The sequence below is a fragment of the Lactuca saligna genome, chromosome 4, assembly GCF_052625555.1.
Source record: "Lactuca saligna cultivar CGN05327 chromosome 4, ASM5262555v1, whole genome shotgun sequence".
NCBI lineage: Eukaryota > Viridiplantae > Streptophyta > Magnoliopsida > Asterales > Asteraceae > Lactuca > Lactuca saligna.
Window position 1 is genome coordinate 62904653 of NC_136420.1, and position 72089 is coordinate 62976741.

The 72089-nt window shown below is 33.0% G+C and overlaps 1 protein-coding gene across 1 annotated transcript; it reads right to left on the minus strand.

Moving 5' to 3' along the window:
• Positions 1 to 14823: 14823 nt before the first annotated feature.
• On the minus strand, positions 14824 to 41253 carry LOC145042001 (GDSL esterase/lipase At1g28570-like). Its single transcript, XM_078990285.1, has 5 exons — positions 40966 to 41253; positions 39457 to 39672; positions 15662 to 15810; positions 15274 to 15550; positions 14824 to 15183 (listed from the first exon to the last, which is right to left on the minus strand). Exons 1-5 carry the CDS (start codon positions 41210 to 41212, stop codon positions 14939 to 14941), a joined length of 1134 nt encoding a protein of 377 aa, XP_078846411.1. The 5' UTR covers positions 41213 to 41253; the 3' UTR covers positions 14824 to 14938.
• Between the last annotated feature and the right edge of the window lie 30836 nt (positions 41254 to 72089).

Here is a 72089-nt window from a genome sequence, read left to right on the forward strand (position 1 = left end):
GGGATGTCATCGTTAATACAGAAACATAAGCATAAACAGAACTTACATTTATTTACACTAGTGATCTACATCTCTTTAAATCTCTCAGTGTAAAGTGACCTTGTCTCAACACCTGTGATGTAAACAAACTGAGTGGGTCAGGTTGGGAAACCTGGTGAGTACATAGGGTTTTCAACCCACAATAATATAATTATTATTTTCAAACAATCAAACAATCAACCCAATTACCCATCCCTATTATCTGTTTTATTCTTAAGGATCTACCCTAAGAATCAACTATTCCTCGTTTATACGTTCCTAAGGAATCGGCACGAAGTCCATCGTCACCGGGGTTTAGGCACTAAGTCTGCATAGTCGCCATAATTTATACAATAGGCACTAAGTCTGCATAGTCGCCATGGTTTTGGCACCAAGTCTGCACGATCGCCAGGGTCTAGGTATCAAGTCTACATGATCACCAAGGTTTAGAGTACACCGGGTGAACACATCGTTCACAACACCTACAGGTTGCGAGCCTGCTAGTGTTCCACTAGACTATCTAGGATAGTCTGTGGTTGTCATCCATACTCTGCTGAATGACGGGGACATCGTTTGGGAAAAAGGCTTCTCACATCGTACACCTCTCACCCACACCTTATAGTCTATATCACCTCTCAACTCATCATCCAACTCATATTTCATCTATTATATCTATCCATGTTTTACCCCAACATTTTGTAGATATAAAATACATATATAGTTTAAATCATTTAAAACATGTATAAAATCTTTCACTCGGCATAGACAGCAAGTATTCAGACAATATGCACACATAGCACGTAATTTATATTAAAATACTTCATATCTATGTGTAAGATGAAAGAGACTATGCACTCACCTGATAGGTGGTGACTCAACACTCGGACAGCGCTTCGATACTCTCAAAACAATTCCCTTCGATAAAACCTAGTATCAACACCACTAGGGTTTAGTCTAACGATAACCGCGACTAATTAATAGTATAGCTATTATTATTATTATATAAGCGTTAAATAACACTCAATATAACTCATAATAATAGCCCAAACAATTATTTTAAGGTCCTAATAGTGTTACTATAATTAATTAGAAGCTATATTAAAACTAGCGTAGGCGTAGCTCACTTACAGCGGGTTTTTCGCAAAACCGGGCTTCGTTGGAGCAGCGTTTCCTGAGCTGAAAGGCTCTTTTCTCGGAACTCTGGGAGCCTCGGGGCTTCCTTCGGGTGCTAGGGGGTTTACCTAGGCTTTAGGGAGGGTTTGGGAGGCTAGAGAGAGAAACTAGAGAGAGAAAGAATGTTGGAGAGGTGTGAAGAGAAGTGAATGCCCGGCACCTCTATTTATAGGAGGCCTGACTGGTGGACTCGCCGAGTAGGGGGGACCTACTCGCCGAGTTGGTCCATGTGGTGGCCTTCTGGTGGTGCCACGTGTCCAATTCTGGTGGTGCCACGTCACCCCTATCCCGTATCAGCCCTCAAACTTAGAAAAATCATAACTTTCGCATACGAGCTCCGTTTTCGACGTTCTTTATATCCACGCGTAGGTAAAATCAAGATCTACAACTTTAATTTAGACTCCGTCGGCTATATCTCGATCGATCTCAAATTTAACAGTAGGAGGCGTTTAGACTGTTAAATGACCGCGAAGAATTCATAATTCCTTCATACGGACTCCGTTTTCGTCTGTCTTTTTACCGTTGAGTTCCTATTAATGAGACCTTCAACTCTCATTTAGGTTGCATAAGCCAAAAACCGCTCAAACTATAATTCGAGTTTCGGGCCGTGCACTGCTAAGCTGAATCTTAGAAAAATCATAACTTCCTCATACGAAGTCAGATTTGGGCGTTCTTTTTATTGACGCTCTTAGTTTAACATATTCTACGACTTTCATTTAGATTGCTAAGGATAAATCTCACTCTATCGTAAATTCACTATTTACGCTTCCCGGTGTCGCGCCGTTTTTGCAGTAAAACTTCGACGGGCAATAACTTCTTCGTTATAACTCGGATTTCGGCGTTGTTTATATGTACGGAAACCTTGTGACATATTCCAAAACTTGGTTAAGATTATTTATTCTAAATAATCTTTTTTCGAAAAGTCATTTTCGACCCCTATTGCCTCTAAATTGACTAGCCCGGATCTGCGGGCGTTACAGCATATCATATCACATAAGTGTCTAACATACTACATACATATATATAAACTTGTAAGGATGTCGTGGCTCCCCCAGGGTCTTATACCATCATGTCATGGGCTACCCCACATGGTCTTTATCTTGGAATGCCATGGGCTACCCCACATGGTCTTATATCCAACTGCCACGAGATCCCCTAAGGTCTTCCATGTAATAACATACAATCACTAGCATACTACTTAGCACAAAGCTAACTATCCTTCTACATATCTCTACAACACTAGTGTACTACATAACATAAAATGGGCCAACCTTGGTGACTTAGACCTATTGGTATGGTGAGAAGACTCACCTCTCTCAAATGTTGAGACTGACAATGCTAGAACCAAATATGTACCACGTGTTACTCCGAATCAATTGCCTATAAGCATCATAAGATAGACTTGTCAAAATCCCAAAATTACCCTCAAGGTCAATCCTGGTCAACCTTGGTCCAAGTTAAAGTCAACAGTCCATGTTTACCTCAACTCGATGAGTGCACCTAGCGACTCATCGAGTTCCTATTAATTCCAGAGCACCTGATCAAATCCTAGCCAACTCGTCGAGTTGTTTCCTCAACTCGAAGAGTTCACTTAATATTTAGAAGGCTGGGAAACCCGATCCGACTCGTTGAGTTCCTAGAGCAACTCGTCGAGTCCCCCTTCCTATTTGCTTGTTGTGATGATTCACCGAATCCAGAGATTCTAGGGCTTAGATCTAAAGCCCTAAGGTGTCTACAAGGATAAAGTTTCCAAATTTACCTTCTAGAACCGTTCCAAATGCTCTAAGGCCCTTAATAAAGGTTAGAAAGTTCCAAAGGCTTGCCATATGGTCCAAAACTCTAGGGATCTAAAATCTCTCCTTTCCAGAAAGGTTTATAGGCCTTAAAACATTCCAAAGATGGAGGCTTTATGGACATGCATGTCTAATGCATGTCCCTAGGTCAAAATGGCCAAAAAGAGGGAAATATGCTCTAAAACCCTTGCCTGGTGTCCTTGCTCAACCAAAGGCCAGATCTAGACCACCTTGAGACCATTTTGCTCTGGAGATTCATAAAGTTGCAAACTTTATAAATCCCAAGCATGCATTCAACAAGAAGGGGAGGAAATGAAGAGTAAAATCAAGATCTAGCCATATTCTATGATAAAAATCGAGTCTAAAAGACTTACAACAGTACACAAGATGATTAAGCTCAAGGATGGGTGCTTGGTTTGTTGGATCTTCTCACTATCAACATCTTCTTAAGCTTCAAAGGTTACTCTAGCTCACAAAATGGAAGAGAATGGGGATTAGGGTTAGCACAAACATTCTTAGGGTTTGGGGACCGATGGGAGGTCAGCCTCAAGGCTCTTAAGGAGATTATATAGGGTGCAAACCGTAAAATTCGGGTTTTATCATTACAGCGCCTACTCATCGTGTCGGCCTTCCAACTCTTCGAGTAGGGTGTAGATTCCGTGTAACGCCGTAAAATTTCAAACAAATTTTCACATTTTAAAAACAATTTAATTCACAATATTATAAAACACATTGTTTCATATATTCAACATAAGTAAAAAATCCCAAGATCATAACATATAAATAAAACTCTGCATGCGTGTGTACTGATCATGCTGGCACCTTCCCGCTATTCTCACTAGTACCTGAAACACATAACACAAAACATTGTAAGCACGAAGCTTAGTGAGTTCCCCAAAATACCACATATAACACATATTAGCCACTCAAGGCTATAACTCTTGTGCGCCCTAACTCTGTGGACCCCGTGGTCCTAGCTCTGTGGACCTTCCGGTCCTAACTCTGATATACTCGCAGCATAAATCAGATAGAAATAATGCAGTGCAACACATCACATGGATAGCATACAAGATACTCTATCACATAACTCTGGTTACCTACTCAAGGTAAAGTATAGTGAGAAGACTCACCTTGGATGTCTCGGTAATATCTCGCTCGTGTAAACACTGATCTAGCCTCTGCCTAAACACATAAACGATCATCTCAATCAATAACCGCTCTCCAGGCTAGACTAGATCCTCACATGTCCTCTAAGAAGGCTAAAAGACCATTTTACCCTTCAAACAGTCCATAAATCCAATTGTTGACCAAACCCTAAAAGTCAACGGTCAACCCTTTGACCAACCTCGCCGAGTGCACAATTGTGACTAGGCGAGTTCAGTCATGGAATCAAGTCCTCTAAATCCCCAATGACTCACCGAGGCACTTCCCCAACTCAGCGAGTCACCAACTGTGTGATTCATGGGGAAAACTATCCTATTCGTCGAGTCTGTTCTTGGGCTCGGCGAGTTCATGCCATTGTCAAACTCAAATGACTTCCTGAGGTCAGATCTGTTCCTCTAATCCATAGATCTGACCTTCCCAAGCATGATAATTACGTAAAGTTCAGATCTTGATGCTCATGTAATGGCCCAAAGGCTCTATTTGGAGAAATAACCTCAAATATGACATCCTAAGCTCATGTCTCCTAATATCAATCATAAAGATCAAAGGGTTAAGGTCTCTGGACCTCTTTGGATATCCAAAGCCTCAATACGAGAAGGGACCAAATGCTCATCAAATCAAGCCTCTAAAGGGTCTAGAAAACCCTAACTCCAAAGGTTAACACCAAAACTAAAGAAGGATCGAATCTATACCTCAAATATGAAGTCCCTAGGCTCTGAAATCTATAGAATAGCACCCTTTTCAGCTCCTTCTTACCTTGGTCACCTTCTTCTTGCAAGAACACCAACACACGGATTAAAAATGGCCTCTCCTCCCTCACAAACGTTCTAGCTCTCTTAGGGTTTCTCTCAAGGGTCTGGTAGCCGCAACTGAAGGCTATAAGAGCCTTTAAATAGATCCCAAACCCGAGAAATTAGGGTTTCACTTAACAGCGTGGACTCGCCGAGTCCACGAGTCGACTCGCCGAGTCCGGTCACCAATCCGGATAAGAACCTGCGGTCCTACTCGGTGAGTCTAAGCATCAACTCGCTGAGTTCCTCCCCAAACTCAAATTAAAAGAATAAAATAGTATACCTAGAAATCCGGATGTTACAATTCTCCCCCACTAGAATCAGACTTCGTCTTCGAAGTGTCACTCCGCAAACAACTCTGGATGCTGCTCACGCATCTCTCGTTCCGGCTCCCAAGTCAGCTCGGACCCTCTCCGATGTTGCCACTGGACTTGCACCAGGGGCACTTCCTTGTTCCTCAGAACCTTGATCTTCCGATCCATAATTGCAACCGGTCTCTCAACGTAGTTCAGGCTCGCATCCACCTGGATATCCTCTAACGGTACCACCGCCGACTCATCGGTCACACACTTCCACAACTGCGATACGTGGAAGGTGTCATGAATCTGACCTAACTTCGCAGGTAGCTCCAACCGGTATGCTACCCTGCCTACTCTCGCGATCACCCTAAATAGACCAATATATTGGGGCCCTAAATTTCCCCTTTTCCTGAATCCGATCACTCCTTTCCAAGGAGATACCTTCAGGAGAACGAAGTCACTAACTAGAAACTCAAGCTCCAAGCGACGCCTATCCGCGTAGCTCTTCTGACGACTCTGAGCTGTCAGCAATCTCTGCCTGACCTGTTGAATCTGCTCAATCGTCTGAAGCACTATCTTTGTGTTGCCCATCACACACTGCCCGACCTTTCCCCAACAAATAGGGTTCCGACACCTCCTCCCATATAATAACTCAAAGGGAGGCATACCAATGCTCGAATGATGGTTGTTGTTATATGAAAACTCAGCCAAAGGCAGATACGTGTCCCAACTTCCCCCGAAGTCCAACACACATGCCCGAAGCATATCCTCGAGTGTCTGGATCGTCCGCTCACTCTGACCGTCCGTCTGTGGGTGGTATGCGGAACTAAAATGCAGCCTCGTACCCAACTCCTCATGGAATTTCTTCCAAAATTTGGAAGTGAAACGCACATATCGATCTGAAACAATTGAGACCGGAACTCCATGCCGCAATACCACCTCCCTTACGTACAACTCCGCCAGCCTCTCAGCAGAAGAACTCTCACTGATAGCAAGGAAGTGAGCGCGCTTCGTCAATCGATCAATGATCACCCAAATTGCATCGATGCCTTTCGCAGTCCTTGGAAATTTGGTGATAAAATCCATGGAAATATGTTCCCACTTCAACTCAGGAATCTCTAATGGCTGCAACTTGCCATGCGGACGCTGATGCTCAGCCTTGACTCTGCGACAGGTTAAGCACCTCTCTACAAACCATGCGACATCCCTCTTCATACAGGGCCACCAATATTCTCTCTTCAGGTACAAGTATATCTTAGTGGCCCCGGGATGGATTGAGAACCACGACCTATGCGCCTCCCCCATCAGAATGGTGCGTGACCCACCCTCAAACGGCACCCAAATCCAACCCTGAAAGGTCAAAAGCCCTCGACTATCGCCAAAAAACTCGGTCACCTGCCCGACTACCCACTCTCTCTTGCGGTTCTCTGGTCTCCCGGCCTCAACCTGGGCCTCTCAAATGGTGTCCAACACTGGAGTCATCACTGTCAATCTCATGAAAATGTCTCATATCGAGGCACTCTCCACCCTACAACCCAGGGCATCGGCTACAACATTAGCCTTGCTTGGGTGGTACAGGATCTCGCAGTCGTAATCCTTTACCACATCCAACCACCTTCTCTGGAGCATATTCAGGTTGGGCTGATCCATCAAGTACTTCAAACTCTTGTGGTCCGTGTATATAATACACCGTACCCTATATAAATAGTGATGCCAGAAACCACATGGAGCTGAACATACCCATCCTTGAAACCAATTTACCGATTGACAACTGCCCAAACTAGACTATAAATAGCAATCCATACAACAAACTGACAAATCCCTCAACAATCGATACTCAACTTGAGCGATCCTAGCACCCCCTCATCTATTAATTGGCATCCCAAAGGAACCAATGGCTAGAATGAGCTCCTTGACCAACTACTTCCTGCTGCGAGGAAACTTATGAATTCCCTGAACACATACATCTAATAGCCACTTGCTCCACACCCTCGACTAACCAAATCATGGACTGAGATCCCACATACCCATGTCGTAGATCCATGCGAACCATTCTTCCGACATCACAAACTCGAATAGACCGATGATCCTCTCATCATAATACCTAGTTCTCCACCACTTAGGGTTCGAACTACCACCCACTGGTGTTGCAACCAAATCATATCTCAAACCGACTTAACCAGGAACAAACCATCCCTGACTCTTGGAATGTATAAAACATGCAATATGATCTTCCAGATAAGGACCAAGAAAACCCTAATAGATTTTGAATCTTAGATGAAGACCTCAAAAATTTTCCAATCATAACCACCTTTAACATTAAGGATTTTATGCTAGTGCATAACCAAAACACCAAGTCAAGATTCTAGAACCATAAACTAAAACTGGTAACCAAGCTTCTAATAAACAACCTACAAGGAAACAAGATCCACCAATGCAAACATTCTTCAAGCGACTTCTGATGCACAACCAATACATCAACCAAACAACTTTTATTGACCACATGATCCAAACTAGCTGGCCCTAGAGTCTCCCGACTTCCAACAATGCACTAATATCCAATGAATTACATGCATAAATAAACAAACAGGATCACTAGCCCCACAGCCTATGTCTGGAATACCCCTACAAGGTCCCCAACATAAGTCTAGATTTCCATTGAACCCACAACATGAGTTTGGAATGACATTCCCGACCCTCACCCGATGACTAGAATGCTCCCGATATCTTGGTCATCCAATTGACTACCAATCCCAAACAGGCTAATGTGACTAATGATTTTGAGACCTATGATTCTCATCCAATTGACTACCGGGTTCTCCTCACATGGAACATACAACCACTGGTTCACGATACATCATGACACCTTCTAACCACTAACATGATAAGCTTATGGTGCTACACCGATCTTGCCAACATTCCATTACTCGCCTGAAAAACTCATGGCAAGCACCACGAGCCTAAAGATACTCAACCTCGATCCACCATATTGTAGGAATCCAATCAATAACCCTCTTAACATTAACCGAAAATAAAGCTTATGTACTCTTTTACCACGCTTAATTCCTGTTACAGTATAGGCTTCCACTAATGCAAAATTTAACCAAAACACAGTCGCACACCACTCGAGAATAGGATAGATGGTCGCACTCTTGTTCCGATTCAAAGGCTATAACTCAAATATGCACCATGCATATAATTCAAACCAAGTACTCCATTGCTATCTTGTCTAGCCCACACACACCCCTAATGATAATATTCAATGAACTTATCACATTACACACCATTAAGGGAAACCACAACTTTACCCAAAGCTGAAGTACCAGAAGATCTAAAGAGATGAAAAACCTCAATCATTAGTAGAAAGCGTTCTCATGAACGAACAAAACAAGATCCCATACCTTGATTGAGACTGAACAGACCCCATCAATATGTAATTATCTTGATAAGACCTTTAAAGTTATCCAAAAATGCTGCTAAAACTTTGGTCGGATTCATCCAGACACCAAGCCTGTCAGCACGACATGCAAAAAATTAGATTCGATGCAAATCTTATGTCCCGTTAGAAAACTGAATAGTACTGTCCCAATTTCTAGACTCCCAATAACCAAGGACATCTTCCCAAACTCAAGCTAAACGTGACGATAGGTTGACGCATCCATTGCGCCTTAACTGATACATCCCAAAACTTCCTAAGAATTTCTACTATTGATAATGAACAAAATGACCAAAGATCGAGGATGAATTGAACACTAATTCAATGACCCAAAAACCACATGGAGCTGAACATACCCATCCTTGAAACCAATTTACCGATCGACAACTGCCCAAACTAGACTATAAATAACAATCCATACAACAAACTGACAAATCCCTCAACAAACGATACTCAACTTGAGCGATCCTAGCACCCCCTCATCTATTAATTGGCATCCCAAAGGAACCAATGGATACAATGAGCTCCTTGACCAACTACTTCCTACTGCGAGGAAACTTATGTATTCCCTGAACACATACATCTAATAGCCACTTGCTCCACACCCACGACTAACCAAATCTTAGGGTTCGTACTACCACCCACTGGTGTTGCAACCAAATCATATATCAAACCGGGTTAACCAGAAACAAACCATCCCTGACTCTTGGAATGTATAAAACATGCAATGTGATCTTCTAGATAAGGACCAAGCAAACCCTAATAGATGTTGAATCTTAGATGAAGACCTCAGAAATTTTCCAATCATAACCACCTTTAACATTATGGATTTTATGCTAGTGCATAAGCAAAACACCAACTTAGTATCCACAATATACGCTCCTTGCCTACAACCCCAACCGTCAAACCAGTACCTGACCTGTCTATTTCCAAAGGTCAGACTCTTGATCTATCACGAGGGATCCATATCGTAACAATCCTCCTGGACATTCACATGCTGTCATACTTCCACCAAACACCGCAGCCAATTTGCCCCATGTTGGGTTTACATCCCAACTCTGAAGTCACAAGTTTGCTCAATCCTTCTCCGGACTCGGAAAATTGGAAGGACATAATCCTCGCCCTATATAGAGACATCCCAATCCATCTGTCAACCACTCAACTTCCAACTTCAAACCTCAAGCCGATTATAACAATTGTTTCCTTCTTGAGTCCGACAACTCAAATGCATGGCCTTGAGCAAGGCCTAAGAGACCTCAAAAGTGACAAACTCACCTAGTTCTGCACCATTCAAATACAAACTGAAATCGCCACTGAGGCCCAAAACAATTACTAGAGCCATACAACCATGACCAAAAGATCGATAGATATGGAACCACTGCTACGAATCATGGTATCAACAATGCTATCTTCCCCGACCAACTCCTTAGAATCCCCACAAATTTCCTCAATTTGAGTATGGATCATGTGCTTCTGGTAGTACGGGCCCAATACTACCTTCCACACCTATCCATACTTTCCTCAAGAATCATCCCGAGTCTTCTATGTCATCTACTCAGAATAAGACCCAATACATGCTCAACAACGTAATACCCGCACTAAAGCACTTCCTAGGCTCTCCTAGGATTCTCTATCTCCCATGCCATTAATTGTTGAAGAACCCCTATTAATGTTAGCTAACCACTTCATGAATACTATTGCATGCAAGAAAACTTAAATAATCTTTCAACTAAAAGACCCAACCTTACAACGGTTAGACTCAGACAAGAGCTTCACACTAAGACCAAATCCCTCACTCTAAGATTATTTAACCTTCGTAGCATTTAATTTTTCACGTATTCATTTGATAGTTAACTCACATCAATATGAGTCCTACAAACCACAAAACAATCAACATTCGAGCAGTAGACTCGACTGGCACTAACATACAATAAAAAAAACAAGGCAAATCCTTATACGAAATTCCCGACCTCTAGGCCCAAGCATATAGTATATACGTTCATCATGTCCTTACTCTATTAAGAGTGGATAAACATTCCTCACACTGACATGCTATGAACTGCACCCACTCATGAAACTTCCACCAACCCTACAGCCACTCGTGTATGCTAATCATATATAACACTGGATCCCATAGACAATCGAATACTTGACTCTATCCTAATCCCTAAATCAGACAACAATAGGAAATAAAGCTAAATCAAACATTCTCAGACTGTACAATCTTTGTTATGTATAACTATGATGCACACACTAAGCAACTATAGTAATGATGTCAATTTCATCTAACATATAAGAAGTCCTCCTAGGTTATCATGCATTATACATTAGGCAATTCTATCATGTAATTCATGAAGATCCCTAGCCTATCACTAGCATGCAGTTCTACCATAATCATCATAAACAAGTAATAGTGTGGCAACTTGGGGTAAACTTCCTTGCTCCAGCTGATCGTATACATCTCATCCTTTCTTGGTTACTTTTGAAAATAATTTGAAAATAATTTCAAAACTTTCACAGATCCATAGTTTGAGTTTGGATTCACACAAATGTTCATCCAATTCGCTCAAACCAGGGATTTGATACCAACTTGTAACATCCCAAAATCACAATAAGTTATAACTTTTCAAAAACAACCCAAACCATAAATGTTTACAAAATCATTGTTTCGAAAGTATATATCATAAATCATAACATCCTAAAATCCAATAACATAAAATCCAAAGGATGTGCACGATCACACCTTGGCCTTGCCACTATCACCTGAAGTACCTGGAACAATAACTAAAACTATAAGCATGAATTTTAGTGAGTTTCCCATAAATCACCAACACACAAAACATATAACAACATATATTGGATTACCCTGAGCCCATAGTATGCATCTAGCTTGCCTATCGGGCCCATAAATTATATTTGGCTTGCTCCCGATCCTACAACATAAGTCTGGTTTGCCCTCAGGCCCACATCTTATGTATGGCTTGCTCATGAGCCTACATCATAAGTATGGCTTGCCTTTAGGGTCTACAATTTAAGTCTAGCTTGCTCCCAATTTTGTTAGCTACCGCACAAAGCATTACTACCTTAACCCAACCATACAATGTCGATATATATATATATATATATATATATATATATATATATATATATATATATATATATATATATATAAAAGATATATCATATATCCAACAACAGATAAGCATATAACTAGTTATCAGACAACAAGTAGACTGACATACCACTACCGCATACTACATCCCATATATTAGGATACGATCTAAAGATCACTATAATATATGAACGTCTTCTGAACCAGGATACACAATCTAGTGGGAGGGCATCGGTGCCTTCGACCCACAAGTATAATGAGGAAAACTCACTTGAATCAAAGAACTCTGAACACCGCGATACAATCCCTTTTTTAGTGCTTCATGTTCCCGCGAATCCACTAACACCAAAGCCAGATAGAATCTCAATTAATAGCCTAAAATCCACAAGTTTGACTCAAGTCAAACTTGGTCAAAAAGTCCATAGTCAACGATCAAGGAAAGTCAACAGACATGCCCTCCCGACGCGACCAGATATGGCCTCACATTGTGAGCTACTACAGGACAAATTAGTCGGGTCTCTCACTCCTCACAACGTGACAGACAGAATTCTCACGTCGTGAGATCCGTCTGAGTGTTAATTCGATCCAAAAACCTCTTAATCCATTAAGCCACTACTCCATCTTTTCCAGGAGGCTTCCTAATACTCCTAGGATCATAAAAATCGATGCTTTCAGGTCTTTCATGTCGAATATGAGACTTAAGCTCAAACTAGGTCACTCATGAAGAAAAGGAAGTAATTTCTCAAGCATGGACTCAAACATTCTCCAAACTTCAGATCCATGACATATAAGCATCAAGGGGCCCTAAGGACCCATAAGGATGCCAACTTTATGGAATCCCAACACTCTAACTCCTAAGATCTTGGATAAATATGCATAAAACCTTGGATCTAGCAAAGATGAAACATAAAGCTTGGATCTTGATTACTCACATTGGTCAAAAAGTGTAGCTAAGGGTTGCAAATGAAACTTCCAAGCTGAAGACCTCTTCCTCTCCAAGCCACCGAAACTCCACCAAAAGTTCAGAATCATGATGAGAGACTAGGGTTAGGGTTTTACTGAACTAAAGGATGAAGGAGACTGTTTCGGAACCCTAAAATTAATTTTATGGGATTTAAATACGAAGGGAACCCTAAAAGATCATGAGCTTGGGCTGCAACACATCTTATGTCGTGAGCTCAACATAATTCAGAATCTTCATTTACTCACACCTTGCGTCGTGACCCGCTATGGTCACGTTGTGAGTCCTAGTTTTAGCCAAAAAACATGCCATTGACTCATTGAAACCCTAAATCGATCCAAACTAAAACTCGGGTGATATATATATATATATATATATATATATATATATATATATATATATATATATATATATATATATATATATATATCAAGATTTTTAAGGCCTAAGTATTTAAATAGCCTAAATATCCAATTCATTTAAGATAAAATTCAGTAAGAAACAAGCTAATACAAAATAAAATGAAATAAAAGTAAAAAGTGGGAAAATAACAAAAATTAATCGTTTTCACCTGTGCATTTCATTATTTAAGTCGTGCTTCACCCACGCACGAACGAAAGGCACATGCACAATCAGTCAATCATTGACGACATATATAGGTTCAGGTTCATTTGACACCATTCTAATTTTGTAAAACCGTGTGACCAAATCTAAAAATAATTTTAAAATGCAAAATAAATGGAAAAATCCAAAAATTCTTTTTTTAAATATTATTTTCGGAACTTGAATTAAATAAAAAAATATAAAATATAAAAAATTAAAAAAATTAAAAAAAATTCCGTTTTTTTTTTAAAAATAAGTGAAATATTTTAAATAGAATATTACACTGACATATTCTAAAAAATAATTTTAAAATGCAGAATAAATGGAAAAATCTAAAAATTCTTTTTTTAAATATTATTTTTGGAACTTGAGTTAACTAAAAAAATTAAAAAAAATTAAAAAAAAAATTGAATTTTTTTTAAAAATACGTGAAATATTCTAATAGAATATTACACTGACATATTCTAAAAAATAGTTTTAAAATGCAAAATAAATGGAAAAATTCAAAAATTCTTTTTTTAAAATATTATTTTCGGAACTTTAATTTTAACTAAAAAAATATTTAAAAAAAATAAAAAATAAAAAAATGCATCTCACGGTCTCACAAAATTAGGTCGTCTCACATGATATATATATATATATATATATATATATATATATATATATATATATATATATATATATATATATATATATATATATATATATATATATATATATATATATATATATATATATATATATATATATATATATATATATATATATATATATATAGTTTGCTAATCATTCTCTCCCTTGATTTCAGATTGCACAACACAAGAGGATTACTTTGCTTCCTTTTAATCTCTCTCAAACTGACGACCACATGGATTTTTCTTCCTTCTTTCTGTGTCGTTTCGATTTAATCAATACCCACAGAAAACCCACATAAAAGCGAATTTTGACTTGGTCAAAACCTTTGAATTGCCATCCCTTAGTTCTTTATCCATTTTTTCTTGTACATGAAAATGATAATATGGATTTTTTTTTTTCTTTTAGATGAAAATGCTAATATGAATGCTTTTTTTTTCTTTTATTCTCTAAATTCAAAAATGCCATCATAATTATAAATACCACAATTGTGTACTCTCTATTTATAAATATAAATAGATGTACCTTATTTTTAATTATATGGACAAACCATTTAGTTGTTTAATAACTAAATTTTGGTTAATAATTGTTTGGGCTTTAAATCTTCAATTTCAACCAAACGAAAGCGGGCTAACATTTACCTTGAGTCCATAAATTAATTAGGTAATAGTGCACTCTAACAACAAGGCCCAATACCATTCTTTGTAAATATTGATATTTAGCCGAACAATAATTGGAAAAAAAAAAATACAATTAGTTGGATTTTTAGGTGCTAAATTATTGGATATTTAGGTACTAAGTTATTAAAGAAATATATAGACATACGCATGAGATACGATGTTTATACCAATATAATAGGAACCATATATTGTTTTAATTTATTATAGAATACAATTTTCTTTGCTTACATTTATTCAGGGCTTGAATAGTACATAATAAAATTTCAGCCACTGATTTACATAAAACTTGATAATCCATCAACGCATGAGGAGTTGAATTGGGGCACCGTGTATGGCCCTTGCAATAAGCTCTTTGAGATAATTTTATATGCTGCTTCTGTTAAGTGCATCCCATCCCAGGAAACATATGTATCTGGATCATCACATGTAGTTAATGATATGTCCAACCCTAGTACTGAATCGTTGTATCGGAGCTCCTGTGTATTACCTAAACATGCCTTTAAAGCTCCACTTGTGAATCCTGTAACATATCAAATTCTTGTTAGTTTCAATCGAGGCAATATGTAAACTATTTCATTCCAGATAGGGTTATCTTTTTTATGTTATGTACCATATTCTTTTGGAGAGCGATAAAATTGCATGGCAGCATTGTAGATATCAGCGTATATGAGATTTGCATCAGGATACAGCTCTCGAATTTTATTTAATTCTTTCACGAGAAGTTCATTGTGGTACTCAGCAAGCTTGTTTGACTTGATTAGACATCCAGTTACATTATCATAATTGGTCTTATCAGATTCATTGCTGAGTTTTAAAATCGTTGGGAAGCATCCCGCTGGTAGTTCTCCTGATACAAGTATTGTTTTGGCCCCAAGTTCAAGAACTTCCTGTGTTTCCATTATGAATATGAAGTTACGCCACGTTTTAGTAAGTTCTTGTAGTTATGCTTGTACAAAAGAAAGGAAAAATAAAACTGTGTGTTTTGTGTACGTGCTTACATTTATTACTGAGATAATGGCTTCAACAACAAATGGAACATATATTTTAATCTCATCTATGGATTTTGCACCACTGAATGCTTTAAGATAATCGTTTAATCCAGTCTCACCCATGATAATCAAGGAATCTCCAATTAAGTGGCTACAATCTGAATATATATTAAGAGATGAGTAATTAGAAACTAAACATTGTATTGTCATCTTTTATCCAAGAATAATGGTGCTTTGTTCCATCGATTCAAGTATGTAATTTACTTCTGATCTTAAATTGTCTCACATATCTTATTATGTGTTGATATGCATTGCATTGCATGACACCTTAATTATTAAGTGGAAGTTTGAAGCACCAAAGAATAGTTGCTTATGACTTTTCATTACTGATATTATTTTACTTAGATAAAGGTTTATTTCTATTTTTTTTCTAAATAATTGTGTAATAGTCCTTTTAATGAGCAACATGTTTACAACCAAGTTATTGGATTATATTAAAATGTAACCTATATTTAAATTACCTTTAAGTAATTTAAGATATTGTTTACATTTTAGCATAATATTTGAGATGGATTAATTTCATTTCAAAAGTTTAAAATTTCCTGCTTACACTCAAAACACAAAATATGATTATTTAATTATGTAACGAAATTGTCGAGGTTTAATTGTTTGGTCTACTGTTGGATGTTTTGGTTATGCAAGTGGCTTTACTTTTGTAAATAATTCTATTTAAAAGTGGTAATTTTTAATAAATAATAACTAATAATAAAACTTAATAATTATTTCATCGTAAGAAACCATTGCCAAACGAACTATTTATCATCCCCGCTTCGAGCGGGTACACATCTAATATATATATATATATATATATATATATATATATATATATATATATATATATATATATATATATATATATATATATATATATATATATATATATTCTAGCACTCAATTATAAAGTATTTAGACCATTACTATACCATTCATCTTTCAAATAATATACATACATCAGCTTTGAAATTATATATATTTCATACCAATCTAGTGTCAAAGCTCTTTTAAAAGTGGTCTCACAACCACATCAACAATTTTATATTTTCTAAAAATATCTTGTTATTTATAATTTACACAGTTATATATATATATATATATATATATATATATATATATATATATATATATATATATATATATATATATATATATATATATATATATATATATATATATATATATATATATATATATGAAAGCTAATAAACTATTAACTAAATATATTAAAAAGACATTTGCAAGCCTTTCAAAGCTTAAAAGAGCTTCATCCATGTGTCATAGATTTTCTTTTTAATTTGGAGGTAATTTTGTAATTTCATTATGATTAAAAATTAGATGAGAAGAATTATGGATCTTAGTTTATAACATGTAGGAGCTATAATAAAAAAAAATTAATTATGCTTTCATAGTAAAAACTCAAATTTATTAATTAATTATTTAAAATAAATTATTAATTAAGAGATATTTTTTAGTTATATAAAATTATAACCGTTGATTCAATTAAATACATAAAATTTTATATCCTTATAAGGTGTATTAATTTTATTTTATTTTTTACTTTAATGTTATTAATTTAATGTAATTAAAGTAAGAAATCTAAATTATGAATTTTGAAATAGAGAATCAATTGCTTGATAAGTGGTATGACATTAATCAGAATGATTAATAGAATAACACATGACAAAAAATTACTCTTTTTAATAGTACAGGGAGATCTCAAAATAATAATTGTTTTTACTTGATCTAATAACTTTATTTCGTTTAATTTTAAAGATTTTGGACAAAAGTTTAAAAAATGATAAAAGTTTGTGAGCTCATATAAAGATATCATGACAAATATCACGTCAAGGTCAAATGTGTGAAAATTCTTCATTATTTTTGTAGATATATACAAGGGTTGCACAATTTTTTTTGTATTTTCTACCCGATGAAAGTTTTTTAATTATTATGATAATTTTGAAGTATAAAATATGATTATAAAAAATTAAAAACATTATAAAAAAGAATTTTGGTAAAAATGATATTTTAAAGGTTTAAGAAAAATAAATATAATATTGAAAAATTAAATTGAACGATATTTTGAAATTTAAGAATAACTTATAATAAATTATTCATGATTCCTTACCGTTTGTTAACTTTAGTACTTAGTAAGGTTTCTTTGTTTATTCTATCTTAAATGGAACCAATAATTGCAATGTAACCATTGTTTATATGTAATTTTAAGTGATCATTTTTTAATTTTTGTATTATTTTAATTTTTATATTGTTTTATTATTATTATTTTTTATGTAAAAATGAAAATTTATTAGTTATATTTTAGCTTATTTGTGGTTTAATGATATTTTATTATGTTGATTTTTTTTTTTACGTTAAATGCTACCAAAGAACATATAATTTACCTCAAATATTTCCATGAAAGCCATATTAAGTTCCTTAATTCTATAAAAGCCATCAACGAATTGTTATCTATTCATAAAAATTTCCATGAAACCTATATGGGATTTGATAACAATCCGGAAAAGACGCAGTTGAAATTTTAAGATGGTTTTTAATTTTATGAAGTTAAAGTTATGGGATGCAGAGCAAAATATAAGTTCGTTAACAATAATTAAAATTTAAAAATATAAAAGTATATAAAGTATAATAAAAATAATGTATAGAATAAAGTTAAAATTTATATAAAAAATTATTTCACTCATAGATAAGGCAAACACGATAATGAAAGCTTACTCCATCAAGTTCCTTTCCTTCTAACCAAGCAGACTAGTAGAAAACCAAGAGTACTTCTAAAGAATATAACAAGAAAGAATTCAGAAACAGAAAACCAAGAGTACTTCTAAAGAATATGACAAGAAAGAATTCAGAAACAGAGCGATCCAAGAAATGACGTGCAGCTTCGAGAGGAATTTTCATTTAATTGTTTGTTTTTGTATCTTACTATTTTTATGACATTATTGTATGTTCAACTTTTCCTCTGTAAATCACTCTATCTTGAAAAGTCTATCTAATTAAGACACTATGATAGCTTATTTTATTTCCTTATTTTTATTTGTTTATTTTAGATTTTTAGATCTTTTTATCATTAATGCATTGTATTTTATTTATTTTTCTTTAGTATGGATCGTACCGGGTGCTTGTTATGTTGCATAAGATATTTTGTAGGTTTTTCGGTGCTTGTTGCGGTTGCGGGTTGATTGGAGACGGGCTTAGTGGGCTCCCGAGGCATTATTAGGCTTGGCGGAATCAAAGAGGAAGAATTGGGCTTTGAAAGTTATTGGCTTAGATTATTTGGGCTTGTGAAGATGGATCATAAAATTCAAATTTTGGGCTTGGAGCATCAATTTGGTGGCTAAATGATGATTGGTGCATTTCAAATTACATGGACAAGAAGGGGGGACCAAAGGAATCTTTGGTAGTGGAAGGGTGGAGTGGTTTGGTGGACCAATAGCATTACAACAACATTTGCGCGGGTGGAATTTCCGTCGCGCGGGTACCCGCGCAACTGCCCAGTTTGGGCATTTTGGTCATTTGGCTTGCTATAACCCTTGGGGATCAGATCTGGAGGCTCATTCACGATTTTCCACCATTAGAGACCTGCAAGAGGCGATTTTGGGAGCTAGAGATCATTTCCTTTCATCTTTCCAAATCTTAGGTAGTTTCTTTATGCAATTAGATTATTGTTCTTGTTACTTTGTTGCCATGAGTGGCTAATACTCTTATTTGGTTGACTTTGGCTGAAAACCAATGAATGTTTGTGGGTTTTGAAGGATTTATGTTGATTATCAATTTGTTCCATGTTTATGATTCTAGTTTGCAATTCTTATGCTTATTTGATGCTTTGATCATGAGCTTAGTATTTGATTGAGCAATAGTTGATTTATTTCATTGATTTTGCATTGGATCATTGAATTTCTCTAGAACAAAGGCTTTATGATGGTAGAAATCATCTCTAGCTTATGAATCATATCTCCTTTATGGATGTATAAGCATTTGACATCCTCTAGGAATTGGGGATTCCTTCATTCTTAAAGCTAATTGATTTCTTGGGATTAATTGCTTCAATTGACCCTTGATCTTAATTAAGAAGGTGTGTTGTGGGCTTCCCCAACTTCCATACTACCTATGAGGAATCTTGGCATATCATGCTTCATGATTGCTATAACCAATTTGGGATGAAGGATAAGCTTTGTATTAGATCCTAATGATAAACACACAAATGTTCATTGTGTTGAATTGTCTTAGTTAACTAATTATTCCCAACCTTTGAGCATCTCATCAACTTGCTTAATTGCAAGGTTTTTAGTTATTCAAGTATTTTAGTTATCAAGTAATCAAACACCCCCCCCCCCTTTTATTTTAATTGTAATTAGTTAGTTTAATTTCACTAGTTCTATTGAATTGTATTGGTGATTGAATACAACCATTTCCCCGAGGATCGATACCCCTTTTACCATTATATTACGTTTATTATTTGATTGTTTTTGTTATTTGATTGTTTATGCCTAGGTCTACAAGAACCGGTGAACTACTCTACAATCCGGAAATTGAAAGAGAAGCAAAAAGGTTGAAAAAGTTAGCCAAACAAGCAAAGCAACAACAACTAGTTCAAGCTTCTTCCTCTTCTCCACTAATCAACATAGAAGATCAAGTTCATACTTCAAGTGATACCGACACCGAACCGAGTTCTCCAATTGTTGGTCATTCCTTTGAAGACATTCCATTTGAAAACCACATAGCCATGAATCACACTCCACCTCATAATCCCAACCCAAACCCAATCAACCAAGATGCCAATACCCCACCCCATCAACCAAGACAACAACCACAAGAACCTCTCATTGATATGCCACCTTGGAATCAAGCCCCTCCTCAAAACCAACCCAATTATCAAACACCACCACAACTACAAAACCAACACTTCCACCAAAACAACCAACCCCAAAACAATGCTTTTCAAGTTCAACAAGTACATTACCCAAATCAACCCAATTACCAACCCCCTCCAATGTACCAAAACCTAATGTACCCACAACAACAACCTCCTTACAACCAATACCCTAACTACCAACCTTATCCACCACCAATCTACAATCCCCAACAATACCCATATCCACCTTACCAACAACCACCCAATTACTTGCAACAATATCCCAATAACCCCAATCCACCCAATCCTCCTCAAGAGTTGACACTTAGACAAATGATGGAAACGGATATTACTCATACACCTCTTGCTATTGTTTATCCCGCAAACCGCCGAGGGATTGAATTGAAGTCAAGTTTCATCCATCAACTTACCAAGTTCCATGGGTTGGATAGAGAAGATCCTCAAAAGCATTTGAAGTCCTTTCATATGATATGTGTTAGCATGTTTCCTGACAATGTGACATTGGATGATTTCAAGTTAACCGCATTCCCACTCACCTTGGAAGACAAAGCTAGAGAGTGGTTATTCAACTTACCACCAGGATCTATTCACACATGGGAAGAGTTACTCAAGGCCTTCAATAGCAAATTCTATCCCACCTCCCGCATTTCAAGTCAAAGAAGTGACATTTTGGGGATTCGTCAAGGGGAAAATGAAACATTTCATGATTTTTGGGAGCGCTTCAATAATTTGTGTACAAGTTGTCCTCAACACAATATACCCGAACAACTACTTCTTCAACAATTTTATGAGGGTATGAATGAAAAAGATCGGAGGATGATTGATGCTTCAAGTGGTGGTGACATCTTCAACAAAACCCCTCACAAGATCCGATTACTTTTTGGTACCATTTCTCAAAATCAAAGGAATTTTGGGACTCGAAATGACATGAAGAGAAATTCTACACAAGTGGTTGGTGAAGTTAGCAACACTCAACATTTGGAATCAAAGCTCTTGGATTTGACTAATGTGTTAAGTCAAATGGTGTGGGAAGTGGTCAACAATTGATGGTATGTGGTATTTGTGCAATGACGGGTCATTATACGGATAAGTGTCCCACACTTGGAAGTGAACCGGAATATGTGAATGCAATGGGAGGATATCAAGGTCAACCAAGACCCATGGATTTCAAAATAACTTCAACCCAAATTGGAGGAATACCCAAAACAACCCTTATCCACCAAAACAAAATCCACCAAATCTTTTGATGAGACCCCAACATCCACAATACCAATCCCAAAAACCTCCATGTCCACAAAATTCTTATAACCCTCCAAATTACCAACACCCTCCATAACAAGGTCAATCAAGTGGTAACCATCAAATGAGCCTTCAAGAACTTGTTACTTCTCTTGCTCAAAGTCAAACCCAATTTCAACGAGAAACCAATAATACTTTCTCCAACATTCAAGCACAAATTGGAGACTTGGCAACCGCTCTCAACAAGATAGAACAAAGGGGTAAACTTCCATCACAAACCAAGAAGAACCCCAATGTGAGCACCATCACCTTGCGAAGTGGGAAAACACTTGGAGAAAGTCAACCTAAAAGAGTTTCAAGAGAAGACGAAGATGAAGTGATCATTGTGGAATCTCCAAAAGTTGTAGTTCCTCTAAAGGAACCGGTTGTGCCAAACGTTGATCAACCCGACTCTTCCAACAAACCCGTCAAACCATTGGTCATACCACCTCCCTTCCCTTCCCGGTTAGCCTTTTCCAAGAAGATAGAGGAAGAAAATGAATTATTTGAAACTTTCTGCAAGGTCCAAATCAACATTCCACTATTGAATACTATTAAGCAAATTCCAAGTTATGCAAAATTCCTCAAGGATTTATGCACCAAGAAGAGAAAATTCAAGGCAAATAAAATGATTCAAGTCAATGCAAATGTGTCTGCGATTATCCAAAAGAAGTTACCTCCCAAATGCAAGGATCCGGGAATATTTGTTATCCCTTGTACCATTGGTGATTTGCATGTCGAAAGTGCTATGTTAGATCTTGGAGCCTCGATCAATGTGATGCCATATTCGGTTTTTCAATCTCTCAATGTTGGACCTTTGGAAGAAACTGGAGTAATCATTCAATTAGCAGACAAGTCAAGTGTGTCTCCAAGAGGAGTGTTGGAGGATGTGTTAGTACAAGTTAATCAACTTGTTTTTCCGGTGGATTTTTATGTCATTGATCTTGAAGAGAAGACTCCTTCCAAATCATCTATGATCCTCCTTGGAAGACCTTTCATGCATACCGCTCACACAATCATTGATGTCCATAAAGGAAAGATAACTATGGAGTTTGATGGAGAAACCATTCACTTCAACATCTTTGAAGGAATGAGGTACCTTAGTAACATTTCTCCATTGTATCGGGTTGATGTGATTGAGCCAATAAACAGGATAAGCCCTAATGTATGCACAGACAAGATAATCATGGAAGATGATTGTAATCCTAAGAGGGAACCTCAAAGAAGATTGGATTCTCCAATGATGGAAGTGGTCAAGAAGAAGATAATTAAAAGGTTCAAAAGGTGCAAAGAGAAGAAAAAGGCATTTCATGACAAGCATATAACCCAAAAACATTTTATTCCGGGTCAAAAAGTTCTTCTTTATCATTCACGCTTAAAGTTATTCCCGGGAAAGTTGCGATCTCGATGGCACGAACCTTTTATTGTCATAAAAGTGTTTGATCATGGTGCGGTTGAAATTAAGAGTTTAGAAACAAATCAAATATTCAAAGTGAATGGGCACCGCTTGAAACCATTTTATGAAGGCTTTGATACGGGAGAATTCGACAACATAACATTGGAAATCCCAAATTACGAAAGTTGATGGAAGTGGGACTATGTCTTGGCAAAGACGTTAAATAAATGCAATGTAAATAAATAATGTCCGTTTGAAGTTTTGGGTGTTTCTACACTTGAAGTTGGCCTAAAAATAAGCATATATAAGTCTTCCAGTGATTTTGGTGAAGTTTGAAAAATTCCAAAAATTTGACTTTCGCGCGAGTTCCAAATTACACCAACATGGGGTGCTTTCTGATTGTTGCGCGCGGGTGCCCACGCAGCCGTTGCGCGACCGACCCCCAGCCGCGCAGATTCCGAGTTCCAAATTACCCCAACATGGGATGTATTCTGACATGTGCGCGCAGCTGCCCCCCACCTGCGTAAAGTTTGCGAGGGTACCCGCGCAAATATGTCATTTCATAAGAAAATTTTGAGCCATTTCATATGCGTCCTTTGCGCGACCAAGCTTTCATCCATGTGTATTTAGGCGGCCAAGAACTCCATCCAAGCATCATTATGCGATCCATGTGTTGCTTCCATACCATCCTCGCGGGCCTCCTCCATCTTGATTCCGGTATGATCCTTCCTTACTCTCATCCTAAGCATTAAGGACAATGTTTAATTTTAAGCTTGGGGTGAGGTAATCTAATCTTTTATTTTTATTGCATTTAGGTTGTATATAGTTGCATTTAGAGTTAGTCATTTAGGGCATTCATAAAAATTGCATAAAAAATTCAAAAATATTGCATATTTTCTTTCTTTCTTTTCTAATTTTCATACTTTTTAGATGCATTCTAGTTTAAGTTCATGCATTTTTGTTCTCTTTTGTCTTCTCATCCCTACAGGTACCATAGCGCCAAGTCATAAGTATTGAATCATAGATTGGTCCTGGTTCTTGATATGGAATTCCTTGTATTTGATGAATGGGGCACGTTTTGAGCCTCACATACCACTTTGAGACCGCTTGTGTGGGGGTCAGATGTAGGTAGCTTGATTGGGTCTAAGTGCGGAGGGATGTGGTTGGTCATGCCAATGTGTGCGAGCAAAGACTAGCCCGGTAAGGTATTTTGAAGACATTGAAGATATTGAAGACTCGCATCTTGGTTTTGGAGGGAGTACCCTTTAGTACTCCTGAGTCTCATCCGAGCCTTGTTTAGTTAGATTCTCACCGCCTTTTTAGGATAGGTTATCATTTTTCTAGGGGTCTAGAGTAGATAGTTAGATATATTTTGTTTATCACACCTTGCATTGAGGTGCTTGATGAACTTTGAAGTGGGTCCCCCAATTCACATCTTTTGGGACCAAGTCTTTTCGGTAACACCCATTTTTGAGTCATTTCCCACCCTTTTTAGTTGATCTTGGCACATTGTCAATGATCATTAGGTGTTCATATTAGCCTCCATCTATCACTCAATTTTCACTATTGGAGTCCTATGTTACTTGGTGAAAATCCTTAGACCTTCCAAGAAGCAACACAAAGAATGAAGAAATTTGAAAAAGTGAAGAAAATAAGAGCCTATTAAAGATGATTCAAGAAAAGCAACAAAAACAAAGAAAAAAAATGAAGAAAAAGAGCAACACAAAAAGAAGAACAAGATTTCAAGTTCAAGACTTATGTTATATATCTAGTTTGCAAAAAAAAAAAAAAAAAGGATGTCAAGCAGCGAATGTGATTGAAGACCCAATAACAGAAGTTCAAGATTGAAGATTTAGGTTGTTAGGTTTAGATTTAGGTTAAGTATAATTTTTATTTTTATTTTATTTTATTTTTGATTTTTGGTGATAAAAGGCCTCGATGATGAGACAGTAGACTGTAAAGGACAGTACAAGGGAGAAGCCTCTGAAACTGGATGTTTGCCCGGAGGCCGTGCTGCAAAACCCTATTTCGTTATTATACACTTTGGCCTGACAAATGTAGGAATCATAGTGTGTGAAGAGGCGCCTTTCCTTCATGCACTATGGTCTACATTGGTGATTTAAAGTGCCCCCACTGGGCGCATCTCTGTTTCCTTTGTCTTGCACACCGCGACCGCATCCATCCGTGATCTATTCGCCCATCAAGTGGTTGAGAATGTGGTTTATGGCTCTAAAGCGGGGAACATTTTGAAGATGTGTAGGGTCCATTGAAGGACTAATTCTGACCATGTTGACTGATGTTGATCAAGTTCTATGATATCTTTCTTTTTCCTTTTTAGATAGTTCATCCCGAGCTCATTTTTAGTCTTGTTCTAACTTGAGGACAAGTTAGGTTTAAGCTTGGGGTGACACTAGGTGTGAGACTTATGTATTATATGGGTTTAATTAAAAAAAATGAAATTTTAATAATTTGAATAGGTGGAATTTATAAAAAAAATAAGAAAAAATTTTGAATTATTAAAATTAATGAGACTTTAATGTATTGAATACATTACATATATAAACCATTTCTAATAAATACTTTACATATATATTACCTTACATATTAAATGTGAAATTTTAATTTAATAAAATGAAAAATACAATAAAATGACAAGTGGAAAATAGAAAATTTAAAAATTCTAGAAAATATCATGTGTCCAAATGAATGAGAAGAGGACATGTGGTAAAAAAAAACCTTCAATTATTATAGTAGATTGTATTTGTATTAGTTTTTCTTATTAGCATATTATACTTTTAAAACTTTACCCAATTATAAGTATGAAAATTGCATTATATCTTGATAGAGGTGAAATACATTGCAATGAACAATAAGGCCATGCAATTATTGAAAAAGATTTGGAAAAGTATGGAGGAAAAGGCTAAGGCTGGAATAGAAAAAATACTCAAAAGGCTTCAAACTCTCCCCATGTTGAAAAAAAGACTTTGTGTATATTTTTTATTCCTGATAAAACTTTATGTATTTTTAAAAAGGGTAAATGCAACGAACATCAAAATAATTTCATTTTTATGGCTTCCTATTTTCAATTCTTTGTATTGCAACGTTTACTCTCGCTTCATTGTACATTAAAAAAACTTGTTTATTTATGACATTGCTATTTCAATGTTGAATTTAACCAATTAATGTACTTTAGTGTTTACGATCTATAACACACATTCACTTTCTTACCATAGCAAAAATTTACATTCAATGGCTTTTAATCATTTTTAACACGACGTTTACGCATTTGTAATGTATAAATAGATCTGTCCCTCATGTGAGATAAAAAAAATGCTTGGATGGATTACTTAGGCTATAAGGAGTGTTAGCACTCATAACACTTTGTTACATTATTTTTTTGATTGTCATATCATTTTTTTTGTTTGCCACACACTAACACTTTTTTCTTAGCATTTGATAGGGAGGGTAACACTCCTAACATTTTTAAATTTTTTTTTTTCAAAAATAAATAAATTTTATCTTTTAATACAAAAACATTTTATATTAAACAATTTTCATTTAAAAAAAACATAAAGACTCTAAAAGAAAGAGAAAAAAAAAGTTTAAAAAATGAAAAATAACATTGGAAACGATTGTGGAATTGGGATTGAAAGTTAACTGGTTCATTCTCGATTCTCAGGCTCCCTTTCTCTTTTTTTATATTAGTTTTAAGATTTATTATCCTTATTAATTCATAGAGGCTCATTTGCGTAAAATTCTATTTTTCAACAAATTAAATCCCTTTTTCAACAAGTAGGGTTTCAGCAAACACAATTTTGCTTTCGGCCGAACAGGTCCTATTTTTTGTATCCGAAGATGTTAATGATGGTAGCAAAAACGTAGATGGAGAAGAAAGAAGATGAGGTGAACTAAGTCAAAACTCAATAGCCAATCAAATTTGCAGCTCTTTCTCTCCCTTCTTGTTAAGCTGGTAGCGAAAATCCCCTAACGAGCCTCCTGGCGAGGGCCAGGGAGTGGTGTACAGCGACTGTAGCGAGCCATAGCAAGGGTCGCTTGGCGCACGACTCCGTTCATCCTTAGGCACCTGACGAACCTAAATGCCCCACATGGTTATTTTTGGGTTACAAACTTCTGGCCCTAATTTTCTCATGTGTGATTTCTTGAAAATTTAACTTGTTTGTTTCTTTTATGCTTCACTTTATTAGTCTTAAGGGACTAGTGAAACATTTATTCATTTTGCCACACTTTAGTATCACACACAATGAAAGATACACAATGAAGAGAGAGAGAGAGAGAGAGAGAGAGAGAGAAAGAGAGAGAGAGAGAGAGAGATCCCTCATTTTGCCGCACAACCCAAACCGTACACCCAAAATCACATAGAAGTGGCGGTGTTCACTACTGTAAAACATAATACATAAGTTTTTACCGTACTCCACTTCTTCTAGTGACTAGTCTTAGGGATATACATAGGTTGTGCTAATTAAAACAAAAATGTGTGGAGTTGTGTAGATATACATAATCTTTTGGGATGATGCAATCATTTTAGATGTTTTTGTTTTCTTGCCCTTCAACATTTTCTTATCTTGAAAAGTTTATTTTTCTCTCTCGAATAAGGTTTATTTGATTTTTTTATGGTAAAATTTAATCTATTCATAAACTACTTCTTAATTCTCTCTCTCTCTCTCTCTCTCTCTCTCTATATATATATATATATATATATATATATATATATATATATATATATATATATATATATATATATATATATATATATATATATATATATATATATATATATAGTAGCGTACCCGCGCAATGCGGCTGACATTGAATCCAGGGGTAGTAGAGACTTTATGTTCGGCAACTTATCTATTTCAGCTATTAGTTTTATCTATGGTGAATGTTAAATAATTTTCTTTGAGCGAGAATACATTTTCGATGAATATTCTCATTTTAGAATTTAGAAGCATATCATATTAAAAAGAATACACTAATATACCGGAAAATAATTACCTTTAAGAGTTTTGAGTTTCATATTTACATTTATGGTTTATTTTGCACTTATGGTTTGGGGTTTGGACGTAGAGTTTAGATTTGAATATTTAGTAAAAAATAAGTTTTCCGATCAAATGAACATTTTTGTTTGTAACAAAATAAACATTAAATTATGTCGAAACTCCTTTACATCATTTTAGTTATTTAGTGTTGTGTTGTTTTTCAAGAAAATATTTTGGATATTTAACTTTGAATATTAAATCAATTAGAAAATTCATATAATATATTAAAGTAAATAGCTATTTCAATGATTAATCATTTCTAATATTTTTTTTAATAAAAATTTAACTAAGTTATTATGTCTACATAAGATGTTCTATAAAACCATTATTTGATTACTCATTTTTTAAAACACATTGAATTTTTATTTATTATAAATATTTCAATACATAGTTTCAAAAAAAAAAAAATGTTACAAGATACCGTTCGAAAAATTAATAAGAAAAGTTATTAAGTCATAAACAAAATCTTGATTATATTTTTTTATTTAAAAAATATATATCTAAAAAGTCTTTTAAAAATAGTTTGTTAAAAATATTAAAAATAGTAAACTTAACTTATTAAACAAACACATCAACTTCTTTAACATTGAATAGTGATTTCATTTGAACACTTTCATAATATTTGTCTAGTTAATCTAATATCAATATTTGTATCTTTATACAAATTTATTAGGGGTTGAAGTAAAAGTTGTAAATTATTGGAGTTATATTTTAATTTTTTATGGAAGTTTGTCTAGTTAATCTAATATCAATATTTGTATCTTTATACAAATTTATTAGGGGTTGAAGTAAAAGTTGTAAATTATTGGAGTTATATTTTAATTTTTTATGGAAGTTAAAGGATAACATAAATAGGTAAAAGTAAAAGTTGTATTTTATCAAGTGTGTCTTTTGAATATACTATAAACATTAAAAACAAATATTGATGGACGGTTAAACTTATCATCATAATGCCAAGGTTTTATTTTGTAGTTATAATTAATTATTTAAAGATGTTTTGTGAGTGCCCTTACATTAATTCATATAAATCATGTTAAAACAATAAATATAACATAGTTTCTAACATATATTTTGTAATTTTCGAGATGAGTTGATGATTGTATCAAGAATCCAAGACGCAATCAAAATTATATTAAACTAGGCGAATGCCCGCGCGTTGCGCATAAACACCTATGTAGTTGAAGTCTTTACAAATATATGATTTTTTAAATACAACAATAACGTTGTTAAATTTGATATAATAATTTGTATATACTAAATTGATATAATATATTGTTTATTTTGAATTATATAATAATATATACATTTATTATAACTTCATAATCTCAATCGTTTGAATGACTTCTACTCGCGAGTTACACATGAATAAAATTAAATATAATATATGATTTGATGTTATTTATAGTTGTTTTTATTGTTAATTAGTTTTTTAAAATTTATTTGCTTAATGTTTTAATTTCTATCATTATAATTATTTAAAACATCAAACATTGTTTTTTTATTTTAAAGCTAACAATATAATCATTTACATAGAGTTGTTTTTAATTATTGTTATTGTAAGTTATTTTAAGCTACTTATTTAGAAACTTTTAACGATTATAAATATATATTTAAGAAATATTTTAGTTAAATTGAGATTACAATTTAGTTTTTGCTTTTATCACTACAATTTATCACTTTTAACTATTTACAAAATATTCTTTAGTTTTTTTAAATGAAACTGAAATTTATATTTGAGTTGACATTGTAATTGCGTAGAAACACCTATATAGTTGAATTCTTTACAAATATATATTTTTTAAAATATAACAAAAACGTTGTTGTTAAATTTGATATAATAATTTGTATATTAATTTGATAAAATATATTGTTTATTTTGAATTATATGATAATATATAAATCTATTATAACGTCATAATCTCAATCGTTTGAATGACTTTTACTCGCGAGTTACACATCAATAAAATTAAATATTATATATGGTTTAATATTATTTATAGTTGTTATTTTTAACTAATTTTTTAAAATTTATTTGTTTAATGTTTTAATTTCTATCATTATAATTATTTAAAACATCAAACATTATTTTTTGATTTCAAAGGTAACAATATAATCATTTATATATAGTTGTTTTTAACTATTGTTATTATAAGTTATTTTAAGCTACTTATTTTAAAATTTTGAAGGATTATATAAATATATTTAGGAAATATTTTAGTTAAACTGATATTACAGTTTAGTTTTTGCATTTATCACTATAACTTATCACTTTTAACTATTTACAAAATATTGTTTGCTTTTTTTAGTGTAACTGAAATTTATATTTAAGTTGATACTGTAATGTTATATTTAATTTAACAATTTAAGTATTTTGTCAAAACTCTTCAAAAATTGTAGCTTTAAACTGATAATGGTTTACATGCAGCCACATTTTAAATCTAAATAATTAAGTATAATATGTTAAAATTTAAAGACATAACTTTATAAATAGAAATAAATATATTATTTTAAAATTTAAATTTAGTCTATTTATGATTACACTTTAGGTTTGATATTTATTTTACCTTATTAACCAACTTACAATCATTATTAGAAAGACACTACAATTTATCACTTTTAACTATTTATAAAATAATCTTTGGGTTGTTTAAGTTAAATAAAAATTATTTTTAAGTTGAGCCTATAATGTTATATTTTAATTAATAATTTAAGTATTTTATACGAATTGTTAAAAAATTATACCTTTAAAATGATAATGATTTACATCCAACAATATATTAAAACTAATAAATTAAGTATAATATGTTAAAAGTTAAAAAACATAATTTTTTAAGTAGAATTAAAGATATTATTTTAATATTAAAATTTAGTTTATACATGAATACACTTTAGATTTGATATTTATTTAACCTAATTACCAAATTATAATCATTATTATAAAGAAATTGAAAAGTCATGGTAGTTTCAAATGAATGTGGTGAAAGGAAAAAAGAATGAGGATTTCAAATGCATGAGATTCAAGAAAAAATGCTAGCTTTATAAGTATGTATGATATGAAGATGGTCTTTATATGGATATGAATTGTAGATAAACCCTAAATAATAATAATTAAAAAAAAATTGTACTTGAAATAACAAAAAGTCATATCCAATTAATGAGAGAATTTCATATATGTCATTTTTAAACATTAAAAATTATCATATTATCCAATTTAATTTCTAAATATCATATTTACACTTAATAAAATTTTTAAATATCATATTTACCATTCATAAAATTTCAAGATATCATATATGGTTTTTTTAAACATCAAAATATCATATATGTCCTTAAATATCAAAATACCGTATATTAATTTTTTAAACATCAAAATATCAATGGTAATATCTAAAATATCATCCATCTACAACATTATAATAATCAAGAGCAGTAAAAACTAAACAATCAGAATATATATTCCATAAAAAATGTTGAAGATGAATTTTTTTGTCTATCAAGAGGCCGGCATTCCATCAATTTAGAAGTTTACATTCTATTATCATAGACGTAAGAATAATATAGTTACATTTATTAATTATTATAATAATTCTAAGGTATAAAAAAAATTATAAAATATTAAAAACAATATAAAAAAAGATTTGAGCAAATATGATATTTTGAAGGTTTATGAATAATTAATATGATATTGAGAAATTAAACCAAATAAATATAATATTTTGAAGTTTAAAAGAGATATATATGAATTTCTCCTCTAATTAATCGAGGTGTTTTAAAAACCAAAATATCAGAGAAACTTTAAATAGGCGGTTAATAATAATAATAATAATAATAATAATAATAATAATAATAATAATAATAATATAATTTAAGTTATGATGATATTATAAAAATACATTTGAAATCTACGTTTCGTATAATTTATTTTTTTAAACTCATAAACATTGCTTGTTTGTCACTAATTAAGTATTGTTATTCATTATCTTTCAAACTAAAATTATTTGCTTACAATACTAACATTATTTGTTTACAACAAAAATTTGATTTCGGACAAATTTTAAAGTAAAGTTAATATAAATTTATAAAAAATTATACATAATACAACTAAAAAGTAGATTGAAATACAAAAAAATCATGATTAAGCTTAAAGGCCAAATAAAAACACCCCTTCGCATTTATTAATTTTCCGACATTAATGAGTTGTAAACCATTGCTTTAAACAGTCATCGATACACTACAACTGTGAGTATCATAATCGAATTTTGCACTAATACTGTCATTTTCAAAAAATAATTAGTCTTTTACTCCTTTTAATTACCCTTCACTTTATGAATGAATGTACTATCACAATATTTTCTTAAATTTTAATATCATACATCAAGTTTTGTATATAATTTTGATTTTATAACGTGACCTGACCTTTTGCGTATTGTTTTATAACGTGACCTGACTTTTTTTTATTGCGAAAAGTGAAAAAAAAAAATCATATTTTAAATACATACGGAGAATATATATATATATATATATATATATATATATATATATGTATATATATATATATCCAGGTTTATTTGACATCATTCTAATTTTGTGAGATCGTTAGACCAAATCTAAAAATAATTTTAAAATGCAGAATAAATGGAAAAATCCAAAAATTCTTTTTTTAAATATTATTTTCGGGGAGAGAGAGAGAGAGAGAGAGAGAGAGAAGCAAGGAGGAGGCCGACGAGTTCTTGGAATGTATCGAAGCAGGAGGAAATCGAGTCTAAGCTGGTATGTTTTTACCTCCCACATGGTTCTTGTAATTCTTTCTTTCCGGCTGCATCATGGGGGCATGATTGTTGTTAAGAACGAGATAATGGGGTCCCTTCTTTCTTCCCTACTCACGAGTTTGCTTCTGCCAAAGAATTCATGTGTTTCTTTTGTCCGATTAATCATTCTCACTGTTACTCTTTTAGAACAAAATATAAAACATACAGTTGACTCATTTGAATTCGTACGTGAATTGAATCACACTTCCATTGTACAACCTGCCATGTGAAATCAATTTCCTTTGGAGTCTTGATAGACTTAGACCAATAAAATAATAATAATAATGGTAACCCAAAAATACGTTAGATGAAAGGAAAATTGCAGCCTTAGACTTTTGATATAGGTTATACATCAAAGTGAATGGGAAATCAATGGGTATAGCTTGTTTATTTTTATAATTGATTAATCATATGAAATTGTTAATTATAAGAAATTTGTGATGTATTGGTTAACTAATAAGCTAAAAGTTAATGAAGTTACTCAATTAACTAACTGGTTGATTTAATATAAGTTCTATTAAAACTTAGTTAATGGAATTAAATTTTAGCTAATTACTTAAATTCCAAACTAAATATTGGGTTTATTTGCCATACAACCCATAAAACGTATTGAAGATATGATTATGAATATGGAATTTATTTAATAATTTGGTTAATTTGTTGGCTTTAATCCTTTGTCTTCACACGGAAGGTGCTATTTGGTAAAAATTGGAAATCTGCACAACAATGTTTACCTATCTTCCAAGGTCTCTAAAGGTTTTGTTCCGAAATAGAGAAATCACCAAAAATCAATGTTGCAGGAAATCGAATCTAGTTTTCAGAAAGTTGAGAACCAGCTCAATCGAAGTTACGGATTTTGTTTTATGCTTAAAACACTGAACGGAGGTCGGGCTGGGAAATTATAAAAAATAATATAAAAGATAGAATAAAGTTGTATTTTCGAAACATGTATTTTATTTGTTAATTGAATGTTATGTGTGGTGTTTAGGGGGAGCCTTGAGAACTTCAAATAACTTCAAGACTTGGAATAGAAGGAAGATTTCATCAAGGCTAAAGGTGAGTTCATAGTTTTAACTCACTAAGGTTGCATTATTGAAACGTGCAATCTGTAGATGGTGATTTGATTCACTTTAGGATGACTATGTCATTACTTGTGCTTGATGATGATATGATATTTGTGATGCTAATATATGTTTTGTGCTAATGTCATGATATAACTTAGTTGCTATGTTGCTTGCACTTTGATGAACTTTATGTATATAACATGCTAGCTTAAGTTGCTTGAAATATGATGTATGGTTATGTTTTGATGTGTTGGTTATGAATATAATGCATGTTTAAATACACACTTATATTGTATGAATTACATGCTTTACTTAATGTATAATTAACATTGCGGGGTTATGCGTAGAGGGTTTGGGTAGTTCATGATCTTTACCTAAAACCTTATCAGGATCATTGAGGGTGTCTATTAGGTTGAAAGAGTACCTATAGGAAGAGCTATAGCCACAACGGTTGTTAGTTGCTGGTCTTTCTAGATGACCGTGTGACACATGGTTTTCGGCCACTTCGGTGTTCGTAGGCTGGAGTGATGTTGGTCCCTCATTCGCGGCCAACGCAAACATCACGTGGGAATTGGGAGGTGTAGCGGTGGAATTGGCACCGTTTGTACCGATCCTGAACGACACCGCGAGGTATTTGTACTTTGCAAAGTCGGAGTAGCAAAAGTGGAGTCAAGGGGTTGGTGTTTCAGGTGGAAGTCATGAGCCACTTAGAGCATTCGGTTGGTCGTGCACACAAGTAGTGAACGGGGTGTTTCTCTTGGGTTAGGTAGCACTAAGAGACACTTTTCTATCAATCGGTTGGATAGATATAATAAAAGGTTGAACATGTAACAAATGGTTGGTTGCATATTAAAAGGTTGAATATATAACAAATGTTGATTATTAATAAAAGGTTGAACATGTAACAAAAGGTTGGTTGCATATTAAAAGGTTGAATATATATATAACAAATGTTACTTATTAATAAAAGATTGAACGATTAAAGGTTGCTTAAATATGAAATGTGATTATTTTTATGTTATACGGTTACTTATGTGGTACTTGGTTGATCATATATGTTATGTGGTAGAATTGTGATTAAACATATATGCATGTATGCGGTTGAATAATTATGATATGCGGTTGTTCTCTAAGTGGTATTTGTCTATCATTTTTATGCTTCATCGTAAAATGAATGATTGACTAATTTGGAGTTTGTATGTTTTATATGCAACTTTATGAAGTCACTCAGCAGGGGCTGACACTTGTATCGTTTCTCTTTTGTGCCTTATGATTGGTGCAGACAGTTTAGAAGATTGGTCTTGGTGAGAGGGGTTCTTATGGGTAGTAGTCTTTAGTAACGATACCACTCTTGGATACACTTTGATTATTTGCTTTAAAGTACTTTTGTTTACATTTTAAATGGTTTGGAATTTCGTTTGAGTTTTCGGAGTAACGTTGTGGTTTTGAAAATGTTTTGGAATCAAAACTAAATCTTCCGCTAATGTATTCTGTTAAATGAATGTTTTAAAAAGAAAAAAAAATATGGTGAAAATCACGACGTTACAAGTGGTCTTTCGAGGTTAGGTGGTGTGTAAGTGGTGGCGAAATGAGTTTGTAGTCGTAAATGATGGCGCCGAAGGTTAAGAGTGCTGGAGACTTTTGGTGCTTGCGGCTGGAGCGAGATTAAGTTTATGTTTTTAACTTTTGGATGAGAGGGTGAGTAGTTGTTTCAAGAGAGAGAACTGGTTAGGCTTTCTGAGGAAAGAATGTATAACGTGTCTTTTATAGTCATAGTGCTCTATTTTGATTGGTTTAATATTGTTCTCTTGGATTAACCTATATATAATCTACACCATCCAAATTAGATCAAGTGGTCAAAAATTTATCCCATTGTTTTTAAGATTTTAGTCTTAAAAACTTTTGGTTATTTGTTATGGATACATTATAAAGTAGTAATATATATATATATATATATATATATATATATATATACACACACACACACACACACACACACACACACACACAACATTACTTGAACTCTCAACCTCAAAGAATAAGGAGCAATACCTAACACCACTAGACTAGAAGCCATTTAATGAGACTAGAAATGTGATTATAGTAATTTATTTTGGAGATTATAAAATAAAAGATAATTAGAATAATGAAAATAATGATAAAAAAAAGTTATTAATTTTCCTCATCTTTGTTTTCCAAAAACAAATTTAAAATAAGTAAATAAATAATTAGTATTACAGACAAATATTCCAACCAAAGTTTTCTTAACATCAATCTTTTTGGAATAATTATACTTAATTTGTTCAAAAGACTTTTATGGATCATTATATATATTTAAATTATTTAATTTTACATTATAAAAGATATAATTAAAGATTATAAAATATTTGAATCTAAATATTTTTAAATCATAACCAATTAAGGATAATAAAAAAAGTTGAATCAAAAGGTTTTTTTTAATTGTAAATATTTTTAATCATCATATTTTGGATTATATTATGTTCAATATTTTTTAAAAGCTAATATTTCTTAAAATTAAAAATAAAGACATCAAAATCTTATTTAAAAAAAAAACTTTTTAGAAAGTCAATAGTATATTGAGTAAAAGTATTCTTTAAATTTTTATGAGTTTTTTAATAAAATAAATAAATAAATATTTTTTAAAATTTTTTTATGATTCTGTTCATTTTGTGGAAAATTAAATTTTGAGAACTTTTTTTTCATTTTTTTTCTAAAAAAAAGTTATTCCTTAAAATCTATTGATAAAAAAAACCACCTAATAAGGCGGTGACACATGTGAATAAGGAGAAGAATGAGATCCATTGTTGGATGATGTTAGGCTGAATAGAATGGTAACATTAGCACACCGTCGTATCATTTTTTGTGCAGCCACATCATTTTTTTGTTGCCAACTTACTAACCTGTTTTTCTAAACATTTCATAAGTATTGGTAAGGTGTTAAATTAATTGACATTATTTTAAATAAAAAAAGAAAAAAGAAAAACAATAACTATAAACCAATGAGAAGCCACTAATACATTTTTTCTCTCCTATCTCCTGTCGCTACATGCTTGGCGACCCTTCTTAAGGCCGAACTGTATTATAGTGGAAAAGGGGAGAGAGAAGTTTTCCTCACACTGGAAAACCATTCCTTGGGTGTGGGAAGCAACCCACGGGAAAGAGGTGAGGGGAGGTGGTGTCGCACTCTCTCTATTCATGCTATTAGGTAGTTTTTTTTTATTATATTTTTTAATATTTATAAAATTATATACCTACTAAAAAATATATCAAAATTCATGATTTCTTATTTTTTACCATGAGTATAATATATATGAAATATATTTTTTCACAAAAGTAAAAAATAGTAAGGAAAGTTTTTTATTCAATTCTTTGGGTTTTAACTGAATAAAAAAAAATATTAAAGAGTGGTGTGGACCATCATCCACCCTATACCCTTCGGTGTAACACATCCTCTAAAAGAGTAGCGTTTTTGGCGAGGACGAGTCCACTTTTAGCTAATTCACTTTTCCATTTACATTTCTACCCTCTCAACTTACAAAAAGTGTCCTTTCACTTTTTTGATAATTACAATAATAACCCTTCTTTATCTAAGATTCATTCGGGTTTTAGACTATATCTATACCATTCAATTTATTTGATAAGCGGCTAAAATTTGTTATTGTAGTAGTCAGTGCTCAGCAGATCCCTCCTCTCTCTCTCCATATATATATATATATATATATATATATATATATATATATATATATATATATATATATATATATATATATATATATATATATATATATATATTTTGCATTTTAAAATTATTTTTTAGAATATGTACAGTGTAATATTCTATTAGAATATTTCACGTATTTTAAAAAAAAATGGGATTTTTTTAGTTAATTCAAGTTCCGAAAATAATATTTAAAAAAAGAATTTATAGATTTTTCCATTTATTTTGCATTTTAAAATTATTTTTTATAATATGTACATTGTAATATTCTATGAGAATATTTCACGTATTTTTTTAAAAAAAATGAGATTTTATTTTTATTTATTTATTTATTTTTATTTTTTTAGTTAATTCAAGTTCCGAAAATAATATTTAAAAAAAAGAATTTTTAGATTTTTCCATTTATTTTGCATTTTAAAATTATTTTTTAGAATATGTCAGTGTAATATTCTATTAGAATATTTCACGTATTTTTTTTTAAAAAAAATGGGATTTTTTTTTAATTTTTTTAAATTTTTTTTAGTTAATTCAAGTTCCGAAAGTAATATTTAAAAAAATAATTTTTTGATTTTTCCATTTATTTTGCATTTTAAAATTAGTTTTAGATTTAGTTTCACGGTCTCACAAAATTAGAATCGTCTCAAATGAACCTGAATATATATATATATATATATATATATATATATATATATATATATATATATATATATATATATATATATATATATATATATATATAACAAAATTATACAAAATATCTTAACTATTTATTTTTCTATGGATTACCAACATATCCTTAACTTTTAATGATCTAAATAATGTAATTTATATTGATAATACAAACTGCTAAAATTTGTTATTGCAGTTCTCATTATGTTTTTGAGTACTCGGTAGATCCTCTCTCTCGCCCTCTCTCTCTCGCCCTATATATATATATATATATATATATATATATATATATATATATATATATATATATATATATATATAATAAAATTATACAAAATATCTTAATAATGTATTTCTCCATGGATTACCAACAACTTCTTAACTTTTAATGATCTAAGTAATATAATTTATATGATAAATACAAATTGTTAGAAATAATTAATCATGGATTAACTATGAAACCTTTTATTTCTAAAAGGTTAAGATATATTATTAGTTTTACACTTTTACCTATATTTTTTTAAAATTTTTTTGAAATCCAGATAATTCACAGGAAAATCCGTAGCTTTTTTTGTGACGGTTATCCATGGATTTGCTTTCGTCATGTCTGTCAGAATTGTTAGAAAAGTAATTAGTTTTCATTTGGTAGAAAATACATGGGTGTGAGTAATTTTTGTGAAAAATCATAGAATTACGAACAAATTATGTATGGTTTCTAGGATCATCCTAAAAATTTGATAAATATAACAATGATAGAGATATTGTTATTGTATTATATATCATTATATTGTCACCCCTAGACATTAAGTTCTTACTCCTATAAACATATTTAAGTTTAACTTATTTACCTGAAACATTGGCACATATTGATTCTTTGAACCACTCAAGCTGAACTCGTAAAGATCCATCTGTCAATATACTATGAACCCCAGTGGCTTTATGAATAGAATAATCCATTGCGGTTGCACCTATTACCGCATAATTTACTCCTTGTCCCAATTCCATCTTCTCATTCCCATTATCATCGAAAAAAGGTGGTACGAATGGTAGCTTGAGGCTATCAGCTTCATAAAGAAAAAAAAAAAGAATAATAATCTTATTTGACATTAAACTCAGTAAATTTTTCACGAAGGCTTAGGTATAAGGTTTTTTTATTATTTTATTATTTTTTGTTTTTTAATTTTCATATTATATATATATATATATATATATATATATATATATATGTATGTATTGATTTCGTTGTCTTCTTTATTACAATATATAAAAATATACACATACTTCACAATGAACGTTTTTATACAAATTTCTGGAATAGATAAGGAAATACAATGAAGACACACATCCTCTCTAATAAATTAATGTTCTTTTGCTACTTGTCATACTCTTATCCAATTTGACAAATGTCATTTTATGGTTATTTTGAATTTTTTTTTTCCAAATGCCATTTTATGAGTTTTCTATTTTATTAAATTTCACAAACATTTTAATAAATAATTACAATAAAATGTATATCAATTTCATTAATGAATTTACCTTTTAATTTAAAAATTCCTAAAATTAAAGTTCATTAGTTTATTTTATTTATTTAAATTATTTGTTTAAATTTAAAAGATAAAAAACATTTCCATTATAATAATTAATTATTTTTCTTGTTTTCTTATAAATTGAAAGTTTTCAAATATTTTGATTTTTATATTTAACATCCTTTTTAAATTGACTTATATATATATATATATATATATATATATATATATATATATATATATATATATATATATATATATATATATATATATATATATATGGGAAAAGTGAATATACCCTTAAGGGTATATAAGCTTAGGTACCCAAACTCACAATAATACGTCATTTTGTTTGATATATTTATTATAATGTTCTTCAACTTCAATCCTTAACTAAATTTACTTTTAAAATTTTCAAAATTACATTATTATCTTCCTCTTAAATCACATCTTTTTGACGAACATCAATTTGGCTATATATATTATAGTTCAAAATGAAAATTAAGTAAGAGGAAAATAAATGTAAAATTTATAAAAATCTTTGAATGAAATCAAGTTAGAAGTTGAATTATAAAAACATTAAACAATTACAATGTATATATATATGATATAAAACGACGTAATATGGTGAGTTTGGGTACCTAAGCTTATATACCCTTAAGGGTATATTCACTTTTCCCTATATATATATATATATATATATATATATATATATATATATATAGAGAGAGAGAGAGAGAGAGAGAGAGAGAGAGTCAAAAGTCTTTATAAATGCGGACAGCCGGACACACACATACAAGAATTAACCAAGTGAGATGTAAGAGAGGTTACCAATGAAATCGATCATGAGGCGACCATTAGAAGCACGACCAGTGGACTTATGAAAAAAGGTTTCACCATAAGGGAGATAAAAGAAAGGCAATGAAAATTGGCTTAGGTGTTTTAGGTTGCCAGTGTCGAATAGAGAGTCTCCAAAACCGATGATTGAAGTGTAACATCCATTTGCATTCAAATTACAATTTAATAAGAGGTGCAAAATGATGAAGAATGAAATAAATGATGAAGAAGGACGTGCCATTGAAGAGATAGTTGGAGCTCACAAATTGTTTATGTTAATAGATATGAAATTAAAGTCTCGTCTATATAATTGTTTATGTTGGCTAATTTCAATGTTCCAAAAAGTGGTCTATTAGAAAAATGAAACGTTTAATTCACTTGTAACATAATACTTACTATTTATATAGTGTATTTCAAACAAAAAAAGTTGTATATTTTTGTTTAATATATTTATTTTGTAAATCACAAATATATCATAAATCATTAATACATAATAAAGATACGCAGCATTTATCAACTATTAACATTAGGAAGATCTAGACAATACAACTAAATTTATAGAATATTGTTTAATTTTATTTGATTTCTTTTTAACATCTCAATTTTTTTTTTTATTAATTTCGTATTAATCAGTTAAGTTTTATTTGAAAAAATTGACGAGTCCTGTCGAAAGTATATTTTGTTTACAATTATACATTCTCTTCTTATATTCTTATTATAAATGGAGTTTTTTTTTTGAACCGTAAATCTACTTTATTCTACTCCTACAATTCACCTAAATCTCCACTTATGTCCCTCACAAGACTTGAATCCTCGGCTTCAAAGAGGGAAGGCAACACCGAAACCGCTGGACTAGAAATTAATCTATTGAATTGCAAATCATATATTCATATAAACTAAAAGTTAAAAAGATGTGTGAATAGTAGTTGGACTTTTTAACAAAGATAACAATGTAGATCTAAACAACTTTTTATATTATAAATTAAGAGTTGTGTTTATTCTTTTTTTTTTTTTTTTTTTTTTTTTTTTTTTTTTTTTTATCAAGGTTAAAAAAACATATTCAATATTTAATAATAAAGTGATGAGACCTGTGTTGTACGGTTCGATTTTTTTGTTAGGTTTTTTCTAATCAATTGTAGCAATGGAAATTGTATTGGAGTTGATATGTTGCTATAAGTTAACAACTAACATTTAGAAACATGATTAACAAATAACATTGAAAAACAATTGAATGTCAAACAACAAAAGGCTCAAATACCAAGGTTTCCATCGGCGACAAAACCTTCTAATTCTCTTCGGAGTCGGTAATTCCACTGCTATTCATTATTTTAAAACACTGGATGTGTCACACACAAAGTAACAATGATAGTTAACTCCTTTGGTAAATAGTTTTTTTAAGGGGAAAATATTGTATTTTATTATTAGTTATTATGTAATAATAATAAAATTACCATTTTTAATTAAAATATTTATGTTTAACACTTATATGTATATTATCTGTATATACATTTGATATAGTTAGTTATTTTCGGTGTCTAGTTTAATAAATATAAATTAATTTATACAGATGAATTTAGTATTTTTAAAATTGTCATTTTGCTCCAAATTAAATTTCTTAATAACCTTTCTTATTTCAAATCTTCAAACTTTTGATAAATATTAATGATTTTGTTATGCATAATTGATTTATAAACAAAGCTTTTGTATTTTATACTTCTTAATATTCAAGATATGATTAATATGTTTTATAATATAATATAAAATATATATGCTAGCATGATTAATAAAATACAAAGGTTTCAGAAACCACTATCAGCAACTTCATGATCAAAATTAGAATAGTAACAGAATTCAATTCCATAATAATTGCTAAGCATGTTCTTGTCGGAATTACAAATATAAAAGACAAAAATTTGACTTTCAGATCAATAGGAAGTATGAAAAATGGGTAAGTTCACATTATAAGTCTAATAAGAAAACATCTACAAAAAACTGATAACAGCTCCTAAGGAAAAAATAAATATTATTAGATTGCTAGTGGGTGTAAAATATAAATAGCATGTAAACATTAGATAATTTAATAAAACCATTGTCAAACATCTTAATCTAATAGTTTCAGTGTATAACAGTTGCAAATATGTCGAAGTGTGATTTGGATGCGTTATAACACCCAAGTGAGTTAACAATACGTGTAACAAACAATTTTTGCGCATATATATATATATATATATATATATATATATATATATATATATATATATATATATATATATATATATATATATATATATATATATATATATATATATATATATAAGTTCAATAGAGAGCCATAATTATTGGTTCTTCAAGGAACCAAATCTTTTTTTCAATTTCTAGAACTTATTTTTTATCGAAAAAAAAATTTAAAAATATCTAAATTCATATATTAACATTGTGAATGTGAAAAATATTTTTCGGATTCACCGTGTGAATCCGGATTCACGTTGTGAAATTTCAAAGATTCACATTATGAATTTGACGTAAAACAAAAAAAAAAAAATCGAATTTTATATCATTGGAAAAAGGATAAAAAGTTATGAATTTCTATATTTTTTGTTTTTTTTATTTGATAAACAATAAGCTCTAAAAGTTGAAAAAAAATTGGTTACTTGTTTAATTATAGTTCTCTATTGAACTTCACCACATATATATATATATATATATATATATATATATATATATATATATATATATATATATATATATATATATATATATATATATATATATATATATAAGAGCTCTGTTGCCCTTATTTGCCCCTCCCGACTTCTACTATACTTGCCAGCGTTCCTTCTCCTTACCCACTTTCGACATCTGCAAAGCAAATCCCACTTGCATCATCTGCGTGACTCCTCCCTCCTCCATCCGAAGCCTTCGTCGTCCCCATCTAAAGGTCATTCTCGGTTGGTCAAACCTATTATTGTTATGCCAATTCTTGTTTCTTTCGATTTCATGTTTGAATTATTGTTTTGTTCATAGCAATATTTCATTGACATGATTTTTTTAAGAATGATATTCTTTTAGTGTAACTAATATTATTGAGCTTGGATATTACCTCTACTAATTTAAACATTTGATTATTGTGAAGTAAAAATCTGATCCCTTTTTGTTTGTTTTTAACTAATTACCCTTTATACGACCTCATCCCTTCCAATTGACAACTATTAAAATCAAAATCGGGAGATATCTTTCGTAATTTCATTTATGTGCAGAAAGTCATACATAAAGAGAGATCATCACTAATTTTCCTTCCATGTTAAGTTTTTATTTGGCTGATTGAATTCAATCATGATTGAAGGTATTTTAGACAATTGATCATTGAATGGTAGTGTTTTGTGCACTCTACCATCCCTCTAGTTTGGTATCTTTGACGTCAAAGATAATATTGTGAGAAATTAAATATCCTCCTACATTTTCTTCCTACTTATCTTCCTATTCAAATGAAATGGTGACAAGTGTCATATTTAGATAAAACTAATGATATTTTAGGACACTTGTCATCATTTCAAATGGCTAGGAAGATAATTAGGAAGAAAAATATGAGCATATTTAATTTCTCTAATAGAGAAATTAAATATCCTCATACATTTTCTTCCTACTTATCTTCCTATCCAAATGAAATGGTGACAAGTGTTATATTTAGATAAAACTAACGATATTTTAGGACACTTGTCATCATTTCAGATGGGTAGGAAGATAATTAGGAAGAAAAACAGGAGGATATTTAATTGCTCTAATAGAGAAATTAAATATCTTCCTACATGTTCTTCCTACTTATCTTCCTATCCAAATGAAATGGTGACAAGTGTCATATTTAGATAAAACTAACGATATTTTAGGACACTTGTCATCATGTCAAACCTATAATATGACAGCCCGAAATTTTTTAGCTTTATAAATCCAACAGTCAACTCAACTGAGTGTCAGAATCGTTCCTGGTATCATTTAGCCTTGTTTAGAGTCCGTTCAAAGGTTCAAAGCTCAGTACATTCAAGCATTGAGTAAAGGATTGGATCACGTACACGTAAAGCACCAAAACTGAGCCTTACACTCCAACACAAGGAGCGTACGGCCACACATGGGTGTGCGGCCGCACACCCCTCTCCTGGCAGCACACTCACGTGTATAAGTATAGATCTTAGCCTCCTTTCATTCCTTTTCACCCTCCCAAGTATAGAACTCGATTTCTTTCTCAACTAGCATTCGATTTTCAGCCCAGATCTTCAAGAACGTAAGTACTCTTTCCCTTTTGCTTAATACTTGTTAAAGCACTAGTTAGCCCTTAAAAATTCCCAAAATTCATGATCATATGGTGTGTGTGGCCGAACACCCATGTGTGGCCGTATACTCCTCAAAACACCCTTAAAGGGGCCTTCAAAGTGCATTCCAGCTTCACCACTCGAAGATTAATTGTCCTACAAGCCTCCCTACCCTTGGAAAACGATTTTGTGCACTCTTTACCATGAGTGTGCAGCCGCACACTCCCTGACCGCACACCCATGGCCGCACACTCCTCAAAGTGGCCATACAGTCCCCGTAGTTCAATCACACGTGATTCCAACACTTGGTCAAAGTGTTTCCTAGTCATGTGAAGTGTTTCCTTGCATTTGGTTGCTTTTAAACGCTATATTTATGTCAATATATGCCATTATATGTCATTTAGGACTCGTTAAGTCTCAGGAGTTCATTCGTGGAGCTTCTCATCCTTACACGCGTATTCGTTTGAATCACCCACATCAGGTGAGTTCATACCCTGTAATCAATATTTTAAACTGTTTTAAATGCTTTTAAGGGGGGGGGGGATACAAGTTGAACACAATTGATAATTGTGTAATTGTTTGTTATAACATCTTTCTAAGGTTGCTTATATCATATATGAGTGATCAAAACATTTTAAAAACTCTTTTAAAGTTATGTTACTTTTTAGTTTAACAAAACTCCATTTTAAAGTACAAGCATAACTTAGTAGTAAAATGAGTCTTTTCAATTACAGTTCAAGTAAAACACTAGTAAACTATAATGAGTATAGTTTAGAGGTTCAATTCATACTAGATACAATACACGATAATATAAGAGAACACACAATAAAGAGAAACAGGAAGGAAGATACAATACACGATAACAGAAAGAACATACTAAGATACTATAACAGAACAAACATAATAAGGTGCTATAGCATGGGACAACTACAGGATCTGATTATACCAATGAATCACTAACGCATTGTTCTAAACAAAAGGTGATAGTTATATTGGGTATACATGATCATATAACCTTAGTGTTAAGTTACACGACCTAGCAACTCGTGTGCTGAAGTCGTGTTTAGTTCCCATAATCTTTTGACAGGGATAGCGTATAGTATGGGAACTAGCCTTCACATTATGACCTTAATAAAACAAATATGTTTTAAGGTAATTAGTACGTCAGAATGTCAATTCATAAGACAACTGAGTACTTATATTTTCCCATTACTTTCATAAAGTAAAAGTTCCACTTGAAAGTTAATGCAAACTATTTTAGAGTCAAGATAGTTATAAACTAGGGAAAAACTTACATCTTTTCAAACGACAAACAGAACAGTCGGGTCTAGTACATTCAGTAGAAAGGGACCATAATGCTAACTTTATGATTACCTAATGTATGCATCAAGACACACACACACACACACACACACACATATATATATATATATATATATATATATATATATTAATAATACCTGATAGGTAATAGGATGTGTGTTTTCTGCTTCATTTCCTGTTCCTTGTTTGGTTGTGGGCTTAGAGCAGATTAACCCAACCTATTATCCATTCGATACTAGTTTTATATATGTTCGGTATACATTAAGTCATCATAAGGGGGTATGGGTCAGGTCATATGACACTAATTTAATGCACAATTTTCTAGTACAAAACATACTTTTCAAAAAAGAACTTCGATATACAAAACTAGAAACTTAGTAGTAAAGGGTTTAATCTATTTTATTAAACCATCATTTTAAAGGACCTTAGGTAGTTAACTCTACAATACTTTAGTTTATACATCAAAGGTTATATATAATTAATATCCAATAGGTAGTTGGATGTGTGCCTTCTGCCTCATTTACTCTTCCTTGTTTGGTTGTAGGTTTAGGGCAGATTCACACAATTAACTATCTGTTCGATATTAGATTATATATAGCTAGTATAAACTAAGTGATTATAGAAGGGACCAATGTGGTAACTATATTATTATAAGAAATAAGGGTTTTCTTAAGGAATCTTTCATAAATTATAAAGGGACTATTACAGTTAACTCCGTGAGTACCAAGGGAATACACTAGGGTTATATACAACAAGGATCTAACAACCAATGAGATGTGTGTCATCCGCCTCCTTCCCTATTCCTTGTTTGGTTGTGGGCTTAGGGTAGATATGCACAATTGATTGCTTATTTACTCTGAGTTTTATATAATTTGTATCCCTTTAGTTCTCATACAAAGGATTGTAGAGTCATTTTTACGTATCTTTCATCAAAACAGGAAATATAGGACTTTTTGGAGGAACCAACGAGCTTTTCTAAACATAACTTACAACTTAACTACATTTTTCAACAACAGTTTACAACTTATATACATCCCTAAAATCTTTTGAACTCACCAGCTTAATTGCTGATAAACTCTTTCAAATATCTTGTATTCTCAGGGAACTAGTAGACAAGTACTCGTGCTGGGAATTCAGAAGATAGAGTAGTATAGCTTCGAGTCTTGTTTTGTTATTTGCTTATGTACTCTATGTTTTGTGATCACACACATTGTAAACAATTTCTTTCTAATGAAATGGTTGTTCATTACTTTGCTTACTATGATGCATGTCTTGTGATACTAAACATGACGTCCTCCACCCCCGAATGTTCTGCCGTTCCGGTTTTGGGGTGTGACAGATTGGTATCAGAGCATTGTTTATAGAGAACTAAGTATATCAACCGATAAAAGATATACAACTATAAATACAATGCGACTTAAGTGCTCTGGATAATAATATATTTTTAGAATATAATAATAAGTTATAAAAATATACCTACTTACTTATACATGTACTTTCTAGAACAAGTATCACAAGAAGAATAGAACATAAGTATTTAAAGGTTGAATAATGAGGTCAAACCTGGGTAGTTATGTAATCGTATCTGGGATCAATACAGCCTGATCAACTGTTTTCATTTGAGATGTGACCGATATGTGCTTGGGAGTGAGGTAGTGTTGCTACGGTGTTAAAACTTATCTAGCTCTATACAAAGGATCTCTAGATCAGAACATGAAAGTTAGAATAATATAGGAGTATTCTATGATACTATAACACGGTAACAAGTTCGAAACATACTAAGTACATTATATTAAAATACTATAGGAGTATTTTAGGCACTATATAATAACTTAAAAGACCCTTATGGATAGGTCTATAATCTTGCAATGTATACTTCCAAGATTTTATATAATTGAGATTTTATAGACTTAGAATTTGTAATCTACACTTCACTACTTGTTCCTTGTTTGGTTGTGGTTTTGGAGTAGGATCACGTATTCGAAGGTCTATTTAATCTTAAATTATATACAACTTGTATGCATTGTACGATTATAGAAGGACTCTGTAAGGATCACCCCATAAAGTTACCTTTAATCTCGTAGACTCTTTAGACACTCCTATTCTTTCACAAAAACCCAGATAGATGTAACCACTTCCTCATAGTAGTCGGCAAAAGAGTCAAGAAGGAACAAGAGTAAGTTCAAAAGAAGTTCTCAAGGAGGGATCAGCCGAAGTAACCAGAACGTCATATACGTCACACTAATAACTAATAATCTTGGTTAACTTAATGAGTTAGTGGGAACAGTGCTCACCTATGTGTTAGGATTATTTCCTTTACATACAACTGGTAACAGTTATTCAGGTAACAGATATTCATTCGAGGATAGCCTTTCTCATTCATAAAGTTTATTCGATATAAACTCTTTTATGAATCATTTCCAGAACCCTATGGAAATCAGGACCCTATACATTCAGAACTAGGATAACCTTGTCTTTTAGCTTTCGTCTTATCTCCACTGCTATAGACTTATCTCATCTCATCTTTACATTCTTAGAAAAATATGCCTCATGGTAGACCAGTGAAACGCGTACTTGTGACAATCGTCAATCTAGAGTCAAGTCAAGTCATCAAGTCAAACCGGTCAACTCGATTAAACCTTGTGTATTAGGATTTGCGTTATGTAATTACTGTATAACTTGATATATTAATGGGAAAACATCACGTGGGAAAAGTTCTTGTGTTAAAATTTCCTGAGCCTTAGTGCTAATCAATGAACTAAACTGATAAAGCCATGTTGCATACTCATCGGGAGTGTGTAGGATCCTTAATCATGACTTAACGGGGCTCAAGAACCTTGCGTTGCGGAGCCAAACACTCGCAATTGTCACACATGGAACCTCTCTCAATCGTTTTCACTCTATCTCTCTCAATGTCAAATCTCTCCCAAATCTCTCCAGGTATGTGAAATCTCTCTCAAATATCTCTTTGTATGAGGAATCTCTCCTAGAATGTCAAATCTCTCCCAAATCTCTCCAAGTATGTGAAATCTCTCCCAAATCTCTCTCAAATATCTCTCAAAAGTTCCTTGGACTTTTTATAGTCTTTCGGGGCATCCCGACCCTTAACCGGGTAAAAAATGGCTTAATACGGGGTAAAAATGAGAAAAATGGACCTTAGGAACCGAAACGCTTCTCAAGGAGCCGAAGCCTCTTAGGGCCGAGCCCCTTGGACCGAAAGTAACCAGGACCGAAACCGAGTCTCGGTCTCTGCTCGCTCCTCTTGGTCTATGCTCTCTCCTCTTGGTCTCTGCTCGCTCCTCTCGGCCTCTGCTCTCTCTTTTCGGTCTCTGCTCTCTCCTCTCGGTCCCTGCTCTCTCCTCTCGGTCTCTGCCCCTCCCATCTCGGTTCCTTGCCTCTCTCGGTTCTTCCCCTCTCTTCTCTCGGTTTTGGCATTAGAAGACCGAAACCTCGGCCAGACTTCAGAAAATTGACGTTTTTCGCCCAATTTTGATATTTTTAACATTTTAAGCCCGTTTTTCGAGATTTTAATGCGAGATTTTCACCCAAACTCATATTTTAACAAAATAAGCCCCAAATATTCATAATTTAATCATATTTTCATAAAAATCATTATTTAAATAATAAAAATCTAATGGGTGATTTATTTAAGGTGGAGTGTTGACCTTGCCTTATCTTATGTCACAAGCAACCACCCCCACACCCACTCTATGACCAGCCACACCTCCCCACCTTACTTAGGTCACTTCAATGTCCCTTAAACTCAATTACCACCCATTCCCACGTTTTTAGAGCTGTAACAAAGCATCCTCTCTCCTCACTTCTCTCATTTGCTCTCATTTCACCAAGGATCCAACTCCACTTTTCTCTCAAACTTTCTCTATCAAATTCAAGATTCAAGGCTGATTATCAAGTTTTCTCACACTCTTGGTAAGTATAATACATCCTCTCTATGATTATTTCACTTCCCTCTACTCCAATCATGGATTGCTTATACAAATTACATCATTTTGGTGTTAGATTCTCGAAAATCTTCAAGGCATCTTCAAGTGTTCTTGAGTTGAACACTTCCCTAACCCAACATTCATCCACTAAAATCACTCCAAGTGAGTTCATAACCCTACATTTTCATGTTTTCTCAAGTTTTTAGGGGGGGGGGGGGGGGGAATACAAGTTAAAACACCAAGAACACAACTAAACTTTTCTAACAGCCTTCATCAGAAAAGTTCAACTCCATTCACGAACTGTTTTGGGCAACTTAAACATTTTTGTTTTCAAAACTGTATAAGGTGCAAATATTTCAAGTTCTTAGCTTTAAAATGACTACTTGCACATCTCCATACGATGTTTCTACAATTTATGGTGATTTTTACAAAACTGCCTATCATTTCAAACACCAATTCGGACCAGTCTGTGATTATGGACTTTTTCACCCAAGTTGGAGGTCATTAAAAATCATGATAAAAATTATGAGTAAACTAGACACATTTTGGGAACTATTAGAATTTGTGGATTCAGTTTTCTACTTCGTTTGATTTTTGTATGATTTTTCCAAAACAGTGCAGAAAGGTTAAAGTTAGTTAACAGCATATAAATTTCATAACACTTTGTATTATGTTGAGCAAAGTGTATAGCAATAAGTTCTGAATATTGAATGTGTTTCCTTGTTAGTTTATCTTCATAAACTGAAACTTAATCACTCATTATAAGATTATTCATTTATTTAGATCACATATATCAAGCTATAATAAGCATAGTTTATGGATTCATAGCACTATTGCAATTTCATAAAAGAGTTTTTATACACTACAAACATTTTGGATAAACTATAATATGTATAGTTTAAGATTCATCACATAACACACTCGTACAAAAAGGGTACATTCATACAAAAAGGTTCTACACTCATGCACATTACACGTAAACTTGTTAACTCAGGATGTGAGACTATCTCTCCCCGTACGTCCGAGTACGGGATCCCTAAATTCCTGTAAGTTACAACCAAAATCTCTTGTAGGGAGAGCGTGATAATTGTGTATAGATCTATATTGGGGTTGACACCCCACACCTCGCTGCTAGCTACAGCTGGACCGGCAGGTCCGCGGGTGACAAGAGTCATAGGATCAGGGCGTTTAAAAGACGTTGTGCAGGTTACCTCTAGTCATAGTATGGTTATAACGACTCACATAGGGAGCTAACAATCAATAAAGTTTACGGGATATATTTTTTTTATAAAACAAAAGGGGTTTTATGTCGATTTAAAATTACTTTTATATCAATAAATACAGATAATACCATACACTCTCGGTCTAGGTATTTATGATTACACATCACTCAGGATATAGAACTACATACACACATTAAAGAAAATATTGGATTTTCTTTGAAATACATTTTTCATCGCTTTTACAAGGAAAACGGGTTACTTCTCTAAAGAAATCTCTTATGAACTCACCAACCCTCGTGTTGACACTTTTTCAAACAACTTGTATTCTCAGGAAATCGCTAAATAGGTAACCAAGTGCTTTTGAGGATGGGACGTTAAGGCGTCAAACTTTTCATATTTTGTCAACATATTGTAATTGATTTTGAAACATGTAATTCATACAAGTGATGTAACTTTTTCAATTATATATATATATATATATATATATATATATATATATATATATATATGTTGGTTGTGTTTGCTTAAATTACTATTGAAATTGTGGTTATGATACTATACATGAAGTCCTCCACCCCCGGACGTTTCCACCATCCTTGGTTTGGGGGTGTGACAGATTGGTATCAGAGCACGGTTTATAGTGAATTAAGTATGTCAAACCACATAAGATATACAAACTATAAACACATTTGGGACTAAAAGTCTCTGATTCTTAAAACGTTTTAACGAGTTGTACTTTTAGAAAACAAATAGTTCCTTGTTTTAAAGTATACTTACATGCATTATATACTCGCGTAGTGTCATAACTAAGGAGAACATAAATTGAAAGAGGAGGAGTTGAACATTACTAGTACGCCTTAGCATGTGTAATCAGTTCTGGGAAGGATGTAGCCTGATCAACTATATCCGTCCGAGAAGTGCTGTCTTCTAACCCATCCACATTCGATAGTGCCAAACGCTTGGCCTAGCGACACATCAACCATGGAGTCTGCTATGGCGTGGAAGTCCTAGTTCTTGAGCCATCAAAGGGAAAGGACTATAATAGGAAGTCGGGGAACAAGAGGAAGAATAAGCGAACAACATAGAAACCCCCACAAGAGCAACAAACGAGTACTATGTACGCCACTACAACACCTACTGCTCCGGCACCTACCAGTCGATATGTTGTAACCCTTATGAAGTGTGAAAGTGAAACTAGCACCACACCAGGGTATGCCGGGAAATGTAGTGTCTGAATGAAGTGACATATTGACAGGCTGGGAATGTTGGGTGTCGATGTCTCAAGGAAGTTGGTTGTTGACTTGGTTCTTCAATCACTTCTCGAATTATATAGTGAGTTCATTAAAGATTACTATATGATGGACCACAATGTCACACTCATTGATCTTACCTATTTGCTAATTGTTGTTGAATTAGCAATGATTTGGCGCACTGGTAAAGAAAATTTTACTAGTAGTTTAACCTCCCAAACTTCCATGGACATTGATGATAGCAACCTTAGAAGTCCTGAAAAGTCTTCTCTTCCTTATGGAAAGGGATTGTCCATGTTCAAACCGTTTCACCGGATGGTAAAGAGAAAGGATGAATCTGAGATTGTCCCATGTACTATTCCAAAAGAGTCCATTTGTTTCTATTGCCAAGAGAAAGGGCATTGGATGCGTAGCTTCCATATTTACCTGAAAGGTCACAAGGTTGAGAGAGTCAAGATGTATGACTCTGCTTCAGGTGAAATCCACTATCTAACTCTATTAAGTTCCTATTTATAGATTCTTAATATAGGATTTCATAAGATTACATTTTGATGTTTTGTAGGATCGAATAAGAGAAAGGAAGCTTAAATGAAGAGTATGTTGAGTCTGATTGTGAAGAGATGGATTTCGATTGCATGTTTCGATGATCTAATTTTTGAGCTGCTGCATAGGAGTTTTGATAGAATACTTAGGAACAATTAGTAACATAGTTTTCATTTTTAATTGCATTGTAAGGACAAGTTTTTCCACATTTTTATAAATTTTGTTTTTTTGTCTTATTTATATTTCCTTTCAATGGCTTTTGTGAAAATTAACATTTATATGTTTCTATTGTTAGGAATATTGAAAAATGGATGTGATTCTTAGTTATGTTATTTATGGTAGTGTCAAAAATTTACCAAATAAGGAATGATTCTCATCACCCAAGTTTCAATTGGACAGAAAGTTGGAATCATGCAACTGGTATTGTATGATGAATGAGAACCTTCATATTTGGGAAATTAAGACTAATTCCTTGTCCACATAAGTATGGGAGTCAAATGAATGACTAGGAGATCTAGTACACATTGTTGTGCATTGGACAAGTCCACCACAAACAACGATAAGAATATTCGTCATGATTTGCTAAAAGTTTAGTAAATATGGTTATGCTTACAAGATTAAGTGTAATTCTGAATCGTTGAAAAAAGTTTCAATGTAAAGCAGAACGAATAGGGAGAGTCAATTAGGCAGAAAGATAAGAGTTTCTCCAATCAAAAAAGATGGGAGAGTACTTAAGTATCGGGTTTTATGATTAACTTACTGATTCTGAAACCGTGTCACAACTGATCCTCTAAGGACAACTTAGTGCACTAGTATGGCTAAGAAGAGGAATCAGAATTTGTTGAAATGGTTAAATCAAAAAGGTGAATCATACTTTGTTCTGAAATCAAGTCTTAAAATTGAACTCCAAGATTGTGACTTTAGTAACACATCTTAAGAAGGTTTATAACAAACTCATCAAAAGTGGACCAGAAAATGTCATTTTATTCCTGAACATTTGAAATTGGTAAGTTGTGAACTAGGACTAATTGTGTGAAGTGTTTGTCTTGATGAGAACCCGCACCAACTCTTGAATATTTGTTTGTCAAGGAACGTTTCTTAACAAGAGAATATTATATGTCAAGAAGTCAACGAGAGTCTTAATGGTCTTGATTAGCATCGGGAACTAATCAAGAATAAACCTATTATTTTACGCTAGCACACGATTTGAGGTTTATAAGCTATTGTGTTGGCATATTATTGTTTATATGCCATTTCAGTTGAGTTCACTATGCATGTGAGTTCTATGAGTTCTCATTTGAATGCATAAATAAAAAGCACCTTAATTAATGAAAGTTCATTGATCTGTATGGGTAAATTGTTCAAATACTTGAAAGAAATGGTAGACCCTTGTGCTGCCAAATGGCAAGAAATAAATATTGAACAAGTTCAGTCCATATGAGTTTGGACTTGTCACAAACCTTGTCCTGTGATAATGGTTATAATATGGATAGGAACGCATACACCATAAAATTTAAGTGGTAAGGTTTTTCTCCGCTTCATGAAAATGATTGTGAGGAAACACTTTCACTAGGAAGATTTTAAGGAGATAGCAATTATGTAAATTGCATTCTCAAATTCAATTATGATTACAACATCCCTCTTCATAGTTCAAATTGTGAGATTTGGCAATAAGTCTGAACATTTGGCACTTGTTGATATAAGTTTTGAAATCGTTTAGATACACATATGAGCTTTCTAATAAAAGGTGTATGAGCTTAGATAAAGTCTTATCGAAGTATCCCGAATCAGAATTATGAACTTTGGTAAGAAAGTCGATAAGTATTGATTTCTAGAAGTCCAACTGTTTTATGAGTAAATGTCAAAGCTAGTGGGAGCATAAGTTTTATGCTGGTAAAGATATAATTATCATGATAGTGGGAACATGATTATTATGTTAAGTGTTGCAAGTTAGCAATATTAGTTATAGAAAAAAAAAGTTTCAATTCGCTAAGTTGCAGAGGTTGAAAAGTTGTTTTGCTGTAATTAAAGGAGAGAAATTTATACTTCATTTCAAATATAAAAGCTTAGATCGAGAAATTTTAATCAAATTTAGTCAAAGGACATATATAAATGTTATGTTGAAAAGATTCAACATAAGGAAATTCTATATATAGCAATATTATAGCAAGAGACTGGTAAAGTATCACGTCTTTATGTAAGACAATATGTATCGTATCATGTACGCTTTGGGTATAGGATTGATTACATATGCTGTAATATTCGACCGTTCTGTCTATTCTAATTGCATAGGGCATTATGACGGAAAAGGACAAGAATTGGATATGACTAAAGTAACTTAAACAATTGTGAAGTACAATCTAAGGTTCGCCAAGGATTGGTCACTGGTGGGCAGTTGGAAGTATAGTAATGAATGGAACATATTGACATCATTATGAATAGATATGATTCTATTAAGAATGAGTTCTCATATGGCAAATATGGAAATGTTTCCATAACGGGAGTTGATATTAAGAATCTACGTGGATTAGAAACTTTTATGCAAGAAGGATGTTGAAAGGAATGTACTTTGAATTTGAGACTTCGTATCTATGGAGTTGTCTTGCAACAATATCCATTAGAGCGCTTTGTAATATCATTGACAAAGTCTTTGTGACTTTGGTGTTATGTCATTACAAAATGATCATTGCGTAAAATGTTACAATCTAACACATAGCAAGAATTTGGTATTCTTACACTTGTGAAAAGGATTGGGAATTGTGAAATAGGCATCATTGGAAATGTATCAATTGACATATTTCACAAAGTAAGGACCATAGGTAAATATAGTGTGCATGCTTGGAGCATGCGACGACTATTGCTTCAATTCAATTATTAAGTTGATTATCCGAAACATTATACAATGAATAATGTGTAATCGATATGGTGATTAAACAAAAGGTGTTTTATTTAGACTCAAAGTGTTGAGGCCATATTGGATTCGATTATTCTTGTGTTTCACTTTGCATGTTTTGATTTCCTAAATAGCTAGGTTATTCTTGTTGGGTTTTGAGCAATCTAACACTTCCTAAGTGTGCATGCAACCCTAATAAACCTTGGATCTATGTTTGTCTAAATACATGCAAAATAATAATTTTTCCAAGGTTTATAACCTATCTAACATGGCATGGGGAACATTTCAACATAAAGAGTTAGAAGAGATTACATACCTTTTTGATGAGTTTGGTTCTTGAGGAGTTTGAGGGCCAAGCACCAATAGTGTGAATGCCTCAAATGGAATCACAAAACACCACAAACTCTTGGAAAACTTTGAGAGAGTGTATATACACTTATAAAATCGGTCACACACAAACACACATACTCTAGTTACACTAGTTTCACTAGTCCACATTTCATGCTCCATAAGCATGCTTATATAGTGTGCATGGTTAGGGTGAAACCCTAATAACCCATGACCTTTCCTTTTCCAAGGATCCATGGGTTAAAAGCTCCATGGATCATCTATGGACTTCCATATAAGCCTAGCCCATTAATAAAAGAGTGTTAGCCCACACCATATAAAACCAATAGCCCACAATCTAATTAGTCTTCCTTTTAATCTCTAAATTAATTCATAATTAATTTAAAACTAAGACTAATTAAATAACATGACTTCATATTAATATATTATAACTTATAATATATTAATAATCATATGTGTATAACTCTCATAAAATTATCCATAAATAGTTTGGATGAAATGCAACCCAAATGGACCATGCCGGGTCGGGTCAAGTATATACCAAATAAGTTATGGACTTAGGCACCTTATCCAACAGACTCCCACTTGGATAAGTCTAATAACTATATTTGCGTATGTTACTTCAGGAACCAACCAGCAATCGTAGCTCTCGAAAACTCTGTTGAACTAAGAAGCACCATTTTAGATAAGTGATCATATAATCCTCTATTCTCATGATATCAGCCGGACAAATACATGGAACAACATCGTACTTATTATCCAACAGTTGTTTCCCGATTTTCGATTTGTTTGACAAAGAACTTAATCGAACACATCAATTTAGTTCTGACCGGCCGGTACATAGGTCACAACAAAATCATCGAGGGGCCAAGATATTGCTTCTATTTCTAGAAGGAACAGATAAACTTCGACTCATATGCTTGTTCTACTACTTGTTGAATTGTACACAAAGGCACGTTTTATAACATCAAGTTACTGATGCGTTTACGTGCAATCAATGCACAACCAACTCATAGGTAACAACTCATATCTCTAGGTTTGAAGATTTATATGATATTACCATCTCACGATCACTCGAGATAAATTCCATGAAGTGATACAAGTGAGCGTGGGTTTATTCCAATACTCATAACTTATGAGCACTCATGAATGTTGTAGCAACCATTGCTATGACTAAACCCATTTAGCCATCTACAAACCCGATTCATGACAGTCTTGATTCATACCTACTTCCAACATATGAACTAGGAGTGTTTAAATAACTTAGTCATTCGGAAAGAATAACCTAGCTATTTTGGAATTCAAAACATGCAAAGTGAAACACAATAATAATCGAATCCAATATGGTCTCAGAACCCTTTTGAATATAAATAGAACCACCTTTTATTTATCACCATATTGATTACACATTATTCATTGTATAATGTTTTAAACAATCAACTTAAGACTTGAATAAAAAAAACAACAGTCGTCCCATGCTCCTAGCATGTACACTTTGTTTTTCTAAACAATAGTTATGCCATACTTCAAGTATGCACACTATGTTTGTCTATGATCCTTACATTGTGATGTAGATCAATTGAACATGATTCCAATGATACTCATTTCACAATCCCAAATCCTTATTGTAAATGTGAGAATCCCCAATTCCTATCCTTTACAAAAAAAAAAATCTGTTAGATTTTAAACTTTTATGCAATGTTCCTCTTGTAATGATTATTCACAAAGTCACCAAAACCTTGTCACCAGTCATTACAGAGTATTCCAAAGAAGGTCAACTTCTATGGAACGGAAGTCTCATATTCAAAGTACATTGCTTTGAACATCCTTCTTGCATTAAGGTTTTCTAATCTTACATAGATTGAATAACTTCCACCTATGGAGACATTTCCATAGCCCCATTTTGACTATCACTTCCGAACAAGAGTTACTTCTTTTCAGAACATGTCAATACGGTCCTTTCCGACAACTTACATCATACTTCCAACTTTCCCTGGGCAACCAATCTTTGGCGAACCTCAGATTTATCCTCGACAATTACTTAATCACTTTAGTCATATCCGGTTCTAGACTTTTCCCTTCTCAATGCCTTAAGCATTTGGAAAATTTAGAAAAGATGAATATTATAGCACATGCAATCGATCCTATACCCGAAGCATATGGGACACGATTCATGGTGTTTGACATAAAGACATGATACTAGACCAGTCTTTTGCTACAATATTTTTTATTTGCCATGTTTTCAAAATTTAACTATGAAGAGGGATGCCGTAATCATAATCGAATTTTGAAAACGCAATATATATAGAATTTCTTCAAGTTTGAACCATTCCAACATAAAATTCATATATACATATATATTCTTGACTAAAGATGATTAAAATCTCAATCTAAGCTTCTAGAATTGAAATGAAGTATAATTTCCTCTCCCTTAATTATAGCAAAATAACTTTTCAGCCCTTGCAACTTCACGAATTGAAACTTTGTTTTCTATAATTAACATTGCTAGCTTGCAATACTAATCATAATAATCATGCTCCCACTAACATGATGATTATCAGCATAACACTTATGCTCCCACTAGCTCTGACATATTTCCAGAAATCTGCTGGACGTTTGAAATTTAGATTCATACATCCTTTCTTAGATAGCTCACATGTGTGTCTAAACAATTTTCAGAACTATGAAAAGGGATGTCGTAATCATAGTCTCAATTGCTTAGGCATTTGCCATTTTTCACAAGTCCATGTTAGTGTGTCGGTTAACCACACGCGCTTCACTAACGACTTTTGAAAATGCAAATAACACAATTGATATCTACGTAAAATCTACTTAGTGAAAGCGTTTCCTCACCATCATTTTCATGAATCGGAGAGAAACCTTATAACACTTAGATTTTATAGTGTATGAGTTTCTATCCATGTGAATTTGTCAAAACCATAATCACAAGATTAGGTTAGTGACAACTTCAGCCTTACATGGATTAAACTTGTTCAATCTTAGTTTCTTGTTACCTTGGTAACACAAGGCCCACCAATGCTTCCAAGTTGAACTCTGATAACTCACATGCAAGTTCAACTTATTTGAAGTAGGTACAAAAATAAGAATTATGTCAACACGATAGGTTGCAAACCTTAAGTCGTGTGCTAGTGTTAAGTTACAGGTTTTACTCTTGATTAAATCTTGAAACTCTTTCAGGATCTTTAAGGCTCCCACTGTCCCCTTGACATATAAGTTTCCCAAGAACCATTCCTTGACAAAACAAATATTCAAGGGATAGTGCGGATTCTTATCAAGACTAACACTTTACACAATTGGTCTTAGTTGGTCTGTGTCTCATCCAAGACATCACAACTTACCAATCTCAAATGTACAAGAGTCGAAAACATTTTACTCTTACATTTGACTAGTGTTAATAAATCTTCCTTTATGTCACTCAATGTTACAATCTTGGAGTATGACTCTAAGAATTGTTTTGGAACGAAGTATGACTCATCTTCTTGATTTTAACCAATCCAACAATTCATGACCTCTCTTCTTAGCCATAACAATGCACTAAGATGTCCTTAGAGTATGAATGTGTGATATGGTTTCATAATCATTAAGATGATCATGAAATACGATACTAAAGTACTCTCCCATCCTTTCAAATTTGAGAAACTTTTATCTTTCAGCCTAATTTGATTATTCTCAATTGTTTTGTCATACATTGTAGCCTTTCCAATGTTACAGAATTATACTTAACCTCATAAGTATAATCATATTTACTTATCTTTAGTAAATCATGACAAATCAATCTTTGTGGTGGACCTTGACCAGCGCACACCCAGTGTACCTAATTCCTTAGTCCTTCAATTGACTCACATATACATGTGATCAAAAATTAGTCTTAATTTTCAAAGATGAAAATTCTCATTCATCATACAATACAACTTGTATGATTCCAAGTTTCTGTCCAATTGAAACTTGGGTGATGAAAAACTTTCTTCATTTGGTAAATTCAGATACTACCACAAATGAAAGAATGAAATCCACTTTCCAAGATTGCTATTACTGGAAACATATAAGCAACAATTTTCCATAGATGCCATTGTAAGGATATTTTTTTAAAATAAATAAAATTAAAACCCCTTTTTTTCTTTTAGTTTAAAACTTTGCGGAAAAACTTATCCTTACAATCCACATGAAAACCTCTTTGTTATCTATTCATAAGCAATATATTATAACTCTTAAGCAACAACTCAAAATTCTGATTACCGAACCATGCGATCGAAACCCACCTTCACAATCAGAATCAACATATGCTTACTTTAAGCATCCTATCTTTTCTTTGATTCTTAAAAACATCAACATGTGACCCATTCACATTATGTAATAAGAATCTCCAAATAGGAACTTAATAGAGTTAGTCAGTGGACTTTAACTGAAGTAGAGTCAAACTTTTTGACTTGATCAATCTTATGATCTTTCAGGTAAATATGGCAGCTTCGCAATCAGTGTCCCTCCCTTTGGCAATAAAACATATAGACCCTTTGGTAATGGCACATGATACTATCTCAGACTTAGCCTTTCTCTTTACCATTTGGTCAACCGAGTTGACTATAGCCGATCCCTTTCCATTGGGAAGAGAAATGCTTTTCTAGATATCCAATGCTACCATTGCCAATGTCCATTTAAGGTTTGGGAAGTTGATCAAAATTTGCTTTATTGGTGTTCCAAATCATTGCTGATTCCACAACACCAAGCAAAAAGATAACATCATTAAGGGTCATGTCATAGTCTATCTCATAGTAGTCCCAAAGAGACTCAGTATCTTACTAAGAAAGTGATTGAACATCCAACTTTCACGAGACTTTGACACCCAACTCTCCCAGCTTGTTAATATGTGACTTTATCTCCAAGATGTGAGCACACATAAACTATTCTTGCCAATAGGGATTGAGTGACTTTAAAATTTTCAAGAACTTGTGGGTGAGGGAGAATAATTGGAGGAGGTGGAGGAAGTGAAGCATGATGTTGAGGGACACCATCTTCAAGAGATTTGGGAAGATCATAGTTGTCTGAACCAGACATCTATAATGGGAGAAAATCAAGTTAGTTGATTCAAAATCCTTAATATAACACCCAATATGAAATATTAAGGCTAGGACCCAACACAATATTTTATAATTTGGAAGAGGGATGCCGCAATCCAAGCTATAAAATATTTGAAGGTAGGCGAATGACGATTCACCAATTTCCACCATGAAAAATGAAATAATTTATTAGGTTTTAATTGAAATGAAATTCCTAGATCTTTTGAGATTCATTGAACTTTTCAATGGCATGTTTCAATCTCGAGTGTGCCCTCTCAAATTTTGTGACTGGGATGTCGAGGATCACAAAACAAGGTGTGAATAACCATACCAATTCACTTGGTACCCTTATTATTATCACCTAATCAATGTGCCGGTTAACCACACACACTCCATTGATCTATGACAAAAATTAAGTCACCCTTCATGATCCTTACTAGTCCAAGTTAGTGTGCCGATTACCCACACACGCTCCACCAACGACTTGGTAAGGTACAAAGTGTGAATTCCATGGACTAGCACCAAATTCACATTTTTCCTAAATTAACTAAGATTGGGATTTAAATAAAAATATTTAGTTACTTTATAATAATCATTATACTTTTAATGAGAATTTAAAGTCATTATCCTACCCGTTCGGCTAACGACCCTCCACCGATCAAGCAAGCGGTGGGTGAGAGTGGACACCCATTAAGTCACCATTTTATAGGCAACAACCTTATACCCACCTTATAGACCGGCTTCGTGAATGAGGCCTACTATCGGTAAAACGACTTATTCTTATACATATATATAATAATTAACCATTAATGTTATAAATAATATAGGTGTTGAATTTTAACTTTTAAAATTCTAAGTGTTGGAATTAAAGTTTATTAAAGTGTGTGAAACTTTTCCAAATTCCAAAACTTGAGGGCAAGTTTTGTAACTATCCAAAACTTTTCATTTCATAACTTATGAATTAAAGGTTCATAAAAATGAATACTCTTAATTTTCATGTAACTTATGTGTTTAAATGTGTGTGTTAAAGAAAGTGACCTTTAGATATCCATAAATTGAGGACAAATTATGGACTCCATTAAAACACATAAATGATCAAGAATTAATTCTAAACAATTCAGCAAATAATTCCTATCATCTTCTAAATTCATAAGAACATGAACATGATCATCAAAATTTCAAGAATTATATGAACACATAAAATCATGGAATTTTGGTATATGCTATTGTAAATGGATTAGAACAACCATTACACCAACTAAAACAAGTTTTAAAACACCAAAACAGTTTAGGGTAATGTTTCTAGTCCATTTCCAGCAGCTAAAGTCGAAAATCTGCACTCTGTCACTCCTACTCGTCGAGTGCATGAACCTACTCGGCGAGTAGGTTGAAGATACACATGGACTCGGAGAGTCCCCTCATGGACTCGGCGAGTTCATCAGTCAGACAACAAGTTTTTCGAATTTTTCAACTATTTTGCATCAAGTATCAAACAAGCAAGCCTAGGCTCTGATACCACTGTTGAGTTTTGAGCAATCTAACACTTCTTAAGTGTGCATGCAACCCTAATAAACCTTGGATCTATGTTTGTCTAAATACATGCAAAATAATAATTTTTCCAAGGTTTATAACCTATCTAACATGGCATGGGGAACATTTCAACATAAAGAGTTAGAAGAGATTACATACCTTTTTGATGAGTTTGGTTCTTGAGGAGTTTGAGGGCCAAGCACCAATAGTGTGAATGCCTCAAATGGAATCACCACTACAAGAAAAATACCCTTTTACGATGCGCAAACCACGACACTCATTGATTTATGTTACGCAAAAGGGAGTGACATTAAAAAATTGTCATCTCTTCAAAAAATTGAAGGATTTATGTCGCGCATTACTACGTGCCTTTAAATTAGTGTCTAAATAATAACAAAAAAAACACGGAGGGCACTTATAATAAAACGCGTGTCGTCTAAGAGTGTCGCTTTATAAATTTTAATACAAGGCGCGTTCCATCCTTTAATAATTAGGGGGAAATGAAATCCTAAAAAATTAAAAACCCCGCCTTCCAATTTTCTTTTTTCCTTCTTGCCCTAATTATCGGCTCCTTCCTTCCCCCTCTCGACATTGACTGCCACCTTCTTCTTCCCTCGCACTTCGACCATCGTTAGGTACCATTCCCGGTCGTCAACGTCGATCAAGGCAACAGTAGGCACGCCATCTCCGAAGTTATGAGGCAACAACGATGGTTCCAAAGAAAAAAAGACTCCATGCTGGTGACTTTAGGGATGGAAGATATCAACAATTGGACATTATGTCTTATAGATGAATTCATGTGACCTTCTCTAAAATTATGCTTGAATTTACTTTGAAAAAGGTTGATATATTACACAGACATATGTTTTTGGCGATCTTTATCGATATGATGTTGATAAAGGAGATTGGAAGCTAGTTTCTAGCCCTAACAGCCCCCTCCTCTCAGTCCATTTTCTGGTTATCGAATGGTATGTTCATACCTTTCTGATTTTCCCTATGTCATCCATCTTTTAGGGTTTCTAATTTGAGCCAGCGACTCCTCATTTTTCTCTCAGATTTGAGACTCCTCTTTCATCAGAAATAGGAGGTAGCAAGGTTAATTTTATGAGATTCGGAACTATGACTCGAATTACAGGTTGAAGATCAGAAATTGAAGGTTGCAAGTTGGATTTGGGATCGAAAGTCAGAGGTTCAAGGTACGATCGGAAGCATCCGAATGCAGAAAAAAAAAACGGAGGAGGCATCAGGTTCGAAAGTTGTTATCTTCTTCTTAATGTATGTTCCCTAGATTTCTTTCTCTTACATTCCTTTTTTAAAGATTCTTTTATTCCCTAAATCAGGTACGCAAACTGTTCTCTTCTTCTCCATCTATTTTTGGAATGACAACCTCTCTTGTTAACCTAAAGGGTATTTTCGACTTTTTTTGTTTTTGTTTTTTCTAATTAATATTTGATGTTGATTTTTGTTTTGTTTGGTTTGTTGTGTAGGGGATTTAGCAATGTGGTGATTACATGGGAAAATTAAGCAAATGGAAGTTGCAGTTGAGCAAGCTGCTCAATCACGTTCAAGAAGAAGCAAGTGGCAGTTTATGGGGACAAGTGATGCTGGTGCTAAAGAAGAGCTTCACCGGGTGTATTGTGCTAAAGAAGACCTTCTGCCCATTCCATGTTTCTCTCAACTGTTGAGTTATGTCATGATAATGATATATATTTCTTTTCAGGTTGTAGATGTTGGAAGCAAGAATTGTAATCACTAATTCATCTCATGTTGTAAGAATTCAAATTCAGAATTACCACCTGCAGTCAGCTATTTTGGAGATGAGTATACATTCAATCTAGAGACACAAGTACTCTAGCTAGTATATGTGTATGTATGATGTTTATAGGGCTAATATGATGTAATTTTGTTTGTCTGTTTGAGCAGGAAACGCTAGTTCATTCCAAAAGTCACTTGTTTTATGCAGTAGGTAGCATTCAAACACAAGTTGGAACCTTTCTTCAAGATAAAGGAAATTCTTTTTTTTTTTCTATCATAGATCATAAGAATAGCCTTCATCTTAAATGATCTTCTAACAGTTTATCTTCCTCAAAAGGTTTCTGATTCTATGTTAGTTTCTAGAACAACATGGGAAGGTGGTCAATACAATAGGGATGAAAAGAGTCGATTGGATGCTCTGTGTTTAGCAATGGAGCTAGGAGCTGATCACATCGATGTTGAGCTTCAGGTTCCTTTCTTCTCTGTAGGTGCAAATGGTGCAGCTGGTCATTGCTTTCTTCGGCTCATATATAGGTATATAAACCATAATTTATTGCAACGTAGTTATTAACTCAATAACATTTAATAAACTTATTTTTTCTCAAAAACAGAACAATTGAATCAGGGCAAATTTGTAAGAACTAAGAAGTTGGACTTAGTAGGGAAAGCCTCATTTTCCTGACTTTCTATATCAACTTCTTTATGGATTAAGTGAAAAATAGTTTGTCTTATACTCTTATTTTGTATTATAACTTATGCATTTGTTTTTTCATATATTATGATATTTTAAACTCATGGGATTATAATGTCTTTCAGATACACAGATAGAATGAAAAGTGTTGATCATCAAATTACAGTGCTTTTGTATGATTTATTTATAAAAAAAAGTAATGCTTGTTTTCTAGGGTGAGAAGAAGAAGAAAATGAAAACTGAAGATTACTAGGATTGGGAATTGGCCAATGAGACAAAACCGATATGGGTAATTTAAAAAAGTGATTTTTTAAACTTTTTGAGCCATTTGTTTTGTTAACAATTTGTTAATTTATATAATGGAAATGCTGATTAGATTCCCATTGTTGTCAATTGTTAGGGTCGAATTAGTGTCAGAAACTGAGAGTGGATTTTTTCTGATTGCAATCCATATAAATTTTTTTGGAGTGACGTTTTTGAACCATATACCAAGATATAGGTTACTGGAACTACCTGGACTAAAGAATCGTAGCTCAAAGATTTGATTGGAAGAGACAAGAATCTGCTCTAATGAGATTGGACTATCTTTAGTCAATATATCAGTTGACTTGCAGTGTTGTAGTGAAATAATCAAGATATACATGCATGTCTGCAACTTTGAATCATAAATCATCATTTTTTTCTCTTCAATTCTTTTTGTTTTCATGTTTTGGTTGTAAACTTCTAAACTTCAAGTTTAATAATATTTTTAGTGATCTTAAGCTTGCGACATATTTATCTAAGAAGAACTATACAGGAGCCCATTTCTATCGAAATGGTTGGTAATAATTAAATAATAATACCCAAGTTATTTTTTTATTAAAATATTGGATGATTTAATCATTCTCCAAGTTATTGATACGATACAGGTGTTCCTTCACTTTTGGCTCTTCCACCTGGCTGTAAATTCTCAGATTGCATTGTGAGGTGAGTTTACTTTATGCGGATAATAATAATAAGTTAATAACCATATTATTGTTATTAAAAAATAAAAACCATACTAAGCTTACCTCGTATTTCTACTACTCTAGGGACGCTTTGGTAATTTCCATAAACTCTCTCCTTAACAATGGTTTAAATTAGTAATTAATTTAAATTATATATAATAATAATTTCAGATTTGGTGTGGAAGAAGCTCCTATCATTGTTATTCTAAGAGACCCCGACGTCAAACCGGTAGTCTACCATGGCTCAATCAACAATTCAAGACTTATTGATGTCATGGAACAAAATAAACTTGAAGATGCATAAATCATTTTTGTCATTTTTCACACCTAATATGATATTTAATTATTTATTTTTTCAGTAATGCTTCCCCAATTAAGACGTGTTACATCTATGGAGCTTGGTTGTGATCCAAAAGGCTATTCACATGCTGGAAATAACACCACAGTTTGGTATTTTGCTGTTCTTATTGGAAGACAAACCACAGACTCCCTAAAATGCGTTAAGTAAGATTCTTATCTTAATTCATAAAACAATAGTCTTTTATTTCTTTTCTTTAAAGAACAATATTATATATATTATAATGTTAAAGACATGCGTAGGGTCCAAGAGATACTATCAGCTGGTGAAAATGTAAATCAAATTGACCAACACCAAGCTGCCATGTCAGCATTGAAGGAAAAAAGACTCACATTTGCCTGGGTGGATAGTGAAGCACAAAAGGTATACATATGTTGTAGACTGAAACTAACAAACAGAACACAAATACTAATATTTATTCATATTGACATTCATCTCTTTCTGTAAGTAAATTATTTTAAATAAAAAATACCTGAAAAACCATAACATCCTGGTAATCAGACTTTTATGATAACATGGCCACAACATGTTTTTCTTTTATTCTCTACTCACACCTATTATGCAGGATTGTAATAGTGACTTTGTTGCCTCATGCCTGCAGTGATAACTCTTTGTCCACACAATCATGAGGTTCCCATCTATAAATCAGTTGAAGAAAATTGGGAAAGGATTCATGTGGGCATCTGAATTCTAGCATGTCAGTGAGCTCTTTCCCTTTAATAATTAAAATAATAATTGAATGTTTACTTACTATTAATTATTATGTTCTTGATTTCAGGAGAAAACGCAGATGACATCTGTGGACCGAATGGCAGGTGCAAACATTCCATCTTTGGCTGCTATGGAGCAGACTCGAATGCTAGCACACACTTTAGCTCAGAACACCAATCCAAAGTTTCAGGTTACTTTACTTACTTTGAATTAAAATTGTCTTTTATTTATTTATTTTTTTATAATCAGGATATTATTTATTTGGTTTGGCAAATAATAACGAGGCCAGGCATGTAAATGGGGATTGGGAAAATGAATATCAACATCAATATAATGCAGACCCTTCCTCTACCTCTTAGGCAGATCAGTATGCACGTGAAGAGGCAAGTAAAACTTTTCTCCTCTTAATCTTATCAACAGGTATCCAATAATCAATGCGTATGAATGTGTTGCACAAAAAGATTTCATTTCAATCAGTGCTTATGTGCCAGGTCAGCCTTCTAGGTCTGGTGGTATGTTTTGTATAGATTGGAATCTGAGAAGCCGATAGGTTGCTACAATGCTTCTGTTCAGGTATAGCTACAATTGTTTTTATGCTTCCTTGTGCAATTGTTGGCCTTTTAAACTAGTGTCAATTTTGAAACCTAGAAACAAGTTACTATAGAATATCATTTTAAAGTAATGATAAGCGAAGATTTTGTGATAATGTTTCAACACATGCAGGAACTGACTGTAATTGATGATCTTCTATCTGCTTTAGTTGGAATTGAGGGACCATATATTTCTATCAATAGAGTTGGAGGGAATGATAACTCCATTATCTTCAATGTTGACGGATCTATGGATTTGGCACTCCAGGTTAAGAATCTTCACATATACAATTATACATACATAGATGCACATATGTATGTATCTATAACTTCATGGAACTCTTTTCACTTTTGGGAAATAAATGTTGCAAGAAAATGCAGGAATCATTGAAAAGAATATTCCCTTTATGCAAGAGCTATTTGATTATCAATCAATTTGTGGAATCAAGATAACAGTTCAAGTCTGGATTAGTTAACCATGCCTTTGCTGCTGCACTAAGGGCCCTCCTTTTGGTAATATATTTATGTTCAATGTTGCCTATTAGATGATGGTTTCTACTGCATATAGTTATAAATAATGATATAGTTTCTTACGTATTTGATATACACAACAATACAACTTTGCAAATTCTAAGTTTTGGAAGCTATAATGAGTGATAAATTTACTAATACAATAACAAGTCAAGTTATTCAATAGGAATCATGGACTATGTAAGATAAATATAACAATATAACACATTTTAGGTTACATATAGTTAGATAAAACCTCTTAATAACATTGTACAATCGGTCCCCTTTACACTTTGTTACTTCTTATTTATGATTATATTGGATTTAAAATTAGTTTTCATGCTTTATCAGGGTGCTGCAAATATAAAAGTGGCATGAATAAATATGAACAACAAGAGCAGCCGGTCACATAGTGTTTTCACCTGTTGGTTCTCACAGGTAATTTGGTAGCTTAAACCATTGAGGTAAGGATGATGTGATCCTTTGTTTATTTGTTTTCAGAGGTCAAGTATTGCTATCAACCAATTAAAATTTCGTTCACCAAATGTTAACCTTGGTCTTTGCGTTTTTTGTTCATAGATTACAAACACCAATTTCCTTCAAACAACAGAAGATCTAGAGTTTAAATGGGTGATTGAAGGTGATGGATGTAAACTTGATTCTGGAACTCTCAGTCTACCAACATTAGAGTTTAATTGGGTGATTGAAGGTGATTTTGGTTCTTGAAACGAGACTCAAGATATCATATTTTGGCATGGCTAGAAGCTTTGGAGGAAACGAGATTCAAGAAAAAGTAAACACATAGAGAGTTGTTGGCACATAGTAAGCTAGATGATGCAATTGTATATAAATGAGTTCATTTTTTTTTATAACATTTATTCACTTTTGGAATAATTATTTGTATTTGACATATTAGTGAAATGAATTATCTTTGTTATTTATGGTATTTTATTTTATGAGATTTTTAATGTATTATTTAATTTGAAAATTAGTAAATCTATAAATAATATTTTTTTAAAACATTTAAAATTATGATACGCAAAAATGTTTGTCGTCTTCATTTATGACATGGACTTTCTTGACAGGGACTTTCTTGATACGCATTGCGTGTCATTAACATGCGTGTCGTAAGGTTACGACACACGAATGCGTGTCGTCTTCCTTTATGACATGGCCTTCCTTGATACGCATTGCGTGTCTTAAAGGCGCGTCGTCATTGCACGTTGTAAATGAGCGTCGTAAATGCGCGTCGTCTATAGACGACGCTCAAAAGCGCGTCGTCTCTCTTTATGACAGGGCCTTCCTTGACGCGCATTTGCGCGTCGTCTAAGCCTTTTATGACGCGCAATGAGCGTCGTAAAAGGCTGTTTTTCTAGTAGTGCACAAAACACCACAAACTCTTGGAAAACTTTGAGAGAGTGTATATACACTTATAAAATCGGTCACACACAAACACACATACTCTAGTTACACTAGTTTCACTAGTCCACATTTCATGCTCCATAAGCATGCTTATATAGTGTGCATGGTTAGGGTGAAACCCTAATAACCCATGACCTTTCCTTTTCCAAGGATCCATGGGTTAAAAGCTCCATGGATCATCTATGGACTTCCATATAAGCCTAGCCCATTAATAAAAGAGTGTTAGCCCACACCATATAAAACCAATAGCCCACAATCTAATTAGTCTTCCTTTTAATCTCTAAATTAATTCATAATTAATTTAAAACTAAGACTAATTAAATAACATGACTTCATATTAATATATTATAACTTATAATATATTAATAATCATATGTGTATAACTCTCATAAAATTATCCATAAATAGTTTGGATGAAATGCAACCCAAATGGACCATGCCGGGTCGGGTCAAGTATATACCAAATAAGTTATGGACTTAGGCACCTTATCCAACAGACTCCCACTTGGATAAGTCTAATAACTATATTTGCGTATGTTACTTCAGGAACCAACCAGCAATCGTAGCTCTCGAAAACTCTGTTGAACTAAGAAGCACCATTTTAGATAAGTGATCATATAATCCTCTATTCTCATGATATCAGCCGGACAAATACATGGAACAACATCGTACTTATTATCCAACAGTTGTTTCCCGATTTTCGATTTGTTTGACAAAGAACTTAATCGAACACATCAATTTAGTTCTGACCGGCCGGTACATAGGTCACAACAAAATCATCGAGGGGCCCAGATATCGCTTCTATTTCTAGAAGGAGCAGATAAACTTCGACTCATATGCTTGTTCTACTACTTGTTGTGTGTGATTTGATGAGTAAATAGAACAAGCATATGAGTCAAAGTCGTTCCTTTTACCAAATGTGGGATAAAAGTGATATATGTGGGCCCCTCGATGATTTCGTGATGATACCCTAAGCGCTTGGCTAAGCATGGACTAAGTTTATGTGTTCAATTGTAGTCTGTTGTCAGTCGTCATAAATCAGAAATCGGGAAACAACACATGAACAGAGAGAATGATTATAATACATGTCTCGGATCATACGATATCTATAATGGAGGAATATATGACCCCTTATCTAAAGGATGTGTTTCTAATAAGATTAGAGTTCCACAGCGGATTTTGAAAACTATGATTACTAATCAGATTCTAAAGGCGTATTTGCAATAATAGTTATTGGACTTATCCAAGTGAGAGACCGTTGGATTAGGTATCTAACCCCATAACTATTTTTGGTATGTACCTAATTTGATTATGAGGATGGTCCTTTTGGGTTTCCTTCACCATAGCAACTGATAGGATGAATTATGGAGAAAGAGGATTAATTATGATTTACTAATACATTATATGAATAATATATTAATTAAGAAATTATATTATTTAATTAGTATTGATCAGAAATTAATATGGAATTAAATTGGTGATGAAAAGAGATTGGTTAAATTAGCAGAGACTGAGTATGTAAATAAGTAATATTTAAAGTTTGGGCTCATGGACATTTTTGGTATAAGATGGACGAAATCTATATCAGAGCCCATAAAGATTTTGTCCAAGGTTGTCCAATGGGAGTTCATATGTTGATTAGGGCCTAAGCAAAGGGAATTA

What these genes read in the sequence shown, in the direction of transcription:
- LOC145042001 (XM_078990285.1), bottom strand. Translation starts at nt 41,212, where the DNA reads ATGGCACGTCCTTCTTCATCATTTATTTCATTCTTCATCATTTTGCAC. An exon ending in CCATTATCTCAGTAATAAAT is followed by an intron (nt 15,551 to 15,661) that starts GTAAGCACGTAC and finishes ATGGAAACACAG; the next exon opens with GAAGTTCTTGAACTTGGGGC. An exon ending in TCGCTCTCCAAAAGAATATG is followed by an intron (nt 15,184 to 15,273) that starts GTACATAACATA and finishes GATATGTTACAG; the next exon opens with GATTCACAAGTGGAGCTTTA.